At 38.6% G+C, this 64,896-nt stretch overlaps 2 protein-coding genes across 4 annotated transcripts; both read left to right on the top strand.

Moving 5' to 3' along the window:
* The first annotated feature begins 4,447 nt into the window (after nt 1–4,447).
* LOC121514646 (cytochrome P450 27C1) lies at nt 4,448–17,007 on the top strand. Its single transcript, XM_041794863.1, has 9 exons — nt 4,448–4,907; nt 6,113–6,303; nt 6,600–6,799; nt 6,889–7,098; nt 7,898–8,061; nt 13,116–13,282; nt 13,500–13,578; nt 13,787–13,990; nt 15,833–17,007. Exons 1-9 carry the CDS (start codon nt 4,617–4,619, stop codon nt 15,962–15,964), a joined length of 1,638 nt encoding a protein of 545 aa, XP_041650797.1. The 5' UTR covers nt 4,448–4,616; the 3' UTR covers nt 15,965–17,007.
* A 3,288-nt stretch (nt 17,008–20,295) lies between these two features.
* On the top strand, nt 20,296–33,855 carry rbm26 (RNA binding motif protein 26). Of its 3 annotated transcripts, XM_041787588.1 has the most exons (23): nt 20,296–20,521; nt 20,646–20,768; nt 20,973–21,091; nt 21,239–21,357; nt 21,937–22,028; nt 22,117–22,388; nt 22,935–23,213; nt 23,309–23,551; nt 24,867–25,007; nt 25,111–25,251; nt 25,478–25,586; nt 25,674–25,830; nt 26,376–26,561; nt 28,089–28,190; nt 28,279–28,350; nt 28,461–28,559; nt 28,705–28,779; nt 29,074–29,241; nt 29,583–29,687; nt 29,828–30,031; nt 31,886–31,972; nt 32,187–32,300; nt 32,722–33,855. In XM_041787588.1, the coding sequence occupies exons 2-23, from the start codon at nt 20,710–20,712 to the stop codon at nt 32,809–32,811; spliced, it is 3,033 nt and encodes a 1,010-aa protein (XP_041643522.1). In that variant the 5' UTR covers nt 20,296–20,521; nt 20,646–20,709; the 3' UTR covers nt 32,812–33,855. The 3 variants fall into 3 exon arrangements, with proteins under 3 accessions (XP_041643522.1, XP_041643531.1, XP_041643513.1); XM_041787597.1 differs by having other exon boundaries at nt 20,296–20,768; nt 28,092–28,190; XM_041787579.1 differs by having other exon boundaries at nt 20,296–20,768.
* The last annotated feature ends 31,041 nt before the right edge of the window (nt 33,856–64,896 follow it).

Here is a 64,896-nt window from a genome sequence, read left to right as displayed (position 1 = left end):
GAAAGATTAAAAGATTATAGTACTCACTTTCAAAATACAGCCAAAGTCATTTAATGCCAGCAAAGTGGATCTGAAGAACAATGGCTGTGTTACAAAAGCACAGGTGAGTGTTGCAGTCTTAAACCAGAAAATTGGCCAAGTGTCTCACATGTGCTTCGTTTTATTTAGAGATGTAACCACGATCCAGGAAACACATGATGTCTTTGTAAACAAAGATACCTCTCAGCTTTTAGTTGTATAAAGTGTTACATGATACCCCGATATTGAACCAAGGCTCTTTGTTTTCAGCTGCAGACAAGATTCAACTGTTTGCTTTACGTAATACACTCAGCTTGCTCTCAAAGCCTCAAATCAACTTATCAGCATAACGGTGGGAATGTATGCACAGCAGTTCCAACACAACTGCTAAAAGCAGAGGCATATTAATCTACATAGTAATAAAGACACATCTAGCTATGTAGGAAGTTTTCTGTTTACTACGGTGTTAATATGACAGACCACAATAACACTAATAATACCCTTTTATCTGCAGTTACCCATTCTTCTTAACATCTATTATATAATAAAACTATAGACTTAGATTGTCTAAATCAGTTGTTATAGAGCCACATTCATGATTAAAGCCATCTGATTTATTTATTATATGTGAACTTAGGATAGCTGTAAATGTAAATGTAAATGTAAATGTGTGTGGAGTGTGACGTAGGGTCCTTGGAATTTATGCCGATCTTGGCATTGCTTGATACTTTACTTATGATGGACATAGACTACAGTGTGTATCAAAGGTCCAGATCTTCAGGGAGATAAGAAGTAGTATTTCAATGTAAATATAATGGAATATAACATATATTTCTATGTCTGAGAAATTACACCACAACTGCTTCTTATTCCCAAATGTGATTGTTCTGATCATATCCAGACAGAAGTAAATATAAGTATTGTTACATCATGTAACTATTACACTATGTAATTACGGCACTAAAAAAAAACTGTAATTGTTGAGAGGTAGGTACTTAGCCATTTCAATTTGTATCAACTCAGTCTTTCTCTTTCATTTATACTGAGTTAATTTCACTTTTTTCCAAGTTAAACTACACTACAGAAGCTTTCATACACTTGAAAATTCATCATCCACTGAAATTTTCCCTTATTTCTATCACATACTTAGATCCTGCTCATTTATGCTACTCGATGTGGGCCAGCTTTACCCTTAGAGGTCCACTGGCTATTTTGCCATTTTGTTAATATTCTTTTGACAAAATAAACCACTCAGAAAAACGTATACCATGCTCATGTTTGGTATAATCTTTTCCAGCACTACCTCAACTTTATAAAATGAAAACTAGGATTTTTAAAATATTATTTAAAACAACATATATTTTCATTTTTAAAAAGTCATTGCAATATGCTGAAATTATAAAAAACAACAGTGACAGTCATGTACAGCAGTGGTTCTCAACCTTTGGGTCAGGACCCCCTTGGGGGTCGCAAGACACTGAGAGGGGGTCACCAGATGCCTAAAAAAAAAACTAATAATATTTTGAAATAACATGGTTGCCACTTTACACCAGTTTTACCAAATGTCAACCCTTTTTCATTAAATTTTAACACCACTTTTGACAATTTTAGTGCATTTTTGCCACTTAAAACCCATTTTTCTTAATTTTAAACACTTTCCATCACTTTTTCTGCCTGTTTTTGTCTCTTCTAAACCAGTTCTTGCCACTGTCTGCCTTTTGCTGCCTCTGTTGACCCATTATTGCCTCTATCAACCAGTTTTTATACCCCTTTTTACCCATTTTACCACATTTAACCCATGTTTGCCAGTTTAGATCAATTTTTATATCCCCTCCCACCTAATTTCCACCAATTTCTGCCTTTTAAAGCCACTCCAGCAACTTTTTAATCCCCTTTTACCACTTTTTTTTGCCACTTTAACTTATTTCAGGTTATTTTTTGCCACTTTTATCTAATTTTGTTGCCACTATTAACTTAATTATGTTCTTTAAAAATCCAATTTCACCACCTTTTCTACCATTTTTTTTCATTATTAACCAATTTTAGCCTTTTTAATTATGTTTTAACAAAATTATTTTCATTTAAAGAAGGCAAAATGAATAAATAAAGACATTTGTTTCTTTGATAAGAGTGGTTATAATTCAGGTCAAATATAAAATATGGTTTTCACAGCTTAACTTTACCATGAACCATGGTTTAGCTAACCTCCATGGGCACCCAGTTTGGCTGGGCCCCAGAAACCTCCCCCTTTATCCACCCTCCTTATGGACAGCCTTGTCTGCACACGACTACTCTTGAATGTTCCTGGCTGTTCAACCACCTTCAGATACAGCGGGGGTCCCCGGTCTCTGCCACCTATATTTTGGGGGTCCCAGGCTGAAAAGTTTGAAAACCAATGCTGTACAGCAGGGTCTACTGTTCCCTATGTGTAACATTAATTTTTATATCAAATTAAAATGATCATATTTCTGTTTTTACTTGGCCTATTGACATCAAACAAAAACTGAAAGAAAGCTCAAAGAACATGCTTTCCACATGAAGTGATTGCAATGCAAAATGTGGCTTTTTTTATGCTGTCATGTGACAAAAGTAGCTCTTGATAAAATTACGCTGGCATGATTGTGGATCCCTAAGAGCTACAAGAGCACGTGTGACAATAAATGAGAGGTTAACTCTGAACCAGGAGGTCCTTCTCCATCATTTTCAGTATACCTTCCATTGATTATTGTGGCTGCTCCCCACAGGTGGGACTTGTCTAACTGAGTCAGTAACTTCACTCATGGTGCAAAAGAGTCTAACGCCCGAAGACATTCTGCAAAAACTCTGTGGATTAGGGGATGACAGTCAAATCATTTTTGTACAATGATAAAAGAATACTTAAAATAATTCAGTGCTGTTGGCTTAAAACTAAAAGTATGTTTTATTAACTAAGAAAAATTGAGCTGAAATAGCTTTTTTGGATTTTTAATGTAACACAACTAATTTTTTTAACAGCTTCCACTTTTCAGTCTTACAGCGCAGTTGTATTTGGGTGATGTTTCCTCATTAAGGAGGTGGTGGTCCTGAGGCTAGACCTGCTGAAAACCCTTGCTGTCTGGACAAAAGTATTGAAAAATGCAAAAAACAATATTCAAAGTTTGTTGGTTTTGATTGTTAAACTACTGAAAATGTAGAGATAATTGCTATTCTGGCTGCAAAGTCTAAATGATAAGTCATTTCATCTTTTTACAAGAAAACAGGTCTTTTATAGGCTAAATAAAGCAGCTGCATGGTTCCTCTCCCAAATGGACGGGAAAAAAAGAAAACTTTGAGCTGTATTTGGACTTGGCAAGCACCAGAAAGGAGCAACTGGTTGGGGGTCTACTTCCTCTGCTTGTTGATGAATCAGACATCCAAGAAGAGTCCAAGAACAAGATCCAAAAGCTGGGTGCCTTTTGCAAAGCTGCCAAAGTGTTGAGTGTAGTAAAGTCCCTCTCTGTTTTCCCAGTCACCCTTCACCAGGACACAGTCAGGCCACCATCACATCTGTGGCCTGTTGAGTTTAATCCTTGTTTTGTACCTTTCGTAGAATTGAGATGTATTAGTTTAGATTAGGCATAAAGTAGTGAAGAAGATTTGAATCCACGTGTCTGATGAGATGACGGTAGTGGGAGACGGTGCAACACTAAAAAGTTCAGAGTGTTGCAATGTAAAAGGGGAACATTTACACAAAAGAAATCAGTATATGAAGGGCTTTAGTTATGTGGTGCATGGTTTCTGAGATCTGGGAAGTTCTGGATGAAAAGGTCTCAGTCAACATGTGTTATGTGATCTGCCAAGGGACTGCAGATGCACGTTGTACATGGTCCCTATACATAAAATAAATCAAGGCAATCACAAGTTCAAAGGCAGAGATGGATTCAAGCTTAAAAGCACACCATTTATCTAAATGAGATGTTTAACTGCCTCTCAGATAAAAGACAAATGCATTTCATATATGCCTGATGCCTTTATGGGCTCCAGACTTACATTAGTTCCCACAGTTCACACACATAATAGTTTCCTAAAATACTGCTGAACATTAACAAACCAGTGTGGACTTACATGTCAGTGTAAACTGCTGATGATTTGTTCATGCTCTTCCATGAATCTGACTGTAGGAGGGTTTCTACTTTAGTTTCTAGCTAATGTAAACATGTAACTCATCTCCATGTGATCCAGCAGACTTTTATTTAATGTGGGTGCACGTGCGCACGCGCGTACACAGACTGATTGATTGTTGTGATGTAACTGTGTTTTGGCACGTTGTAAAGCGTTCCTCCAACGAAACAATGAACTCAGCAGCTTCTTTTGGGAGGAAGAGACGCCCACATCCGAATACAGAGTTACCCCTCCCTTCTTAAGAAGCGGACATCCAATCCCATTCAACCTCTGGGGTTGTGCAAGGAACCCTTTAAAAAGCGGTATTCAACTCAATCTCATCCAGAATTTTATCGCCTCACAGGACAGACAGAGTTTGCACGTGCCGTGAATATGCATTTGCAGATGTAAATTTTTAAACTTTGTTAAGAACTTAAATCATTCAGCGTTTGTGTGCACAGAATTAAAGTATCGTAAAAATGGCACTCCTTAATAATTTCACCTCAGCATGTGTGAAGAACCTTCAAGGCGACCGGCTACAAAACCAGCTTTTCTTCTTTTTACGCGCCTTACACAAGTCTGCAACCAGCGAGGCTTACGGCATGTCCACAGCCAGAGAAGGAACCCTGCCCGAGTCACTGATAACACCGGCAGAAGTTGTCGAGAAAACTTCAATCAAGACCCTGAAGGACATGCCTGGACCCAGCACGATGTCCAACTTGATCGAGTTCTTCTGGAGAGACGGGTTCAGCAGAATACACGAAATTCAGGTACTGGTCTAGGTGTTTCATTTGTTTTGTGTTGCCGTTAGAATTCATCCTTTGTTTTCCTCATCACAGGCAAAGAGCCAGCTTATCCTCAGTGTCGGCCAAATTTGACACCTATGCGTAAAATGGCACAGACTTTGCGTCAAAGCGCACCAGAAGATTTCCCACTTGTCAGCTCAGAGCCGCACAATCTCAGTATTGTTAATCTAAAAGAGCAGCACAGAACACAGACAAAGTTTTTTTGAATCACAAGATGGTCCTTAACTTAAATGTTTTGGTTTAAATGCGTTGAAAAGAGTTTAAAACTCTCAAGTGGAGATTAATGAGCACTAGACAGTCAGACATCTCAATCAACTGTTGTCATGCAAGAAGACTCACACTTACAAAATAAGCACAGGAAAAGGAACTTACTTGTGTTGTTTGTTTTAGATTACAGGGAGTCAGTGCTAATGATCACTGAGTCATGTTATGAAACTATAGACCCACTTGTAAGACTTATAGGATTCATCTTTAGGAAATCATTTTTACTCTTCAGAATCACCCCCCCCCCCCTTCTTCAACCATTTGAATTATTATTTTAATTGTTATTGAAATGTCCCATGTTGAAAAATTATATTTTTAGACGTCTCAACAGTAGACTTAATAGTGACCGTAAGGATCTTTTATTAGAGGTCTGTCATGATAAAGTGCATTTTCTCCCCCTAAACTTTTATTCACTTGAATTAATATTTGGAAATATTTCAATTTTTATCACAACACACACAAGATTACAAAAGTCAGCTTTTATGATATTTTCGGAAACAAATAAACATTTGCAAGTAGTAGTTACAAACAATAGCTGTATTTTTATAAAACACTCAAAGTTGGCTGGTTATCATAGCTGTTCTATTTAAACCCTAATCAATCAAATGAATACATAATGTACAAGATGAATGAAACAGTCCATTTGGTTTGCTTTAATTTATTCAAAAATCCCTGCGTTAACCAATCTTTCAGTTACATTTGGATATTTCTAGAGAACATGTCAGCCTCAGCTTTGAAATTAGTCCTGTATTTCTGAAGTCAAATAAGAAGCAAATCTGGGTAATCCAAGGATGCTTTATTTACAAAGTACTTTCTTAAATGCACGGTAAGAAGAGTACAACCTACACATAAAAATAAACATTTAAATGAGATTACTAATTCCCCTGTATCTCCCTGTTTTTCAGATGGAGCACACAAAGAAGTATGGCAAAATTTTCAAGTCCCGTTTCGGACCCCAGCTGGTGGTCTCTGTGGCAGATCGTGATCTGGTAGCTGAGGTGCTGAGAGCCGAGGGTGTGGCGCCTCAGAGGGCTAACATGGAGTCCTGGAAGGAGTACAGAGACATGAGAGGCCGGGCCACAGGCCTCATCTCAGCGTGAGTCCACTTCAACCTTTGAGTCTGGGCAAGAAGCTGCTGAAATAAATGACTTTGAGTTCAACAGGATAATCTGTTAAGTTTCCATATGTACAGATGAGCACAACTCAAAGCTTATAAGGGATTAATTTCCATTTCTCCACTTGTAAATGGTCTTATTTTTTTACCTATGTATTCTGACACTGTATGCTTTCCTTTCAGTTTCATTTCATTATCAGTAAAATGGTTTGTAGTCAAATAAAAACATGATTAGACATGATCAACATTCATCTTGTTTCTCATGTCTCGTCTTCCAGAGAGGGAGATGATTGGCTAAAGATGCGAAGTGTGCTCCGACAGCTCATCATGCGTCCCCGTGACGTAGCAGTCTTCTCTGATGATGTGAACCAAGTGGTAGATGACCTGATCAAGAGAGTTTGTATTCTGCGCACCCAGGAGAATGACAGCTTAACTGTTGCCAATGTGAATGATCTCTTCTTCAAATATGCCATGGAAGGTGGGTAGAGATCCTACAATAGGGTTGTCACACAAAGCCTTCTTTAATTGAATTGAATTGAATTGCCTCCTTTGTATGTGTCTTTACAGGTGTTGCAGCCATTTTGTATGAATGCCGATTGGGCTGTTTGGAAGACCAGATTCCTAAGGATACTCAAGACTACATTGGAGCACTTCACCTCATGTTCAGCTCCTTCAAGACAACCATGTATGCCGGGGCGATCCCCAAATGGCTCCGTCCCATCATCCCCAAACCATGGGAGGAGTTTTGTCACTCCTGGGATGGCCTTTTCAAATTCAGTGGGTGCCATATTTTTGACTGCATATGTATTCCACCTTAGTAAAGACTTTGCATATTCCTGTGGGATGGATGAATTGTCCACCTGCAGTAACAGAATTATTCCAGATGTTCTGCAGTGCAGGTGCAAAAACAGAAAACTGACCAGAGGAAGATAAGAAAGAAAATTAAAACTGCGATAACCAGTTCCTGGAGACTGTTTTGACACTATAGTCCCTAAACCCATACTGGGATTACCCATTTCACTGCAATTCGTTTCAGATTTCACTGACTGAGGGTCACTTCTCTGATAAGAAAAACTATCTTCATGTGTAAAACTGAAGTAATGCCCCTTAAATACCTCTAGACTTGTTGTGTGTCATAATAATATTTTGTATGAATTTTTTAGGTTTTAAAGGCACCAGAAAGGGTCCTTTTTGTGCTGTATAAAAGAAACAGTTGGGAAGCGGAGCAACTTGACCTGGAGTGCTACTTTTCATGTTTCCTGAATCCTGCTCAATGATTTTTTTGACAGTCTTTGAACAGCCCTCAGTGTTAGATAATGCTCTTTTTGCAAAACTTTTGAGAGTACAAAACATTTAAGCTTAGGTCTGGGTGAGCAAACTTTTTTTAAAGATAAAAAGCTTGGCATCAATAGAAAGGAATGTTGATTTGCATATAAATCTCTAGTGCTGTACCAGGGGATTGTGGGAGTATGGGGTCCCTCTCTTACATAACCTGTTCTCTCCTCTCTCTTCACCTCCCCTCAATGTCCCCCTGCCCATTCCCATTCATCCCACCTTCTCTGTCTAATAATCCCAGGCCTTATTCACGTTGATAAGCGTCTCTCGGCGATTAAGGCCCAGCTGGAGCGGGGAGAGGAAGTGAGGGGCGGACTGCTCACACATATGCTTGTTACTAAGGAGATGACCCTTGAGGAGATCTACGCCAATGTTACAGAGATGCTTCTGGCCGGCGTTGACACGGTGCGTGGATGTCTGCGTTTATGCATGCACGGAGAGGAGTGTAAAGGTGCAGGGAGTGCAGACGGTTTGGAGGCTGCACGTGTGTTACTGTCTCTGTCTGTGTGTGTATGAGTCAGTGTTGAGTTTCAGGGGTTGAGTTTCTGGCGCCACATCTGTGCCTGTGTATTTGTGCCAGCGTCAGGTCAGAGTAGTGAATCGGGGGGTGAGACTGTATCCCACTGACAAACTTGTTCTCACTCAGATTTAGTTTCTTGTCATTTGTCTGCATCTGTGTGATCCACACAGGGGAGCTTTTGTCTTATTTCCTCTGCCAGACAGTGTCATATGTTTATGTTTTCATATCAGAACCTAAATGCATTTCAACTAGAAATAATGTCGACTATAGGGCTAGTGTCATTTAGCACTAAAGAGGCCAGAATTCAAAACCTGGTAGAGAAATCTTGAGCGGTAATTGTGTCTATAAACTCTGTTAGAATCAGAATAAACTTTATTGGCCAAATTGCTTACACAACAGGGAACTGACACTAAATAAAAACATTAAATATTAAAAATGAATAAACTGAAAAAGTATAGAAAATATAGATTCAGATATGCAAGCTCTTGTTGGGTATTTTTGCTAGTACAAGTCTGTGTGCATTGATGGTATGGTTTTAAGATGTGTAAAGATAATTAAAGATAGTGCAAACATGCATATGGAGAGAGGCATTTTACCACCGACTTTCTCCCAGTATTTGAGCACAGTAAATGGATTAGTGAAAGTGTGTATGAGGTTTAGATATTTTACCACAGTGAGCTTTCTTACTGTTTCTGCATACATTAAAGCAATAATGACACAGTGCAGCATGTTTTGCATTAAGTAGGGCTAAGGTGCTTGTTAAGTTAAAGTTCAATTTTCTAACACTCTCTTTGACTGTTCAGTAGTCATCAGAGTTACTCTGATAATAGAAACTCAGTACAAATAGAAATGCATTTATTGTGTTAGGATATCTTTTTTTAAATACATAACACTAGTTGCAATATTCTCACTTTAACAGCACAGAGCCATTTGCATATTTATTTGTAAATAAGATGTTTATGCTATTAGTTAATCTAGAAAAATTAAGTTTCTCTACATCAGAGCCTCACCCAGGAGAAAAGCTCCAAGCTAAGCTAAAGCAACACAGCAAAAGGAACTTGCTATCTCAACATTTCGATGTGTCTCTCTCTCCACATCAGCTAGATAGAGGTGTTGTCTCTGTATGTCTGTCCCTCCTGAATATGTCATTCGAACCAGCCCTTGATCAGCACCACAGACTGCCATGTTTATTCTGACTAATAACAGCCTGAAAACTTTCCAGCCTTGTTTCCTTGACCTACTAAAAATCTAAAATTGGTCCAATAAGGAGCTCGCTCTGTGAGAGACAATGAATGCTGCATCTAGCTGCCACTGCAGAAAAATGTATAAAATTAAATGCAGCAAAATCTGTACAGTCAAACAGATTGCCTGTAGTCCTACTAGGCAGAAGTGATCATATTTTCTTTGCTTTTTGTTATGGATGCATGATATTATCTGTATGATATCTGCATCTGCATTTCTGCCGATATTTACAATCAATAATTAGGCTATAAAAATCTGCTTATTTTAAGCTGTAAATATTGGCTACACAAATAAGGTAGTGGAATTTTAGGTTAGACCAACAGACCTACTTCAGCTAATGTCTTTTTCTTTATTCATCATCATTCCTTACATTTTAAAGGGTGATTTAAGGACTGAAATGTGTTGATCTGTTCAACCTCAAACTTTAAATTGTGTGCTTTAGGGACTGAAGTTTTAGGTGTGAAATTTGTTAAAATGGCATTTCAAATTAAATTCCAGGCACTTTAAGGAAAAGTTAGGGGCTTGCAGCACTGTAACTTTCAATTCAGAAAAATGATACATATTAGAAATATGAAAACTGTCGAAATGACCATCTCTCAAGTGTTGCATCTTTTTTAGGGGGATTTTTTAACTTTTAATTGCAGCAGACCTTTCAATTGCTCTTCCTCAGACCGCCCAACTATACTTTTGCACAACTGGCCCCTTAAACCAGTAACAGATCAGAAAGGAAACAAATGTGCATGAAAAATTAAAAATGCTTACTACATTAAGCTCAAAAAATATCCCCAGCTCATCCACAAAACCTTCCAAAGAGACTTCTCCAACTCTCCCACACTTGTCCAGTACATGTGTGCGTGCATTTGCATTTGTGTGCACACTGTGTGCACATGTGCAAGTCTCTGCCTAATTTGTTTGGGGTACTGTCAGATTAATGAGAATTATGGCTGTGGGGGGTTTTGTTCTGAGCTTGGGGGCCACAGGATAAAAGGGTGTGTGTTTTTGTTAAACTTGTTGCAACGGCCACGTCCCGGTAGGGGGTGGACTTCGCTGAGCCATTACCTGACCCTGTGGTGCGTTTGCCTTTACTCAGCACACACAAGAACTGTCAGGACACGTTAGCCACAGCCAGAGTTATAGCGCAGACTGGGCAGAGGTGAGACGAGGGGGTGGAATAAGGGGGGTGCAGTCTGAGGAAGAGGGACACTTATAAAATGGTGAAGATTTGGGAATTGGCGTCACAAAGGGGGAGAGCTAGTGTGTGGATGGATGTTGGAGACAGTAGATGTGGGGTATGAAGGGGGGTAGTGTTTGGGTTGTGTTTGGATGAGCTTTTGTCATCTGATTCCTCTCTGGCTTTGTTTGAGGTGTTGCCAGCATCTGCCCCAGCTGGAGATGATTAGATGCATGATGGGTAGATGAGTGGAAGAGGGTGGTGACAGAGGAAGGGTAGGGGGAGATGGGAAAAATGAAAAGATGATGGGGCTGGGACAAGCAAGAAGTCCCATATGCTCATTAGTTAGTCCTCTCAGAGATACTAACCTTACACTGACCTTTTCTGGTCTGTTCAGTTTGATGTTGGCAGACATGGCTGTCCCTTTGCCAGCTGAACTTTAATACATTTCTGGATGTCAAAGCCAGGGTGCTATCAGGAAAGACAGACATGATGCCAGGAAAATGATGACGCTGTAGGCAGAGGTAACAAAGCATTACAGAACAGTCAGGAGGATAGGTTTTGAATATGGGAAATATGTCACCTATTATCCGTCATTAAAATGAAAACGTCAGTGACAAGGGGGAAGGAAGGGAGATAACTGAAATGGGCATAAAAGGAAAGAGCAGATGCAAATGATCAGGCATGCTTTAGTTCTAAGATGTAGATCTCAGCATACTGGAAACTGGAGAGATGCCAGCTCAAGTCCGTGTATACGTACCAAATGTGGAAGTTTGCGCTGGTTGCTGCATTAATGGTCCTGAGCTGAATTATCCAGTCCCCTGAAAAACCAAGTAAATGGGCCCTCCTCATTTGTGATTGGTTAATGATATCAATGAATGAGTATTGGATCAGTTTCAATTGTGCTAGCATCCTGGCCAACAGTTTTAGAGCTAAAAAGTGTGCCCCCCTTTTCATCACTGTTTCCACCTATTTTGCCACATTTGATTACACATTGAACCCATTTTTGCCATTTTTACAGCCGATTCTTGCCACTTTTAACCCATTTTCAACTTTTTTTCTGCTTTTTTTCCATTTTTACCATAGACTTTTGCCATCTTTCCCTTTCTTAACCCATAATTGCTGCTTAACCCATTTTGCCTCTTACAGCCAATTTCTTCCAACCTATGCTGCCACTCTTTAACCACGTCACCACTTATTTTTGCCAGTTGTTGCCACTGAGAAACCATTTTTGCCACCTTTTAACTGCTTTTTATCATTTTTGCCAACAATTTCTTGCCAATATTAGCCAATTTATGCCACTTTTTAACCCATTGTTTCCACATTTCTCCTCTTTTTGCCACTTACCCATTTTTAAAACACATTTTGCCACTTTTCTTTTTCTTAACCTATTTTTGCTGCTTTATCACTTCTTGCCACTCCTAGCCAATTTTGCCACTCTTTAACCACATTTCACCACTTATTTTTGCCACTTATAAACCATTTTTTGCCACTCTTGAACGGTTTTTTATCACCAGTTGTTGCCTCTTTTAGCCAATTTATGTCACTTTAAATACCTTTTCGCCACTTTTAACCACTTTTGCCACTACAAGCTACCTTTTTGCCACTTTAAACCCATTTTTACCATTTTAACTCTATTTTGCCACTTTTTTTTATCATGTTTACCCATTTTTACCACCCATTTTTTGGAACTTTTTTTCCTTTTTTAACCCAAATATTTTGCCCTCTTATAATCAATTTTTGCCACTTTATCTGCTTTTCACCATTTTTGCTGCCCATTTTTGCCAATACTAGCCAATTTCTTGCCACTTTTAACCCATGTTTTTCCAGGTTTCACCTTTATTCTGCACCTTTATTATTCAATTATGTTTCCCTTAAAGTTATTTCCCTCTACATTGTTAACATTACCAAAAAATGGTAATTCTGTTTCAAGAAAATGGGTTAACATTTTGAAAATGCTATATTGTTCTACAGCATAAACACATAAAATTCTATTTATGTTCATCTGATAAGAGTGTTTTTTATTCAGGTTAACAATAAAATATAATTATAACAGATTAATTTAGAATGGATCTTGTTTTTGCCCCCATTTGGCTGGACCCCAGAAAACTCAATTTATCCCCCTTATGGGTGGCCTTAGTCCTGAGTATCTCAGGAAACTCAGTAAACATTTAGTACATAGTTGTCCTTCCTTTCATGGATAGAGCTTCTTATTCTGGGGGGATTATTTTTGATCTTGAGTATCCTCATAGCACATTTTGGAAACTGCTGATTTAATCCGTTTAAAATTTGAAACAATTGCATTTATGTGAATGAATGAGAAGCATGGGCGATAAAAGTAAAGGGATAAAGAGCTGGCTGAGGTAAAGTACAGCTTTTTGATTGGACATGTGCTGAGCATACACTCACACTTGCACAACTTCACAGACACCCTTATATCAGTGTGAACTTAAGCTATTGCAAAACAACAACATCGACAAACAAAACTTCAGTAGTTTCTGAAACAAACCGTCTTTTTTCTTGTAGACGTCCTTCACCCTTTCATGGGCTTCCTATCTGTTAGCGCGACACCCTCAAATACAGGAGCAAATCTTCACAGAAGTGACAAAGACTCTGGGACCTGGAGCAATTGCCACAGCTGATGATGTCCCTCGTCTTCCTCTCATCAGAGGGCTGGTTAAAGAGACTCTCAGGTGCAGACTCAATGTTGTTTAAACCTCTTTGTTTGTTAGAAGTGACTCAGCATTGGTTTAAAAGATTTGAGTTATTAGGACTCACCTTTATACAATGAGCCTGTAATGTGTCCCTTCCTCTTGTCTTTCATTTGTCTGGTTTTAGTAGATTTAGACTTCATCAGATTAATGTTTGGGGCTGTTGAATAAAACTCTTTGTGCCTCTCCCTGGGAGCAGGCTTTTTCCAGTTCTCCCAGGAAACGGACGGATCACCCAGGATGACTTGGTGGTGGGCGGATACTTCATTCCCAAAGGGGTAAGAGTGATACAGGCATTGTACATGTGCAAGAAAAAAGTGTGACCAGGCTAGGCAGCCAAAACCATTACAGTACATTTGGATGTAACATGATCCAGCATTACTCATACATCTCTCTCTTCCTGTCTCTTGTGCAGCTGCAGGCGCAATAGCCCAGCTGCTATGTTGCACAACTGACATTTCTTCTTTTTTCCTTTTCTTTTGTTAGACTCAGCTGGCCCTTTGTCACTTTTCCACATCTATGGATGAGGAGAACTTCCCTGATGCTACAGACTTCCGCCCAGATCGCTGGATAAGGAAAGACTCCACGGATAGGGTCGACAACTTTGGTTCAATTCCCTTCGGCTATGGCATCAGGAGCTGCATCGGCAGGAGGATAGCAGAGTTAGAGATGCATCTCGCTCTCACAAGGGTATGGGAATTTCTTACTTTATATCCATTTATATAAATAAACATATGGGTTATCATACAGACCAATATACCCCAATAACGTGGACATCCAAGGCATCATACATACAAGCCTTTTTCAAAATGCTCTTTATATATATTTTCAAAAACGTAATTCACATCTATTGGCCAATAGTGATGAAGGTCCAATAAAGGCCTAGTAGATATAAATGTATTTTATACATAAACTCTTTTTGTCAGAGTATATGATGAGGAATTTGATGCTTGGTGTGATATAGAAATGGTATAATTAATTTGTCCAGCAGAGGGCGCACTGATTCCAAAGTTTAGAATACACTGCATTGTCTTCAAGCACATGTAGCAAAGAATGGGATGACATTTCTGATATTTCTAAATATCTTAACAAGGCTGTTTGAAAAAACAGCCTTCAGAGGGTACAGAACGGTATGGAACAGAGGAGTTAGAAAAGAACTGCACAGTTTATGTTAGTTGTGAGCATAAATCAGTGGTTCCCAACCTTTTTTTCATTGAGCCCCCCCTTCACATATCTAAGAAGAGCTTCAGTCTGGCCAACCTTCATCAGGTATGATGGCAGCATCAAAAAGATTAATATATTGGATTGGATTAATGATCAACTGAAGCTAGTTAGTTGATCATCATCCAGTAAAAAACTGTTTATGATGTCACATTAAATCACAATGAAAACTAGGGCTGGGCAATTAGTCGAAAATCAGATTAAATCACACTATGGCCGGCTGCAATATTCAAATTGCTGAGGCAATATCTCTTTAACCTGAAATGTAGCAAATTATCAGTTTCATGCAGTTTTTCCAGCGGAGACTTTATGCTCTACTACTAATGCAAACATTCAAGTATCTTTTTTTTTAGAATAGTTAACAAAAATCGTACTTTTCCTTTTCTTGTATGTTTTTCTTAACTGAAACCAGTATGACTTAAAAATGAGATCATCCTCATTAAAGCAACTGATGTCAAATTTGCAATATGTAATTGCAGCAAGATATTTTTTCCAAAATGTTAATATCTTGTTTTATTTATCAAATATTGTACTGGCTATAATATAGAGTGATTTATTGTTTGTGTTTGCTGAATAATGCCAAAAATAATAAACCTAAAACTAATCACACATTAAATCACAATATTAGATTATTTTTGCAAATCTTTAAGCCCTACTGAAAACTCATGCAAGTTTATACTTCACACATTTAAATGAGTTTCATTATCAATATGACTGGTGTCCAGTAGTGAACCCCACTCACTCCATGCTGAAAACCATAAACCATGAATATCGGAATAAATATCAGAAAGTCAAAATATAGCCTGTATAACATCATCAACTCATCTTACAACTACTGACCGACCATCCCAAAACAACATATTCAAAGTTTGAATTTTCATAAATGTGTGAATATTTATAAAGATATCTAAATGCCGCCCGTCAGATACATGTTCTTGTTAAACAGTAAATAAAAGTTTGATACAAATCAACTAAAAACTTAAATCAAGGCATTCTCAAAAAAGGGGAAAGTGAATTTATGTTTTTTTTTGGATGTGCAACTCCAACACTTTGGATGTGCCATGACTAGAAAGTGCTAGAATAAAGAGAGTTGTAGATCTTAACACTCCCAAGATTTCAAGCTTGAAAATCCCAGTATGACATGATATAAATATTGATCTCCCCACCCTGAGCGTGGCATCTCATAAACACGGCCACTGCTGAAATGATGTATCATCTTTGAAAATGATAGATACCTAATGACTGATTGTCACAATTAAAAATGAGGAATGCAGCCTAACTGAAACCTTTCCATTTTTACTTTCTCTGCAGCTCATTCAAAAGTTCCACATCGGCATGTCTCCTCTCACTACTGACATCAAGGCAAAAACTCATGGTCTGCTGTGCCCTTCAGCCCCCATCAACCTGCAGTTCATCGACAGGAAGAATGAGAACTCTCCATGAGGTCTACTGTAATGACTGATTTTAAAGAACTGATTCATCAGTAGGGTTATTAAATACACTGTTTTTAGAACATCCACCACTGTACAATTGTAGATATTGAGCTGAGGCTAATTTTTAAAGACACAGCAGGGTTTTTCACACCTCTTATACTAAAGTGAGAGAGGCATTTTATAGTCCTGGATAAAAAGCTTTTCTTTATGTTTATTATTTTTACTTAGTGAAACCACTGCAGTTTAAACTATTACACTGTTCATTCACTGTGTTCAAACTTTAATCCTTATACACAAACTGTATCCTTTTCATAGCACTGTGCATGCATGTATTTAGGCTAATAATGTGCACACGTGTTAATACATGATCGCAAAGTTTCCTCCTCTAAGTTCAGTAAGGGTTCACTCTGCAGATGTCAAATGGCAACAATGAATGTACTGAAAAGGTGCTGTTTTAAGAGGTACAGTATGTATATAATGAGCTTTATTTTTGATAGCACTGCAAACCAAAATATTATAACAGCTTCTTTTCTAGCAGCGCAACGGTTTTATTCAGACACAGAAAGAATGAAACATTTTTTGTTTTACTATTTTTTAAACGTATTTTTAAAATTAATAAAAGAAAAAAGTTCTAAGACTGCAAAAGACAACAGAATTGCCCCTTCTTTCATTAATTATACTAATGAGAAGGCTATAAAAATGAAATTGATCAAAAGTAGTAATAGTCAAATTATAGACTGACTAAACCTTTAACCAGGATATATTAGATAAATGAAATGTGCAGAGTATTTTTTGAGTGAGTGCTGTTGGCGTGAATGCAAGTGTTTTACCAGTTACATTGTTGGAGGGATAATGCATGTTCCAAAACATTTCTAAAGGGTCAGAGACTGGTTGTCAGACTGTGTCATAGAGAAGGATCCTGCTGGTTTGCTGGGAAGTGGAAACATTTCATGTCTTTGTATTTATCAGCTCTTGTTTTTTTCTGTACCTTTTTTGCTCTAGTTCAAGTGAAACTGGAAAATAAATAAAAGGATTTAATAATAACTTTAAAAAGTGTGTGCTGCCCTCTTAATTAATTCAAGTATTCTCTTTTATTCAGTAACTGAATAGGTATTCTGCAAATGCAAACAATGGAGGAATAAAAGGGACACTTGTGGAAGGCACTGTAGCTCAGTTGTGTCTGTGAGCAGAGCTGGACTTAGTGCCATCAAGTTAAACTTTCCTTGGAGTTTATTATGAATCAAGTGAGTCATTACTTGCATTTAAATTATTTACAAATAAATATATGGAAATTGCAACAAAAATCATGAGCAACCACTCTTTACATTCAATGCATTGTGGACTGCTCATTTTGTTTGTTAGATAAACAAAAACCAAAATTACTTACAGATAAGTAGATAGTCATTGAAGAATACACTAAAAAATTCAGGTATCTAGTCATTTACAACAGTGATTCCTAAAGTGAGAGGTCATAGGATACTGAGATGGGGGTCATGGGAGGTCTTCCATTAAGCAGAAAAAAAGTAAATTGTTTCAAATATAGTTTATCATATCCATTATTGAAAATTAGTTAATTTTGAACTAATATCATAGTCACTAGGTGATTAATGCTGAACTGAAAGTAATGTGTGAAAAACCTCAAAATGTAAGTTTGCACATACAGTAGTGTAGGGGTCTGCTGTTCTCAGAAACATAGTATATCCATTTAGTGCTACAATGAATTGCCCACTTTCTAGCTAATAGCTAAATAACATTGTGTTTTTCAAGCTGTTGTGTTCTCATCTGTTCTTTTTATGCAAAGGTTTGGAAAGGCCTTTTAACTAGTGTACAGCTGTGCAGAGTATAACATGCTTTATCACGTCTTGGGACAGTAGGGGTCCCCTGTCTTGAGGGTAGAAGTTAGTGAACCCCTGGCTTACAAGGCATATAAGCACATAAGTTGTATCTATTAGAACCCCTTCATTTTTCTTTTAAATCAGTAGAAAAACAGGTTTAAAAAGTGTAATGTAGGCAACAAAGAATACATTTTAACAAGAGCAACACTACAACTTTGATCTGGCAAAGCAAAGCTGTATGGAGGAAGTGCCAATATAGATTTGATAAGTAAAAGCAGTGTTTATAAATGTGTTGAAAGAAACAGCAGTTATAACTCAGCAATAATAATAGAATCACAAGTAGTTCATGATTGTAGCATTAGGAAACACTAACATTCAACAGGCCTATAGCTGGTTTATTTATTAATTCATAGAACCACTAATTTTAGCATTTTAACAACAGCTTTATTCATTCATATTGTATTCAAAATATTTGAATATGTTTTGCAAACACTTACCACTATTGTAATCCTGTGCACTCACTATTGCTTTTACTCAAACAGCTACAGTTCTTAATGTAAGTTATTTGAATCAAACTGAACTGAAAAAGGGGAATAAATATGCAAGACACTAGGCCTAGCCAGTTTGTAGTGAGGCTAGCCCTAAATATGGCGTGTATTACCCTGTATTAAAGAAATACATCAACAGATATAAGGCTTGCATGTTTATCATTTATCCTTTATTAGAGATTTTTTGCTTATGATTGCTTTGCTTTCCCACTAATCATCTTAAACCCAGAGGTGGAAAAGGTGCACGACTATTGTTAAGGTAAAAGTACAGTTACCCTGGTTAAAATGTACTTAAGTAGTGGTCTATTAACATACTCAAGTAAAAGTAAAAAGTATTCAAAGTTTACTTTCAGTAGCTTCTGAGAGGTGGACATTAAAACATGATCTTTCCTAATTGGTAAGAACAACCAGAGGACATGACTCTCCAACCAGACTGGTCAGGTAGAGTTACACCTTTATAATAAATTAAAATACTCAGTAAAATTGACTATATGAGTTAACTGAATTCATATAGGGCCAAATTTAACACTAGTAGTGGCTATGTTGGTCCACACTACATATTGATAAACTTTGCTTTAAAGTGTTTAATATTTTACAATAAGACAGAGCTTTACTCACTCTTGAAAATCTGTTGCAAGGTGGGTCACCTCTGGAAAGAACAAAGTGGAGAGTCAACCTCACTGCAAGGATATACATACTGATGTGTATGCACAAGACATGCTTTAGGAGCAACTAGTCAACTCTAACTCAGTGGCTAATTTCACTCAGAGTGCAAATGAATAACAACAAAAACAACAATTCAGCAAAAATATGAGCAAAAGAACCCCAGCAGGGATCAAAGTACAACAGGCAACATCTAGACACAGCTAAACACATGTGAAACACATCTAAATGCTCTGCCCAAGGGCATGATGGGGAACTCTGATAGAGCTTACATCAGTTGACTTACCAGTGTTAGTTCAGCTCTACAGAGCTGAACTAACACTGGTGGATAACATGGTCATATAACTCCAACACTGAAGACCATTTTATTCAGAAATGATCTTTTGGGGGTTAAAATCAACTCTGAAAAGTTTAAACCTGAGACATCAACACTCCAGTTTTTGCTGTGCACAGCAGCTGTTTTGAGATGTGATGTGAAATCATTTTCAATTCAGTTCACTTCAATTCAACTCAATTGGCTTTACTGGCATGGAAAGCATCATAAATTTACATTGCCAAAGCAATGTACAATAATAGTAATAACAGCAGAAAAGGGCATTATAATTGATATTAAAAAACTTGGTTTCGCTTTATTTTATGGTTAAAAATGTAGACATTCTGTTTTTATATGCAAGTCCATTTCTTGGTGGTGGTGTGTATTCTGCAAATGCATATTCCCTATCAAGGGACTTAAACATTCCAGTTTTCTGAGTTTTCTTTTTGTTGATTCTTGGTTAAGAGTTTAATGGTTTTCTTTAGTACTTTATTCTCTCGCTAGGTGCTGAAGTAGTCAACAGAAGTGGAAAAAATACTAAAATACAGTAAAAGTACAGTTGCTGTGGTTAAAACTTAAATAAGTACAAGTAAAAGTTCTGATTTCTAATTTAGTGAAAAAATACAAGTACACAAACAACTATTCAATTACAGGTGATCCAAGTAAATCTAATTGGTTTCTTTTCACCCCTGCTTAAACCTAACTTAATATTTGATACAGGATGTAGACCTCCACAGTCTGAAGATGCATTTACTCTGAAATCATCATCCTCTCTATTAATTTGTTAATTAAACTCTTACATCTTAAATTAATTCACAGCAGAATCTTTAGAGGAAACAAGAAAGACAGCTTAGTTGGACTGAACTTTGTGTGGGCGAAATCTTTTTTTGCTCATTATTATGTAACCTGCTTAGTCTCTTCCTAAACCCAGCAAACAAATATACATCTCGCGATATTTTGCCAACGAAGAGCCAATCGGAAGTAAATAGTCATCATGGCATGTTTGCTATTCAGGGGAGGATAAAGTAGCAAGTGTAGCGTGGGTGTAAGTGCAGTCTAAAGAATAACCAGAGTTTACAGTCTTCAGCGTTACCTGGTTGAATGCTGGATTTTAATACACCCCTCCCGTCTTTATTTCTTTACTGAAAACATCAGGAGAAGAGAGGAATCCCGCCGCACGTTTGGGGCCTGGACAGACGTTTGCTAGCGTACGTTAGCTAAAGCTGGCTAACGTGAACGCGCCTGTTCAGTTAACCTCGCGTTAGCATTACAGCCTTCACAACCACCGAGGAGGCTAGCGTCACTAGCTGACATCTGCTGTTATTTCAACAGATTTAGACTCCCCAGCTAGCTTTAACGCTGACCGTGGTGGAAGGAAAGTTCGGCTGGATCTAAAATGATCATTGAAAACCTCGATGCCTTGAAAACATGGCTGTCTGATACTCTCGAGCCCATGTAAGTAATGTTATCGAAGCTATTAGCACTTTAGCCTTAGCCTTTCTAGCTCATTCTGACTGAAACAAGCTAAGGGCAGTTTAAACACACTAACAAGACAACCTTTGTAAGATGTGACTATAATAACTTATTGTAAATGTGTTCCTCATACCTGTGTATGTTGGTTGTGCAAACCTTTGTTAAAGTTGCTGTTCATATTTCCAGCTGTGATGCAGACCCCGCTGCCCTGGCCAAGTATGTTGTTGCTTTGGTGAAGAAGGACAAGAGTGAAAAAGAACTTAAAGCCCTTTGTATAGACCAGTTGGATGTATTTCTTCAGAAAGGTTGGTTGATTAGTTTTTCTGTCATGAAACCTTGAAATTGAGAGTCATAATTCATTGTCATGTGAAATGACTCTCATAAGTCATTGTTATTTAGCTGTTTAAATACACTGTTATTTAGCTGTTTAAACACACTGTTATGTTTTTCAGAGACCCAGCCATTTGTGGATAAGCTGTTTGAAGCAGTTAACAACAAAAGCTACCTCCCGCAGACAGAGCAGCAAATCCCTGTGGTCAAAGTTGAGAAAGAGGAACCGAAAAAAGATGAGGTACTGTTCTGGGGATGTCAAGAACATCTGCTAGGGCATCTGCTTTCAGCCTTTTTTAGACCAAAGAGTCAATTTGAAACCAGCAACTGCTTACAAGGGGCTGACCTATGATGTTCTAAACTCCTACCAGTTCAAACTGCTATAAAATTAGACAGCTGTGTGTTAAAGCATGTTGTGCAGCTGATGGAGGAGATGGGAGTGTTTACAGGCTAAACTTGGGGAATAAAGAGAGATGTAATCAATCCCAAAATTCAAAGCATGACCTCATCTATCCAAGTAAGTGTTAATAGCCTGAAACCAAGATTTCTATTTCTCTTTTCATATTTATGTGCTTGCAACATCCTGAAACCAGCAGTCTGACAAGCTGAATCACAGGTGATCGAAACAGACGATGATTCAAGCTGCAACCGCTCAGTTCAGACTGCTTCAAGTGTTGCCAGTGGTGCTCTAAAACAGTCCTTGGTCTGAACTGTGGCTTTAAAAATGTAGTGTTACACGAAAGTAGCAGAGTACAGTACTAATTATTTTAAGTGGTCATAGACCCAGTGCCAATCTTGAATGAATTTTATTCTTTTTCAGGCTCCTCGGGAAGAAGAAAGAGAAAAAAAGTTTTCTCGGAGACTGAACCACAGCCCTCCACTGCAAAGCTCTCGCTACAGCAGAGATAGCAGGTGTGCACTGCAGCAACTTGATCTCCCTTCCTCCTCTACTTGTAATTTCCTTCACCAAAAATAATGTTGCATTTTCACCAATTTTCAGAAGAGGTGAGGATCGCAAGAGAGACGATCGCTCCAGGAAGAGGGATTATGACCGCATCCCACCAAGGAGGGACTCGTACCGTGACCGCTACAATCGTAGAAGAGGACGCAGCCGGAGTTACAGTCGCAGCCGAAGCCGCAGCCGGAGTTGGAGCAAGGATCGCATCCGAGACCGTGACAGAGAGAGGGATCGAGACAGGGAGAGAGACAGGGATCGTGATCGCAGCAGGAGCAGGTCACACAGCAGAACTCGGTCTAGAAGCAGGAGCAGAGGTAAGAACAGCTGTTTAAAACAAGATCACCCTCACATTTTCTTTTTTTCCTAAGCTTGATCATTGTTCTGTTGATGGAGAAACAAAATAATACCTAACCTGGATTTTGAACATTGCTTCTCTGTCTTTTGCATTGTATTAAGACCACTTTGTTTGAACTATAACCCTGGTGTTGCAATCTTTCAGTTTGTTCAATAAGATTAGAGCTGACGAAGCACTCTCTTCAAGTCAAATTATATGACAGTTTCCAGTTTTTGTTTTTCCCAACTTTTTTGTATGCATTACAATATAAAAAAATATTGTGTTATTTAATTTTTTGCCTAAATGATATATAGCAGTCCCTTGTAACAGTCTTGCAAGCAGCTCAGATAGCTGACAACATGTTGAGAATGTAAGCAGCCAATCATTTGATACTAAGAATTGGGATGAAAAAGCCTAACAACAAATTGAAATTTTTGTGGGGTACTAATGGGTCTAATTTTTCACCTAATCATTTGTGAATATGCCACCTGTTTTCTAAAAAGGAATTTATTTTGTCTTTTTACAGAACGAGATTCGGGGAAATTGAAGTATGATCATGATCGATTGGACAGGCCAGAGAGCGGTGAAAGCTACACCCCTGCAGTCCTGGCCTCAACTGCTACCACTTCCCACTTCCCTGTGCCAACATTAAGCAGCACCATCACAGTCATTGCCCCCACACATCATCACAGTAACAACACTACTGAGAGCTGGTCAGACTTCCATCCTGATCACCCTGTGGACCGTGGTCCTTTCAGCAGAGGGCCACCACCCCAACTGAGGAAGCGCTGTCGTGACTATGATGGTAAAAAAGGCAATTAAATCTTTCACTAAGGGCCTTTAATTTAGTTCTTATATTGCTGTAGGTCTGATTTTTCAATTTGTCTCGTCCTTTTCCAGAAAAGGGCTTCTGTATGAGAGGGGACATGTGTCCTTTCGACCACGGTAGTGACCCAGTTGTAGTAGAGGATGTCAACTTGCCCAGTATGCTGCCCTTCCAGCCTCCACCCATCCCTGGTGTTGATGCACCTCCACCCCCGGGCCTCCCACCACCTCCTCCTCTCATGAACCCCCCACCTGTAAATCTGCGGCCTCCTGTGCCTCCACCAGGTGCCCTACCACCCAGTCTTCCTCCTGTTGCAGGTAAGAATCTAGCCATTTCTGGGGAGTTAGTTTCTAACATAACCATGATAGGATTAACAAAACTTAGGGTAAATGCACTTTGAAAAATATGAGACATAAAGTATTTTGATGTCAGGCTTTTAAAACTACTCTATTGAGCATGTAGAAGAAATCCAAAAACATTAAGAAAAAAATAATTAAACTAGAAAATTATCACTGATAATAATTCAGAAATAATTCATTTCTATTGCTTTTGAGATATGAACAAAGAATTAGGACAAAGGGAGATTGACAAGAACTTGGGAGGGATTTTCATGATGTTCCCTGACTTTTCTTCTGCAGCAGAGCTTGGCACTTTGTTTGCAAAATGGGAGACAGTGGTGCAGTAATAATATCCCTGTCTGTGGTTTTATATAGTGCTCTGTCAACACTAAAGCCTGCCTCACACATAAAGATTTTTAAAATATTAACCTTTTTTTTCAGTATGAGAAACCCCACTTATGGTGACAAACAATCCATGATTTTCCAGCGTTGTTAGTATAATGTGTGGTTTAGAATAAGAGGATCAACTCAGCACACCACATACTAACAGATTCTGTTCACTTACTACCAGAGTCTCAGCTTGGTCTCGTCTCGCAAAATGCCACATCTCACCCAGTCAAATGGGACTTTATAACCAGCTCCCTCCCTTGTCAGTTTGTCTGTGGTCTGTTTTATAGTACACTTTGTTAAATACTAATTTTGTTTCTACAAATCAATAAATTGCTCGGCCATTTCTGATGTCTTTCTAAACATTGTTTTCCATTTAATGGCCCTGCTGTTTACTATTGTTGCCATGGCTGTGTTTTTGTTTTACTTTCTCCATCAGTCAGCCTGCTTCCCGATTGGCTATCCCTCCATAGTGCTCAGTGCTCACCACACACAACTGGAGTTTTAGTCGTAAATATTGAACGTGTTATATTGAATATTTATGATCTCAGGTCAGAGCGCCTCTGATCAGGTTGGACAAGGAAAATTTCACTTGTAACCGAGAACGGGATAATCTGGCAAGATAATCTGAAGAACCACCCCATTATCAGGCCTTTGCTGACTTTGGTCAGAAGGGAGGATTCAACCCAATAATCTGCTAAGCTTTAAAATAGAAGTGCTAGATTTGATAGCTATAAGGAGAGGAAACTGAAATTTGCAGACCAGTACTTAAGAAATTATTTAAATAACTTTGAAAAAAAAACATTTTTTTTATTATGTTTTGAATCTTGTGAATTACTTATTTTTTGACTTTTAAGTGTTGTGCCTGAGCTTCCTTTTGAATTTTGTTTTTCTGTGATTTAAACAGGTCTCCCTCCTTCACTTCCTCCTCTGCAACCATCAGGCATGGATGCTCCTCCAAACTCTATCACCAGCTCTGTTCCCACCATCGTCACCTCTGGGATCCGCTCCACACTCCCCCAGGCTGCAGTACCTCTCTTCACCACCAGTAATGACTGTTTGCCTTTTTGAAGTCACACATTCATATTTTTATTGTTTTTTAATATGCCTCATTGCCTCACAAGTTGACCTGTCCTCTTTCCTCTTACCAGACAATTATGAGTCAGATGTGTACAACCCTGAGGCTCCCAGCATCACTAACACCTCCAGGCCAGTCTACCGCCACAGGGTTAATGCCCAGAGACCCAACCTGATCGGCCTCACAATGGGGGATGTGGACCAGCCACAGAGAGGTATAATTCACATGAACCTTTGAATAGACTTTAGTCTTTAAACAATCATGTAATTTCCCTCTAAAAGAACGCTTACTTTGAACTTGGTCAAAGTAACCCCCACTAACAGTGGAAAAGTTTGGTTTTGAACTCTTATAAATTACAGGCTATTTTTTAGTTTAATTCAGTCTAGTTTACTGTATAGTTAACTTTCAGAATTGACCAGTCTGTGTTTTTCCTTCACCAGAAAAAATTCCCAACAACAGTATGAGGATTGTTATGGAATCAGACTCAAGAAAGAGACCACATGTGCCCCATGATGGGGGCCTCTCCTCCAAGAAACCTTGGTTTGACAAGTAAGACATGTCATAACTGCCTTCTGGATTCATTGTGTTTATTATCACCCTAACTGAAATGCTCAATGGTTTCCTCTTTTTGCTTAGGCCAAACTTTAACAAACCAAACCACCACGGCTACCACAAAAGAGTCCCGTTCTCTGCAAACACCAAGCTGCTGGTTCGGCAGATTCCCTCAGAGCTAAACAACATCAGCAAGCTCAATGAGCATTTTGGAAAATTTGGTACTATTGTCAACCTGCAGGTCAGTCCCGGAGTGGTGCTACAGACATGAAAGCTTTAGATTAAAGAGTCATCAAATTTTGTATATACTGTGAATAATTCGATGATGCTTTACAATGGAAAGCAGATAATTTAACAGTATGTATGAGTAAGTCTGTAGTGGAGGTTAAGTTTTTTTAGCAGCTTCTATATTGAAGGTTAAGATTCAATCTTGGTAATTGACTTTGACTGGGGAACTTATATGATAGGAATTTTGATTGGCCATTATGATAGGCCATAAACGCCTTCTGATAAACTGGTAATGTTGACATGTTTAAATCGTTTTATAATGGTTATTTTTGTTGTTGTGAAGCAGTTAAAAAAGGTTCAAACAAGTCAGAAAAACCTTGCGACTGATCTTTCTTGTGCTGTTTTCTCATAGATAGACAAGGGAGTAATTAGCTAATTTCACTGTGTTCATTGTTGTTGTTACAGTATGGAAAGTCCCAGTATACAGTGCAAGATTTACGTTTGAATACTGCTTTTTGTTTAACTTTTTCTCAGGACCTTTTGATGTTCTTCTTACAGGTGGCCTACAGGAATGATCCAGAGGGAGCTCTGATCCAGTTTGCCTCTTCAGACGAGGCAAAGCGCGCTATGCAAAGCACAGAGGCTGTTCTCAACAACCGCTTCATCCGAGTGCACTGGTTTCGTGATGATGGCACTGATGGCCAGTCTCCATCACAGCAGCAGACTCAGCCACAGCCAGCTATGGTAAATAGATATTTATTTTTGACCTATGACCTATAAGTTTCTGTTGATTTCCTGTTTTTTTTTTTCTGAAACCTGAGGCTCCAAAAGTTAAAAGTTTTTGTGATAGACTTGTACATCTGGAGACATTGGATAGTTTGCTTTTGTAATTATGTGGCTGCATTTCCATAAATAACCTTACTTGTACTTATTTGTAGGACAAAAGAGAAAAAGTTAAATGGAACGCTGCATAATAATGTGTACTAACTTCACTTGAGACACATTAATGTAGTTTATATAAATGATTTGCCATGAAAAAAAACAGATTACTATGTTTTGGGTAAATTTGAAAGATAGTTTTACATTTTGACTGTCATTTTGTACAGTGCATTCTGGGTATTGACGCCATCTGAAAGAGGAATTTATTCCTTATTGTTATCTTCACTAGAACAGCACTCAAAAGTTTAATGTAATGAATGAAATGTTCATTTGGTAACAGTATGACTTTTTAAGTGTGGATGAAGTGGCAACAAAGAATGGATGAAATAAACTGGCACTCAAATGGGAGTTAGCTACTTTGGCTCACATCATAGAGCTGTTTTGGGCTTAGACCCACAAGGTTCATTTGGCTGATGGTACATCACCCTTTCAGTTTAAGTCATGTTTATGACAAAACAAGGATTTGGTTATATGCCTAGCCTCTTAGCTCAGTACAAAACAGTCTTCCTTTATCTGGATAGACAGTGCTAGACGCCAGGAGGTCTGCAGTAATTTGTAATATTGACTGCCTCCATGCCAGGTAAATCGGTTGAACTGGAAAAAGTTAGCTTTTTGTAAAGTGTAGGGATCGTACTTGGTGTATGTAGAAATCATCTGATGATAACTGCAGTACACAGACCCATTTAGAGTTTTAAAGTTCTAACTTTCCTCCGTTCCAAGTCTTTCCTCTTGGTTGTCCCCCACGTCCTGCCCCCACATGGATATTCGCATGTCATCAGAATCACATGACTGCAAAGAACCTATTGTTACAAAGTTTTGTACAGCCAGATGGTAAACACAGACATAAATGATAAGAAATGTCAGGAAGCTGTTGGTGTCACCAGTACGATTTCACTCCGCATGTCAAGCCATATTCATACTTGAACAAAACTCCTGAAATTTTCCTGAATCCCTTCTTGAATGAATGTAGACAGCAGCCCTGACTTTACCCAACATTTCCCTGTAACACCCCAGTGTTTTTCACTCCCCGACTCTTCTTTTTACTGACAGGCTAACCGCAGGAAAACTTCCTACTTTGAGGTACAAGTGTGAACAGTAAAGTCAGAAAAATTTCAGGGTTACATGTGTGAAAAGGGCTTTATGGTTATTTTGAGCAGAAGCTAACACGTTTGTCAGTCTAAATAAAGAATAACTGAAGATGTTATAGCTGCAGCTAAATGTTTATCATGCCAGGAAACACTTCAGAACCATTTTTTTAAAACAATGGCTGTGTTTAAATGCTTTTTTACATAAGTCCTGACATAAGTGTTCAACATCTCTTGTGCTGTTCAGCAGCCCTCAGCCACGTCTCTGAAGCAGTCTGTTAAAGACCGCCTTGGACCGCTGCTCACTGCCAACTCTGAGCCCTCCCAGGATTCCAGTGTAGCCTCTCAGGTGTGTGTGGGTTTCTTTTGGCGTATACTTGTAAAAAATCTGAAGAAGTTCTGTATAAACATGATGTATTTTTTCATGAATGGTGCAGAGTCCTTCCAAAGTATCAGTTAAGGACCGCTTGGGTCTCCCATCTGTCAAAACAGCTGCTCCTGTTGAAAAAGTAAGTGCCTATTTGCCTTTCTGCATTACAAAATGCCCCATTAAAATTAATGTACTTCTTGAACAGACTTTTAAATGTTTTATCTTATCAACACTAAATATTATTTCCAGGTGTTTTCGACATCCATGGGCCTCTCAAAGACGGTGTACAATCCCGCTGCCCTGAAAGCTGTGCAGAAAAGCTCAGAGGAGGCTCTGAAGAAGAAACAGGTAAAAGAAGAACAAGAGGAAATTAGGAGACATTGATCAGAATTAGAGCCTAAATAGGATAGTGGTTAGTGGATAGAAGTGGTTTAAAAACTTATTTTTAAAACAGAGGACAACAGCTAATCAATTTCCATAATTAATTTCACAGGAAGCTCTAAGACTACAACAGGATGTGAGGAAGAAGAAACAGGAAATACTGGAGAAGCACATTGAAACACAGAAGGTAAGATCATTAGGAGTTTAAGTACAATATTAAAGTTTGTCTCTGAGCAGTCTAGGTTAATATTTTTCCATCTCTTCGCAAAACGTAACATTTTACATGCTATATATGTAAGATGTCTGACTAAGGAAGCATAAAAGAAGAAATTAAAGTTTTGGCATAAAGTTGATCTTATTTGGAAAGCTTAATAGTATCCAGACTGCCTTGTGTTTGTTGATTTATGTCTGGATTTACAGAGTTCCCCTCTTAAAGTAGTTTAAGCTTTGGTTCTTTTATTTTTCTGCTTTTCTTCTTTAGCTCCTTATATCCAAAATTGAGAAGAACAAAACGACGAAGGCAGAGGACAAAGCCAAGATCATGGAAACGCTGGGCACGTTGACCAAAAGCATCACCAAACTGCAAGAGGAGATAAAGGGAATCTCAAGCAGTAGCAACCTGATGCGCACAGCCAAGACAAAGGCCCAGGTACAGTGCTTCTTCAAATCTTGTCACCCCCATGAAACAGGTCTACTCTTAAATATAGATTTTTTACATCGATATAGTATGTGATTTGTTTCAATCTTAACTGATGGGGTTTTGTTGTAGTCTAGCTTTCAAAGCTAAAAGCTTTTATCTCACTAAAGCATTGTGAATATTCTCTCACTCATAGTTGATTTATATTCTAGCAAAGGTCAGCATTTTCTTCAGAGCTCTAAGTAATCAAAAGCAACTTGGTTTCTGTTTTGCAGTATATCTAGTGTTGTTTATAAAGTGCTCACACCCTTCAATGATGTACATTTTCTGATATGAGTTATCCATGTCTGCAGGCCCAGAAGGAATTGCTTGATGCAGAGCTGGATCTCTTACAGAAGACTCAGGCTGGAGAGGATACTGCTTTGTTGAAGATCAAATACACCCAACTGCAAATTGAGGTACTGACTTTGTTGTAAGCAGAAGTCTGTCCCTCACGCTTGAAATTGAACGTGCAAAAAAGTTCCTTAAAAAATTGCATCAATCAAATATTTCTGCTCTGTTTGACCCTTTTTCATACCTGCCTCTTTTTCCTTTCCAGGCAGCTAAAAGAGGGCTGCTTTCACCAGGACGAGGCAGGGGCGCCCCCACTCGAGGCCGTGGTGCCCTTAGGGCCAGAGGAAGAGGCTCCAGAGGACGGGGAAGAGGTGTACCTCTGCATGCAGTTGTGGACCATCGACCACGGGCCCTGGAGATCTCTGGTTTCACAGATGCAGACTGTGTCAACCTGCTGCCACACTTTGCTGTAAGTTCGCCTAAACACACCCCACTGCTACAGGGGGATTTAAAGTCCTGAATAAAGTTAAAGTGAAGTTTAATGTAAACTGTGAATGGAAGATTGAGGATTTGAGTTACTGGAGTTTTCAAGGTGCGGATTTTCTCATTGCTTGTAAATCAGGGCATGGCAATACTTATCACTGTTTTCACTTATTTAGATTAAGGCAGTTTGTTGTGTATTGGTCACACAGAAACAAAAACAGTGCAAAATCAGTGAAGCCATAAGGCAAGATATGCCTGCATCGCTATGCATCTTTGCTGTGTTGTTGTTGGAACCCATAGTTATAACATGAATTAAGATTTTAATAGAAACGATACCATTTAAACTAGATTTTATTCATTAAATATCCATCATACTCATCAGACATGGTATTGCTGTGTGCATAACTTAATCATTATTTATGTAGTGCAGCAGAAAGGAAACCAACAGTGTCATCTGGTGGTCACAGCTGGACTGTACAACTGACCACCAGAGTTAAAGCACACAGTTTAAAAGCTCTTGGTCAACCAATTAAAAGTTTGGAGAATCTGCTAGATCAGCAATGGGCAATTGTGGTTGCAACAGAGGCCGCAAAAATATTATTCTCTTTGCTAAAGGGCCTCTGTTACATACTGTAGAAACCTCAATGAGCCATTTAGGATCACTGATAGTTTAATAAAAAGAGCACATACACAGCGTTCATCAGTGGTTATATATAATAATATTTATTTTGAACTCAAATGCAAATAGTTATGCAGAATTTGATGGGCTGAAAACTTACATTTAAGCAACTGTTCTGATACAATGAATGGAGAATTTAGCAGTCATTAAAGTATACTTCACTTAAATCTGTTTTTTCTCCAAATGAGTCTTGTAATTCATCACTATAGAGTTTCATAAAAACATTAACAGCCAGTAACATCTAATACAAACAAAATATCTACCAGTAATTAAAGTTGATTGATAAAAAAGATTTCTATTTTCCATGTTCTCTTGAATTCAGGTTTTGTGCATGTCATGGTGGTGTAACTCTATCTGGCAGTTTTTGTCATGTTTTCTTCATGTTAACAAATGATTAAAGTTGAATTGTGGGCTACAGTGAGAGAGATGGGAAGCTGCTTTTGGCCCCTTGGCTGCAGTTGCCCAACTTTATGCTATATTTTCCTGCAATAGCAACCTGTACACCAGGGGTCATCAACTACATTTGTACAAGGGCCAGTGTTTTCCTATACAGGCACTTTGGGGGCCAAACTTTAAACTAAACCAGATAATTTTAAAAAATGGTCCAATTAACATATTTTTATTCAAATATTTTGTTTTCTTTTAAATATATGTAATTTTCAGGCTCTAACAGTGAGCTCAGTCCCTATATCGCAGCTGTCAAGGGGGCAATTGAGATGTTTTAGCTAAACATTTCTGTGACTGTCATGTTGTCTGTCACTGGGTTTGACGCTAACATGCTATGTAGGTATAAGTGTTGAAACCCGAGCAGGAAAATTGCACTCCCCAAACCCCTGAATTCGTAAGTTGCTCCAGAAAATGACAATTTGCTCAAGAACTGACTGATGTGGCCCCAGGGATGCCAGTTGATTATTGCTGCTGTACACTGATTCAATTTAAAACTGAGTTAAACTGCACCATCAAGGTATCCCCCTCTAAATCAACAGGGGTCATCAGCTACATTTATACAAGGGCCAGTTGTGGGAGCCAGACTTTCAAATTAACTAAAATAAAAAACCGTGTTGGTCTAATTAATGTTAATGTTTTAATATCTTTATGTCCTTCTAAAATGTGTGTGAATTTTGTGTATTGATCAAGTCTTTTGTGTTCCCAATACTGAAGCAATTCGGGGAGATTGAAGATTGTCAGATAGATGACAACAGCCTGTCTGCTGTTATCACATACAGGACAAGAGCTGAAGCTGAACAGGTGAGTCAACAACCAGCCACGCTACACAGTGATCTATGCCTGAGTTACTTTTAACCCCTTAGGTTTCAGGGAATTCTAAGGGGTTAAACAGTAAAGATATTTGGACAATACACTGAACTTCAGCTGCTGTGTACTTGACTAAATCAATCATTTTAATCCCTATTTATTAACAATGTGCTCTCTCTTCTGCTCTTTATGCTTTGTTTTCCTGTAGGCGGCTCTTCACGGAGTAAGGTTTAACAACCAGACTCTACGCTTGGCCTGGCATAAGGCTGTCAATACTCTCAGTGTTGTGGATGTTGACGATGCAGAGCCAGATGAAGATGAGGTTTGTAGACTTAACGCTCACATTCGACACCTACCCTAAAAGAGACTGGTCTGACAAGATTATCCTTGATTTCTTCTGAAATATTAATAAATGAATTTAGAGACTTTGATCTTCTCTGTTCAGATATTCTGTAAAAGTTTATTAAATCCCTACTTATTACAATAAGAGAACACAAGAGGGAGCTATTACACATCACAGCAAGGATTGTCTATGTGGCCCTTGCATGGCCACTGGTGCTTTTATTAGGCCTGTGTCCATCTATCCTCATACTGAGAATTTAGTCTTTTGTGACCTTTAAAGTGCAAGGTGCAAGTTTAGTGTTGGTGAAGCTCAAAATAAAAGATCTCTCTACTTTAAATCATCTTTTAACCATTGATGGAAAGCACTCTTCTCAGTGGTGTTTGTTTCTTTCTCCTGTTAGTACCCTGAAGAGTCACTGAGTGACGACGCATTACTGCAGGATGACGATGAGGAAGAAGACGACAATGAGCCTCGCTCCTGGCGCAGATGAAGACCGGTCAAATGCTCATCTCTGAAGTGGAATATATTCAACAATCCAGCAACTTTCTAAGATTTCAATGCCTGTTTATTAATAAACAAGGCACATTTCACTATGGCTAGACTTTTTTTTCCCTACAAATGTGTTATTGGCAGAACAACTATGTGCAAGTTTGATTCATTTTAACAGTTTAACTGGTGAATTTTTTTAATGCTCTTAATGTAGTAATAGTCAGTTTTTTCTTTTTTGACTATTTTTGTTATTTTGGTTCATAAAGCATAAATAGTTTGACAGCGTATCTCTTGCAGACACCATTGTTGACCCTTCAGTTGAAGAAACCAGAAGCCTGTGTTGTAATTTAACTGAATGACAGACTGTAGCTTTTTGCAGAATAGTATTAGGTTGACTGGTTTAAATGCTTATGTGTAAATATTTTATGTCTGGGTTTAAATGATTTGTATGAAAGCTTGGCTTCACAGTTCTTGGCTTTATTCTGGATTGTAAAAAAAAAAAAATAAAGAATTGAAATGGTCTAAAAAAAAAAATCCTGCCAAAAACAAAAAAAGAAAAAACAAAAAGGAAAAAAAAACTAACCAAAAAAGAAGTGATGTGGCAGTGAAAAAAAGAAAACATCTTTAAAGAGCTGAAAAAGACCATTTCAAAAAAACAAAAAACTTCATTTTCACTAAAGAGCAAAATTCCTACAATATTCCTATTTTTTTTTTTTTTTTGTGGACCGGTAAGGTAGCCTGTACTGTTCTGTTTCAATTTCAAGGTAAGTTTGTGATTTCTAAGCATTTCCATGCATAGCAGCATCTTCTCTTATTAACTACTACACCCATACCCTTTACATATTTATAAACATCCAAACAGGGTGACTGATAACATTTTTTCTTATTGTTACAGGAGTCGTCTGTCTGCAACGCTGTGTCCAACTCTACCTCCTCTATGAAATTTCCACATTATCCATGTTGACCTATGTATACTTGTAAATACTATAAAACTATTTAATTGTACAGAATCAAGTGCTTTTACATTAAAAAAAATATATTTTTATGATCATTCTGCTTATTGCGTGTGATAATTGCTTGCTGCTGGTTCATGAGCCATCTATGGGTAAAATAATACAAGATATAACAGCAAATGTAATCAGACTTGGATGGAGTTTGTTTCTCATAGGAACTTTGCTCACATTAAATGGTAGGCACGGTCACTTTGGATAAAATGCATTCATATCGATCCCTGTACGGTGTGTGAAATAATGTACTAAAGCCAGTGGACAGATCAGCATAGAAGTCATGACATGGTCAATAAAAAGGATGTGGACTCCAGGAAGAAAAACTGCAGCAATGCTGCAACAAATGGGCACCATAATAAACTAAAGTGATGGCTGCATAGTGGTGAGGTGGTTAGTGCTGTCATCTCACAGCCAGGGGGTTCCTGGTTTGAATCTTGGTTGGACAGGGCCTTTCTGTGTGAGTTTGCATGCTCTCCCTGTGCATGTGTGGGTTCCCTGGGGGTACTCCAGCTTCCTCCCAAATCCTGGGTGCTGTTAACTCTAATACACCTTGGTAATACTTCTAGGTGCCGAAATGTAAACTCATAAAGATGGTTAGTATGCTAGAACCTCACTGACATGAGCAAGAAACAAGTAGATTTATAGTTCGTTTGGCTTACTTTTTCAGATTCTCTTAAGATTTTGTGTTTACAACCATTGTAAAGACACAACTAGAGTATATTCACATTTGCACAACATTCATCTCTCCAAAAGACTTTTAATCCTGCAAGCCGTCTTTGGAAAAAGTGACATTTTTGTATAAAACTTACAATGCCTTTACATTATTTGAGTCGTACCAATCCAGGGCAGTTTGAGTGAGCATTCTCAATGCAAAGACCCTGAAATAGAAGCAGCAAAATGGAGTCCTGCCATCATTTATATTTGCACAAAGACTTTCAAAACGTTTAGAAGGTCAGTACTTTCCAGTACCACAAGATAATTCCTGTTTTCAGTGAGCAATAGTATTAAAGTACCATAGCTTTTTAAAATCTACATCTGATTTGGAACTGAAAAAATGCAAGAAAAGCAAAATTATGTACAGTTTAGACTGTGCTGGAGTCCGCCTGCAACTTGTGATAATTGACAAGAAATTGTCCAACATGAGGTGCTCAATGCTTCTTTATTTTTCTATCACAGTATCAATACAGCTATCAGTGTCATTTTATTAGACTCTGGTTCCAGAGTAACTGTACTTTTACTTGAGTGAAATACTTGTCCTTTTTCCCCACCTCTTTACTACACAGTAGCACATAATGAAAAAATAATTCCACATCACATCCCAAAACAGCCGTTATACACAGCAAGAACTTGAGCATTGAAATCTTAGGGGTAAATATTTCAGAGTTGATTTTAACTCCTTTCTGAGTGAAATGGTCTTCAGTGTTGCATTTATTTGACAGTAATGGTCCACCAATGTTAGTTCAAGGGATTTAGTGATTCCTGCTGGGGTTCTTTGGGTCATGTTTCCAGTGGATTCTTATAGTTTTTTTGTGAGACACATTTGCACCATTAATGAAGTTATCCACTGAGTTTGAGTTCCCACCTGGGACTTTAGGTGCTCCTAAAAGATATATAGTGTGTTTTCTTCATCAGTGTGCATTGCCTTGCTATGACGTTGCTGTGTTCTTGCCAAAGGAGACCCACCTTGCCACAAATTTTAAAGAGCCACTGCAGTTGTCATATTATAAAATATCAAACACTTTCAAAAGTGCTAAACTTGAGTAGACTTTTAAACTAGTGCTTTTACTTTTATTTAGGTAAATTTTAACCAGAGTAGCTGTTACTTGATTCAGACATTATGAAAGAACATTTCAATTAATAACATTAGTAGCAGTATAGTGAAGGGCGTACCCAGGTAGGGTACACCCACTTGTTTTTTAGTCTCCATAGAGTATACCCACTAACTGCCCTCTGATACCAATCATTCTGCAGTTTGCTGCTTTTTTTGTCCCTTGGATGGGGAGGGCACTACCTGCCTTACTCTGCCTCGAACTGATAAGTACTTATTGCTTTTGTTGTTGCATTGGGAAAGAATATATGGCGAGCAAATCAGGGTAAGAGAACAGTTGGTCATACTTTGCAGTTCTCTTGGATATCCAGCAATACGAACTGAGATGGTGGCACTACTTCCTGTCAGCTTCCCTCATCATAATTGTATAACAACCCTTTATACTTGAGGTCAAGCAGCAGAAGTTGAGTTTCTTTGGCAAATGCAAATGGGATACTTTTAGGTGTGCTAAGAGAAGTCCTAAATGACTTTTGCAGGAAGGGTTGAGGCATAAATTAAGAGTATACCCACTACACCTCTGACCATTAGTGACATGCAACAACCATAATTTCTACCAAATTAAAAAAAAAAAAAACATACTGCAGCTTTAAATGGAGCTCAGCAGGAGATCAAGCAGGATATCTCTTTATATCTCTCCATTCATTTTTCTGCTCTGGTGATCAGCTGATTATGAGCTACACTCTCCTAAATACAAAGCTAACCAGATTCTGCCATAACCTTGTTTGACCAATCATCATGTACCCACCATATTTCAACCTGTCAACTCCTTCACAGTCAGCCTGTTGTTTTAGTGTGGAGGCTGCAACCCCCTCCACCCCAGCTACCTCCATTCAGTTCATCACCATATAGTCCAGATCATTACAGATCTTCTGCTCATCTCATCCTGCATACCTCAGTCTCCTCCTCCAAGCCAAAATCACCAGTGTCCTGGTCCAGCTTCTCAGAAGTCTACTCCTCATCTGATTCTGCATCCCTCATTAACATCACAACCAGTGTTTGGACCCTATAGGGGGGTATCCTATTCCTGCCATCGGCCTCACTTCCCAGTTCATGAAGTCATCATGATGGAGTCTAATCACCAAAGACATTGCACATTTCTCTTTTATCAAAATTTTTAAAATAAATAAATGTTCTCTTGTATTAAGTCTCTCCCTGTTGAACTAGTATAATGTTGGAGTTTAAAGCTCTGGTGGAGTGACAGGCCTTTTTTGCATTGATATTTTTTTAGCTATAACATGATGAGAAAGAATTCTGTGTAAAGCATATTCCTGCCTACCAAACAGGTTCAGACTTACTCTGCTTTGTTTAAACCTGAAGTGATTCAGAGTCATGTCGCTGTAGTTAAAGGGGGTTTTGCCTTCTGTAAGGGGTTGCTGTACACCTGCAGAGAGGTTCTCCATGGTGATGCTCCCACAATCCCTCAGCCCTGAATGAGAGAGGACAAATAACCCAATCAGTGCCCACCAGTTCCTTGTTCCTGGACCACCCCTGGTGCCTGTCAGACTCACAGAGATAATTGTGAGGAATCAGATTTGCTCTCGTAGAATATCTTCTGTTTATCATTTAAGCCGCCCCCACCCCACCCACCCAAACACCCCCTCTTCTCTCTCCTTCTCTCAGTATGGGAGTATTAAATGCCCCCTCCTGTCTTCTCATTTACCCACTGTAGAGCCACCAAAGTCACACAGGCATCATCTGTGATCAAACGATCGGCTGCAGTTTTACTGCTGTGATTGACACACATAACGACGTTTTCTGACTATTGTTTAGTGGCACTTTGTGGAACTGCTGCACAAATAAACATGTTATGGGAAATTTAGAGCCGCATGTTGTCTGATGTGACCTGCATGCATGGTTATGTGTGTGTGCCTCCCTTTGTGTCTCAGCAGGAGGAGAATGTGTATGTGCTCTGTGTGAGCTTAGAAAATATGGGCTAACAAGTTTACAGCAGCTGTGTCATCCATTATATAAATCTTTACTTTCTGATTTGTGTCAAAGAGACAAATGGCATGAAATTTTGGACTGAGCTGCAATCATATTGCTTTCATTTTCTGTCCTTTTTGTGTAGGCAGATTGAATTGAATTTTTTACTGTGTGGAAAAGGCTGCATTTAAAGTCTCACTTTAGTTTGCTTTGAGATTTGATGTCTGTCAGTGAGACTGATTGTTAGTTTCTTTTGGAAGCCCTCTGGGGCTGAAGAAGTCGGTCATATGATGCACAACAACCAGCAAAATGCATAACATTAGCCTACACACTTCTAATATATTCATTCAAGTTCATTTGAATATTATCCGCGCATTTGCACAACACAAAAACACTGCTGCATGCCAATTAATGCCAAGTACCACTTAACCAATTTTGTAGAATAATACGAACAAAATTCAGCCTAATGGCAGGATAATGTGCATTACCAGTGTTTTGGTCTTTTATTTTAGGTCAGATATACATTTACAGCAGACATATTGGAGAGGTGTTTCTGATCTCAAATCAACAGTGACCCCTCCCTTCACGCAGCTCGCTGCTTTGCCCCCTTCACTACAATACCAGTTCTCTGTAAAGCCATTAATATTTCATGTGATCATCGGCCTCCATAAGCAAATTTCAGTCCCTAGCAAGTAGAGCCAAACCATGATTAATTTAGTATTTATACCCCGACAACCCTTTAAACAACACAAACCCCCCTGGCCACAAAGCAAGGCACAGTTTGATACAAAAGCAGCAGCTCTTAAATCATAATCACAAAGTCATTCAGCATCATTTGAATTTGGGGATGGGTTTTGCTCAGTGGCTGAAGGTTTTGGTGTGGGGTTAGTGTGAAGAGATGGCAGCCTCAGTTATAAAGCTTAGAAAAATGTGTGTCTCTCTATAAAGTTTGCCATGAAATACGATGTTGAATGTTAAGAAGTCTTTTCACCTTGTCAGGTCCCATTTAACCTTGCGTGTAGGGAGACACCATTGATAAATCAGCACCATTACAATAAATCTCATTCAGCCTGACGCTAAAGTTAGAGTTTGTTTTTACCAATGATAACCTTTTCAACTCGGTGCCAATATTTTTTTTTAGTGCCTCTCTTATTTTTGAGAAATTCCCCTCTTTTGCAGTTTGTTAGCCTTTGTATGACAGTGGTTATTGTCTTTTGCATAAGGAGGGACTGGGGTTGTTTGACATGCTTTTTACCCTTGTGTCTATCACTCATGATCATCTTACAGTGGCCATTCCCACCACAGGAGCTTAAGGTCTTGTGGAGAAATGGGTATCCCGTTCATTTGTTTTAAGTGATTCAAAAGCAAGTTATTGCCCATTAAAGCTGCTGAACGACATGCATATCGAGCTTGACTCTGGTTTGACTCATTTTACCTCATGGAACATACTGAATTTAACACTCAAGCCTTTTTATGGCCTCAAAAAGCAAAGAAAGCACAACATTGATTATTCTATATGGTTATGTGTTAATTTCTGTAACCTCATCTATGCTGCCAGGTGTCGCATGAAGTGATTTACAGCTAACCTGACGTGGCCGCTACCGAGGAGTAAACTCCATACAGAACTGTAGACACGTCAGTACACGACTTTTGTCGTTTTGAAAACAAAACTCAATGCTGTTCTTTATTCTTTTAATGAAGAAATGTCATGAAGTTCTGATAAAACTGACACTTTAGCAGCATCCACGCTAATGTCTTCTGCCATTATTGCACAGGCTTTCGTTGCTGCTTGCTTACATCATGGCTCCGCTATGCCTGAAAGTACTGCCCCTCGTTGCTGATTGGTCCTGTCACTTTCTAACTGGGCCCAGACCCTTCAGACAGGAGCTTTGCAAGATGGATTCGCCAGTGAGAAACACTGAAACGGGCATATCCATCTGCTTTGCAAGGTTCAGTTACAGCTTTGTTTACATTATTCACAGCACAGACTCACAGTGAAATATCAGACACTACTCTAGTGTGTGACGAAAGAGACTGGCAAAGAGATTCAATGCATCACTCTTTCCATAGGGGGCACAAAAATCAAAGAGTTCTTACAGGAACTTTCACATAACTCTGTTCTGTTATTGTGTTCCAATAAGTCATGTCTGCAAGCAAACATGCTGAGACAGCACCAGGACCCTAAATGTTTGAAAGCAAAGGCTGCTCAACAGAACAGCTCTCAGAAGGTTTGAGTTATCCTTTTTCACTGATAAATCAGAATGACCTAAAGCCAAAGCAGAAACTGTTCATGTGACTGGACACTGCCAGTGGCTCTCTGAAACCTTATCTCTGATTTAGACTGAGTGTGTGCTATTGGCTTTCATCTAAAATCTGATTATGCTTCACACTAACATGATCACTGTACAGTTCAACTCCATTAAAGACAATCTCTATGCAGACATTACAGGTCGCAGAAGACCCCTCCCCCTGCCCTCACTCCTGTCATTGATTGGCCGAGTGATTTGCAGCATGCAATCCAATGCTCTTTGACAGGCTGTAACTGAGGTTAAAGATGGCAATTTAATTATGTGTCAGAGGTCACATTAAAGGCTGACCCCTGACCCAGTACCTCAGGACTCTGCTGATGAGTGACCATGTGTTTTGTTTCAGGCAAGTGTCATAACAGACCAATAAAAAGTGCACAATAATGCGTTAATGACGCAGCATAAGGGATTTTATTGGGTTGTTGAAATGAGAATTTAACATACCAGACATCCCATCAGTTCAGCTTCTGTTTGCTACATTTCTATTACTGTACGCCACATTGAAGTAGAGCCTTTACAAAGTATACATCATTTCTAAATAATGTGAGTGAATTAATACATTCTTCGTTCTTTCACTGTATGAAAATTTAGTGTTATATTCTTAAAATGTTTAATATTTTGCCTGTATAAATCCATGCAAAGCCTTTATTCAACAAAAGTAACAGAAAAGCTGGCATGTTCAAAGGCAATAAAATGACCTTTCCTCTTTTTTCATCCTCTGTTGTGTGTGACAGGCTGATAGATATTTGTGTTAACAATTAACAGTTGGGCAGACAAAGAAAGAATCCTCTCTTCTTAAAATTGTATGAGCTGTTTTTTGTTTTGTTTCATAAAGTAACAGGAGGGTAGATTGACATTAACTGTAAGTATTGTTGCACAGTGTCAGGACCTGAATCTAACTATTCTGTTAGTAACAAAAGCTGATGGGACCAGGACCAAGCGTCAGTCAGGGGGCTGGTGCTAATGCTACAGACAACATGTTAAATATCATCATTATTAAATGACTTCTGAGGAGGGCTCATCTACAGGACCGTGTCAGTGAGCAGGCCCGGGTGCTTGTAGTTGGTTTGTATTCTCCTCAGATAGATCAGAGCTGAACTATTGTTCTGCATTCAGCAATATTGCTAAGCTAACTCGCTGTTAGTTTTAGCTACTTATGCAATGGATGAGGTAAAAGTGCCATCTTCACATTTAATAATATATTCTTTTCCTTTAAGATAAAATTCTCCTTCAGTTGCATATAATTATGCTTAAGGAAGTTGTGGAGCAGTTCACCTATCTTGGCAGCGTAATCCATCGACCCCCTGACTGCAAAGCTGAGATCAACAGCAGATTTGGACTTGACATGGGGCGATGGGTTCACTGGGCAAGACAGTCTTGCTCTCATGGAATCTGAGCATGAGGTTGAAAGTCAGAGCCTTTCTGTCCTTAGTCTTCCTGGTCTTACAATACTCTTGTGATGTCTGGGTGGTGACAGATGGCTGAACTCCTTTGTGATGACTTCTTCTTGGTGCATTTTTGGGTATCATTGGCAAGACCATTGGGGATTTTCCATTGCATTGAGTGACTTGGCTCTAAATGGTTTGACTCGGCATGGTAGCAGGGGATTTGCTTTTCTAACGCAATCGAGCTACCCGTTTGAGGGTGTGTCTAAAGCTGATGATGTGGCATTTTTTATTCTTCTATTAGAAATCCAGAAGGTATTTCAAAGTTTGGTGCAGCAGTTGCTACTTAAAAACGACTACGAGGCATCCCTGAATGATGAGGAACCACTGTGACGTCACCGTGGTGCATGTGCATTCTGGGCACGGCTTAAAGTGCTGATGGAGAAGTTAATCAGCAGAGCTTGGTTTGGATTGGCATGGCATGGCCAAAAGTCATAGTGGAAATGCCCCATGTGTCTAATGCTGGCATGCTAAGAAAAAGAGGATGAGAAGGGTTAACTGCTGCTCTTCTACAGGCATCTTAGACATCTTAGCACTTTCCATGGCCAGATCCAGCTCACTGCACACTGGGTGCCCAGAAACCAGTGAGATGGTCCAAATGTCGAGGCAGCCACGAAAGGTTCTGCAGGTTTCAAATTCAAAACGAACACATATTTCTATTTAAAAAAAAAAAAAACTCTCTCAGTTCTAGGATCTGGTATGTCTTAGTGTTGTTATAGGTTAATAAGTCTTACATTGAGGTTACTTTTTCCATATAAAACCTTACAAGAAAACTCAAAGAGATAATATAAAACATTTCTTAGACATCTCTCATTGTTTTGTCATCTTAATTTTTTGTTTCATATATTTTATAAGTCTAAATGTCTCTATGTTCAGTTTTAGATGTGACAACTTGACAGTGACTGTAGCTGGTCTTACATATCACACCAGCTACAGTGACTGTAGCTGGTGTGATATGTAAGACTGAATAAAGTATGCATTGATTATAATGACCGTTTATATCCCACCAGTAAGTTTTAAGCCCATGGTATTAATGATCTCTGGAGGTCAATCAAGCAGTTGAATTTGATCAGAGGTGATGAAATATGACTCATTCATGGCATTTAAAAGATCACTAGGTGCAAAGGAGACCTCCAGCGTCCCTGTTGTATTGTGACCCTCTGACTCTTCATGTTTATAACTTTTTATTGTTTTTTGGATATAGAGAATGTGGCTCGACTTGTTTATGGTTCTGTGAGTGACTACAAAGTCGTCGTGTTGTGTCACTAGACCCCTGGGTACAAGCTCCGACACACATTGCTGCAGCTAGCCGTGTATGCAAATGATAGGGCAATTGTAGATATACAAATATGTACCCATGGTCCACGCGCCCTAATGGCCTCCCTCCCTCTGGCTAGCTCAATGGCTCATTTAGATATCTGCTTGGTTTATTATGTGAATAAGTCACGGCTGGCTTGTTACGACCCTCTAGGTTCCTGTTTCTGCTGTGTAGCTGAGATGTGTGGTGCTCAATTAGGCAGCCCGGCTAGCAGAGTTAACCCTTTGCGCCAGATAAGCGTTTTTTCTCCCCCCTTCTCTTCACCCAGATGGGGTTGGTACAGTATGTGGGGGATCCAGGCAGGGATCAAAAGATCAATCCTAATACAGTGCTACCAGGCTGACCCCTCAGATGTAATAAAGGTGCCATCTCTCACCCATGGGGCCCATTCAAGGCCTCCCACCGCATGAACAAACCTGGTATCTTTAAATTAGCTGACTCGCTTGCCCTGCAGGTAATTGCATTAGTTTATCAATGTTCACCACAATTTATTACTTACTCCAGCACTGGTAGGATCCTGGTGTTAATGTCCTCTGTGAGGAGACAGGAAGGCATGGTCTTTGTGTTTGAGGGAGAGTGTGATTGTGTTTGTCGCTTTGCAGTTAAAGAAAAGTAAACATGATGACATCTAGAGGTAAAATCAGACTTTAATTGTAAACGGCATACAGGCAATAAAAATAATAAAGGTGATTGTTATTTTAAAACAAATGTAAAAAGGTGTTTGCCAAAATCACATGTGAAACAGAATATAACAGAAAGACCGTATAGAATAAAATTGTTAACAAAAGAGATTAAGAAGCAAGTCAACACTAAGAAATCTGAACAACTCATCCCTTTCAATGATGGAAAAAGTTGATAGGTTTATTTTAGGACCAAATTCTAACCTAACACTTCTCTGTGGACCATATTTCAATAACCAAACAATCAATTAGTGACCATACTGCTGCTTTAATGTGCACAAGCTCTTCTCTCTTTACGTCTTTTTCTCTACTGTCAGTAATCATTACAGCCCAAGCACTTGTTTTAAAACTTTACATCACAGCAGACTTACATGCCTTAATAGATGCTTAAATCAGATTGTCTTTCATTACACTAAAAACAATATTACTGTCTGCACTTTTCACTGGAGTTCTGTGGCCAGAGGCTGCAGCTTTCCTGCCTCACATCTGTATGCATTATGGATCTGTCTGAGGTAATAAACAGACCCTGCTCTTATTCCTGCTTCCTGCTATCATTATTCGTGCCCCTCAGATGGATTATGGCCCACTGTGCAACATGTAGATGAGTGGCGCTCCTCTGATTGCCTTATGGCCATCAGGCTTTGCATATTTACTGCCCATGAATCACAGAAAATTCACAGCAACATATTCCAATCCTCCTCCCGCCTCCACTTTTTTTTTTACCCTCCTCTGTTTTACACTTTCTCTCTCGTTCAGCCGTCTTCTCTGGCTCTCACTGCGTCCCCTTTCTCCTTCCCCAAGCCTTGATCCTGCTCCATGCATTCCCAGCTGCTTAATTAAAGCATGTATTATTAATACTCCTATATCTTTGTCCATCCTTCTTCCCTGTTCATATGACTGCTACATTAAGTGTAAATTGTTTCGCTGTAATTCCCTTTTAATGTCCCTGTTATAATCAGTGTTTCTGGTGAGCGGAGGCAAAGGAGGGGAGAAAAAAGGGGAGAGAAGGCGACCAAGATCATAAGCTTTTACTGTAACGTACTGTTTGATGTGTGGCTTGCATGCTACAGTCCCAGTAATTAGGTCTGTTTTACAAGTCAAATGTACACGGTGCCAATCTGCAAAATATGGGATTAATAAAAAGAAGTTGTCAGATGAGGCTGGGTTTGGTGTTTTGGTTTTCTGCAGTGCTCTCTGGGGAAAGAGCAGCACTCCTCAGTGCCTACAGATTCTTTAATAACAGTTCGCCTTTGTCCTGTGGAACCTGAACACAAATTAGCACTTTGTTGCAAACATATGCATTATAAAGCACATTCTCCCAAAGCCTTTTCAAATTCTGTGCACACAAAAAAAAAAAACAGCAAATAAAAACCCCCACAGCATTAGCACGGTTACCTCCAGTGGGATTGACCCATGCCATTATGACAAGCTTGTTTTGGCAAATGCTCTAAAGATGTGGCTCTCAACTGGTCTGGCAGGGATCCTTCACACCTTCAAGAATCAAATTCAAGACCTTTTCAGGATTCTGATCAGATTTCAGAGTTCTCGGTACACCAAACAGATGAATTCTCTAATTTAATGCTCTGTTAAAGATATGCTGATTGATAATATTCTTTTTGTCATAAAAACCCAAATTTAATGATTTCAGGCACATTTAATTCCTATTAGTGTAAAGTAGTGATATTTCTCATAACATATACAACAAACATATACATAAAAACAATTTTAATCAAATAAATGTAGCTAGAAAACAAAGACTGGATAGTGACATGGGCTAGTCAGAGTGCCCTCTAAAATTGAAGTCCTCTCACAACCTGACCTGCCCACAGAATAAGATGGGCCCCTGAAAAACCCAGAGAATGGACCACACCCAGTTCTGATTTATTGACATAAATGAACGTGTGTTTTAATAGTAGCATTGGTGCCAGCATCTTGGCTAACAGTTGCCCTATTTTGGAACTGAAAAGTGTGTCAAAACTATTGTTGGGTTGTGATGTTGGAATTGTTTATCATGCTCCTTTAAAACCCTTTTTACCACTCTCCACCCATTTTTAAAATCTTTTTCTTTCCAATTTAAACCCATTTTTGCCTATTCCTGCCAATTTTTTTTTTCATTATTCCCATTTTTGTGACATTTTGCCCTTTTTATCACATTGTAGCCAGTTTCGTCTGTTTTTTGGCACATCTTAACCCACCTTATACCCATTTTTGCATCTTTCTGCCCATTTCTGCCTCTTTTCACTACTTTTTCTGCTTGAAATACTTTTTCCTTCCATATTTTTTGGTCCGCTTTTAACACATTTTTTGGATCTTTTCACCCTTATTTTTTTTTGGCTCTTTTCTTTTACTTTATTTTCTGGCATCATGATGTTTGTGCACATCCTGGTTTAGCCCTGAAGTTGATCGTACATTTCCTTTTTTTTATATAATCATTTTTATTTGGAAATAAACATGCACAGAGTGACAATATGCTTACAGTACATATTTCCAGTTTTTCTTTTTTAAACTGAACTAAGGAGAAGATCTCTCCCACCCCCTCCCCAACAGAACAAAGGACACATGACTCCATATATAAGATTCACCATAGAATTAAAAAAAAAAAAAATCAGGTGAGGATATACTGTACCTTGGGGGTCAAGTGAGTATTTTGACATTATCTTCATTTTAAGCATATTTTCCAACTCCAAGCTCTATAAACTGCAATGCTTATTGGAATGAAGCATTATCAGGTGATGTTTATCTGCATAATTAGGGAGGGAGTGGCCTAAAGTCATCACCACCCTATATCAAGGTGTGCAGAATCAGGCAGTCCCTCTACCTCACACAAAATGGGCCAAAAGGAGATTTAACAGACATTGAAACGTCAAAAATTGTAAAATCCCTTTACAATGCAGCACCGAACAATCAAATGCTTTGTTGCAAATATTCATCAGGGTCACGAGAAATGTGTGGAGAAAAAGAATACGAAAATTAACTGCTAAAGACCTACAAGAATTAAAAGTGAAGCTATCAGAAACCTTTATCATCCCGTGTTGCCATATTCCAGAACTGCAGCCTACTTGGAGTGTTTAGAAGTACGAGGTGCTCAGTGCTCAGAGACGTAGACAAGGTAAAAAAAACCTGAATTTAGACCACCACTGAACAACACCCACAAGTTAAAACGCCAAGACTGGGCAACGAAATACCTGAAGACAGATTTTTCAAAGGTTTTATGGACAGATGAAATGAGAGTGACTCTTGATGGACCAGATGGATGGGCCTGTGGCTGGATCACTAATGGGCACAAAGCTCCACTTTGAGTCAGACGACAGCAAGGTGGAGGTGGGGTACTGGTGTGGGCAGCTATTATTAAAGATGAATTAGTTGGACCTTTTCGTGTTGAGGATAGACTTAAAATCAACTCCCAAAACTACTGCCAGTTCTTGGAAAACACTTTCTTTGAGCAGTTGTACAAGAAAAGGTCTGCATCATTCAAAAAGGCCATGATTTTTATGCAGGACAATGCTCCGTCACATGCATCAAAGTACTCCACTGCATGGCTGGCCAGCAAAGGCCTTAAAGATGGCAGAATAATGACATGGACCCCTTCCTCATCTGACCAAAACCCGATTGAGAATTTGTGGGCCATTTTGAAATGTGAAATTTACAGTGGAGGAAGACAGTACAGCACTTTTAACAGCATTTGGGAGGCTGTGGTTGTTGCTGCATATAAAGTTGATCATCAGCAGATCAGAAAACTAACAGATTCCATAGATGGAAGGCTCATGAACGTTATTGAAAAGAAGCGTGGCTATATTGGTCAGTGAATATTTTTTTGAAATGTCTGAAGTGTTTATTCATTAATTTTCAGTTGTTTATCTGTTATTCTTGCTATAAAAAATGAAAATTAACAAGTGAGATGGGAAAGATTTAGTTTTTCATTTAGTTGCCTAATAATGCTGCACACCTTGATATAGGGTGGTGATACTTTAGGCCACTCCCTCCATCATTACACAGATAAACATCACCTGATAATACTTCATTCCAGTAATCATTCTAGTTTATAGTGCTTGGAGTTGGAAAACATGCATAAAAATGAAAATAGTTATAAAAATACTCACTTGCCTAATAATTCCGCACACGGTGTATTATATAAGAAAAAATCAGCTTTGTTGTCCCAAGAAAACAAGATTTAAAAAAAACATTATATCATAGACTTTTTGTCCCCCCCCCATGTGCACATTCATGACCCACTGAAAGCAGCTCCACAACCAACTTTGGGGACCCGACCCACCAGTTGAGAACCACAGCACTGACATACTTCATTTAAAACACATCTAAATTGAAATCCGTCTTTTCATGGACAACTCCCAAGATTCTCCTCTCCTGCTGATGCTGGTTGTGTGCTTCATGGCTGTAAATGTCAGCTTGTCTGTTTGATCTAGACTACACTATCGCAATATTCTGTATGGAGTGTCATTATGTTCTGTGCATGCAATCAAGAGAGACATGTTAATTTTACAATGCACAATGAATGGCATGTCACAGAGACTGAAATCAGTGGAAGTAGAAGCTTCCTGTAAGCTGTCTGGACTGATCAATCTGTGTCATCAAATCTTACAGAGAGTTATTATGTTATTAGCTCATGAGATTTTTGTCCCCTGTCAAAGACAGTCTCCTCTTCCCTCATGGAACCATCATGTCTAATGAAATGGTGTTGATACTCTGCCATTTATCAGAGCAGAGCTCTAGGTCTACCATTATTGATTGGAGATGGCCAATTGGCTGGGAGGGTGCTGTAAACTGGGTGATTTAAACCTTACATTCTTCATTGTCACATGATGGGTGCAGAATGAGATTGTAAGAGTCCAGATGAGCATGGCAGCAATAAATAAAGGAAAGGAAATATAATGTGGCAGACGGACAGCGGATGTCGATATCATTGGCGTCTGTGAGGTCCTCAAAGTGATCATCAGGGCCGGATGATTAGCTGTGGAGTATGGTATTGTAAAAAAAAAGTGGTGTGGGGACGTTTCCTCCTTGTGTCTAGGCTCTGTCATTGCTAAGACTGATGTTGTACATGAGTAATGACACAACTATCATGTCACACAGAGGCCACACTGCTCTGTGTAGTGGGAAGGTAACGGGGAAAGAGTGTGAGGCCCCGGTAATATCGTAAAACAGTGTTTAAATATTTTAATTTCATTTGTCAGAGGGGCCCCTCCCTTGCACTCCATTACCCTGCCAACCATCCTTCATCAGCTGAATGAGTGCATTATTCATTAGCACTAATTATTTTCACATAACGTCTGCCCCGATATATTTAACCTCCACATTACACCCGGGATAATGGCCTTGTAAAATTGAATTGCGAGAAAGAAGTGGAGTTGGAAAGCTCATTTAAAGAACATAAGAGGGAGGAAAAAAGTGAGGGAGGGTTTTTGAAGCAGCTGGAATCAGGGGGGTTGACAGGAAGAGTGTTAAGCACTTTGGGACATGGAGCCCCAGAAGTGATGGGACATTTGTTCCTGTCTCATTTGCATGCTTAGAGAAGAGCCCGGTGGTTCTCGGCAGGGTTGAAGAGAAACCTAAATGCTCCACGGGATGAAGGTGCCCTGCAGCCGCAGAGTTAAGATCAGCTCATCCTGACCTGACACATGACCTCAAACATACAAAAACACATGACCCGGGACAACAAGATCACAGAGGTGACTGTCTTCTTTGCCCTCGCTTTTAACTCTTCTTCTCTTCTGTCGTTGCCTAAATTTCTTTCAAACCCATCTTCTTTTCTTCCTTTTCTTTTTAACCCTTTGTTTAGCCTTTTACGTGCGTACACTCCACTGAAGATTGAAATTAGGTAGATCCGTCCACTCATGCCTCTGCTCATGCTCCCCTCTGAGAAGTCCCGACATTTTCCATCCAGACAAACTTCAAAACAAACGGAGGAGCAAAGAGGGCTTTATTCCCCGCTTTGCTTATTCATGAGCCTGACATTCACCAGCATGCAAAATTTAGACCTAAACAGGTCTTGCTGCTCCACTTGCTTTATCTCAGCTCTCCTCTGGGCAGGAGCTGTGACCCCATGCCAAAAAAAAAAAAAAAAAAACCCTCACCCAAGCAGAAATAAAGTATTCACAATCACACAAGAAGTTACACACACTCATATGCACCAGTTTTCATGCAACAGTAAAGTTGAAAAACTCCAAACATTGTGGATTGTTTTAATAGGGAACTTTGATTTATCTAAGAACTGCAGAAATTTCCCACTTTTGAGTAAATTCATTCGTTCATTCTTGAAACCAAACAGATTTCAGCTGGGTTTTATACAGCTGAGAGGCAGAAAAGATGCAAATGCATTGTGTTTTGAAAAATTTAAAAGAATCATCATAGATTTTGAATGTCCAACAAAAACAAATTTATAATTTTGTTGAATTTTTATCTCCTTGACGCAAACTAAACTTACTTTTTATCCGAGTTTTAGCCAACAAACAATTTTGGTCATAGTTTTATTTGACAAAATTTCCACAGTATTAAATATGAGCATTTTTTTGGTGTTTTCGTAAATAGATCTCAATCTGGACCACATATTTGACCTTTTATGTTCATGTTTTAAAATAAATATTTTTTTCTAATTGTAAATTTTACACCATATTTCTACTATATTCTGCAACTTAGAAAACAAACAGTTTGTGCCCTTCAAAGCAGAACAGACAACAATTGATCTCCAACATGTTGAATAATGAGGACACTTTGAGAACATTTCCATAAAGAAAAACTATGCTAGTTGACTGTCTTTTTTTAGTGGAGCTGCATATTTTCTCCCAAATAATGCATGGATTTGTTGATATTTTAAATCTAAATTTGTATTTATTGAGCTTAGTGAGCAGAACTGCTAAAGAATTAAACATTTCTGCAGAGAAGCATTAACCTGACACTTCAGATGGACAGTTTCAAATATCCATTGCATGGATTTATTTCACATTCATCTGGGAAACCTCCAATAGAAAGTGTTTTGGAAGGGGCAGGACTTAAAAAAAAAATCTCAAAATGTGATTGGAGGAAGGTTCTGTCTGTATCAATCACGTGCAAAAACGCCATCCCTGCAAAGACAAGCTTTTGGTGTGGCTTTTTGTTCTTGTTTTAAAATAAATGTGGTCCAGTTCAAACTTAACCCCACCCATAGCCAACGCCTCATTCTCCTCAAATGACGCTGACTGGTCCACACAATGTTCAGTTCAGCCCAAACCATGTGGATTGGAGCTTTTCAAGATGGATTTGTCTGATGACAGAGATGGAGTCTGGCAAATCAATCTGCTTTGCAAGGTTAGGGAAGCATGCCCTTTACAGCATATCACCTGGAAGTCTATCTGCTTTTCTTTATATTCTACACAACATCCATGTTTGGAATAAAAAAAGAAATTTTGAATCACTAAATTGGAACCAGTTTATCTCATGTTAACTAATAGCTTACTTAAGCCTCAACTAACTGCATCAAAATGGTGTGAAAGCATCCACTCAATATGTAAAGCATGCAGAGTGAGAAAGGTTTGCCTGATTGCATGATTTCTGTTTTTACATTAAGTTTTATAAATCCAGATTGTTGTTCACTTTGTAAAGCAGATGGATACGCCCATTTCCGTGTTTCTCACTGGCGAATCCATCCATCCGTCTGAACCGTTTGGGCCCCGTTAGAAAGTGACAAAACCAATCAGTGACGAGGGACAGTACTTTGGGGCACAGCAGTTGTGACGTAAGCAAGCAGCAACAAGAGGCTGGTGCAGTTATGGCGGAAGACATTAGCATGGATGCTGCTAAAGTGTCAGTTTCATCAGAAATTGATGAAATTTCTTCATTAAAAGAAGAACAAAGAACAGCGTTGAGTTGTTTTATTTTCAAAAACGACAAAAGTCGTGTACTGACATGTCTACAGTCGCCATGGTTCTCTATGGATGTACTCCTCGGTAGCGGCTAGATCACGTGTTTTGTTGCTCTGATTGGCCCGTAAAGATGTGACAGACAGAACGTTCATCCAATCACCCTCTGAGGATTTTTTTCAAAGCCTTCGCCCTTTCCTAAACGCTGTCTATGAGTGGTTTACCAGATGGATGTGTGAAAGACAATCTAACCTGACACGGCAGATGGATGTGTTGTGTCAGGTTAGATTGTTGTGATACATTTACTGTAAATGTTCATATCTATAACTAAGAATTATGATTAATTGCAAAGCTGAAAAGTATTGTGATCTTATGGAATTCTAAAATATTTGTTGTTTTGCCATAAAAAACAACTTTAACTTTTTATAGTTAAAAATGACAAGACCAGGACAACACTGGCTCAATAATTGTCCACCGACTCATTATACTTAATAACATCCCCATATTATATTGCATATTGTTACATAGCAAAGTCTTTATTTACCCTGTTACATAAAAACACATTTTTTCTGCTTTTTTCTCTCTGATTTCTGGAGTAATGTCTCAAACAGTGACCGTGCTCGTCTCCAGGCTATGTAAGTGTGAATGTGAGCTTTGTATGCTTGATGCTGGGTAATTGCAGTTCATTTCAGCTGGGAAAAAATATTATTCTGATGCCTTTCTGAGTTAGGCCCAGAAGGCAGCGATCTCTATGTGTAAAGTATCTGTCTCTCTGACATTTAGATTTGCCTTTTAAAGATGACATTTTTCAAAAGTGGCACTTCTGCATACGTTTTCTAGAGGCGACAAAATTGTTCTTTTACATCCCAGTCAGAGCGTTCATATAAGTGCGTGATTCATCCAGGCTTAAGCTGTTTGGCTGTTTTGTTTTTCTTAGTAATGCTGATGATTTTTCATGATGCAGTATCTGATTATTATACTTGTCTGAACCTACCAAGTACTCTTGTTCCTTAACAATCTATGTTTGCTATGAGAAATGTTTCAATAACATTTAGGAGATGAAAATCACAGGTGAGTCTGAGCTGGAGTTACCATATCTTAGCTGTGGCTGAGGCCAGTAGAGTGCAAAGCATCTGTTGGAACAAAACATAAAGAGCACATTAGGTCACATTGTCGGTAATGTGTGATTTATATGTGTAAGAAATAATATGAACGCCAACAGTTTGATTGATTTGGATGGCTGTGGTTACTTTTGGGGTGTCTGGTGGAGGATTAATGGCGTTCTGAATGCAGGGTTTTTCGAGTAGACATGCTCATCTTTGAATGACTCCTTTGACTCACTGGAGATTTCCAATTACTGCTCTCTGGTGCCTCGCTCTGAACCTTTCTCCACTGTGCAAATGAGCATGCTACCCCTAAATAATTTCCTCAACAAAGATGGTGCCACGCATTATGAAATATTCAGAACTCAATTTTCCTGCTCCATCAGACTTTGGAAAGATCTGTAATTACAAGATAATCCACAGTGTAATTCATTTCCGGGTACTTTGGGGATCAGAGCTCCCTTTTTCAGGGAAATTTTGTTCAGTGCTGGGGAAATGGGATGGAGTCTGTTTTGTGGCATTTGGGATTGTTTTTAGGGGATTACGTCTGACAATCTTGTTTTTCTATTATTTACAAGGAGTCTGATTCCTTTCGTGCGATTTAAGAAGTCAGAAAAACTACAGTGGACCGATGGTTGATACTGGCAGATATTGCTGTGAAAACTTACATTCAATGCTTGAGGTGAATAAAAGGCTTGATTTAAAACAGTTGTAAAAAATGTTCAAAACATAAACTTTCCTCGAAAGTGGCAGGTATACGCAAAAAAATGTCAACTATTTTATTCTAATTGCGTATGTAGTATAATAATCAAAAGTTATGGAACAGTGTTAGAAACCAAAAGTGTGCAGTTGTCTTGGATTATGGCTTACTAGCCAGAGATGTGGGTTAAAGTTCAGTAAATGAGCAGCACATAGCCATGCTGGGAAAAATATAAAAAGACATACTGTCATCTAAAGGTAACCAGGAAGGGTTTGTTATGCTTCCTATTCTGCCAAAATGGCCATTGCCCACAAATGTGCTCCACAAATAGGATAAGTATATTATCTGCAGATAAATTCACTTTGAACTGTGTGCCATAAAAAGTGAGCCTCACATTTCCAGTGCAGCTGCAGCCTTAAACTCATAGAAGTTTATAATGTATAATACAATTTATACAGCACTATCTCACCGTATGATATTTAAGAAAGTGAGCCATAAAAAGCCCTCAGCCATCGGCTTTAAAACCAATAAAGTTAAATGGAGCTGCTGACATTTTTAGTGTTGCATTACTGTTAGTCAGCTCTTCAACTATATGTGTGTGAGCAGGAGAGGAGGTAGATTGTCAAAACAGCTGTCAGTCACTGCTACAGGACGCTGGTGAGCTGATGTTAACAACGCTTGTGTTAAATATGAAGTGATAACAGTTCTGAGCTGAAAGGCCAGAGCTGTCACAGCAGAGAGCACAACGCAGAGTGAGGAAAAGAGGTTAGATAAGCTATGTAGGTGAGCTATGTCGTATCTTACTAGTGCCTATAAAAAGTATTCAGTTTCTGCCAAGTTCTTGATTTTCACTCATTTCCCATCTGTTAACATGGAGGCTGAGATTATGAAATATCCTGCAGGCAGAAAGGAGAGGGAAATGCCAAATGTTTTGGTCACATCTGGGGGGTGGTTGTGTTGTCCAGCTTTTAAGTAGGAGATGGTAACCCATTACTCTAGTCAAATGTTTTCAAATCCTTAAATTATATATAATCTAAAAAGTAGAGATTATAAGTGCTTCAAAAACAGTCACTGACCTTCAGTGTTTGCTGAGTCAGAGTCCTGGTCTCAGTCCAATTTTAGATACAGTGCTAGAAAAAGAGAAAAAGCTGAATTAGCTTGAACAGTTTTGCAAAGAAGAGAGGAAAAAAAAAATGCAACATCAGGGTGTTTAAATCTGATAGGGACACAATCATGCAGTTTCCAAACTGGCTTTGGGGCAACCAGCTTTGACGGGACAGACTCTTACCCAAACAACTATTTTGTGTTGTATATATAAGATGAATCTTTTTTTTTAAGTTTAATGTGAAAGTTATATTTATTTTTATCTAACTTCTATATTTGCCCTTTTGTCTCCACTAAAACACTGCCAACTCTACCTTTTAATGGCTGTAAACTTGGGGCAAACTCACACTAGGTCCAATTGTCCCTTGATGGCCTGCACCCACATCACCCTCAGCCCAAGTGAACCTGAGCATGGTTACTGTGCCTATGAAAGTATTCATCCCTGGATGTTTTCTCCTTTTATTGGTTTTATAAATCAACTGTGGGCAACATATTTGGCTTCATATGACAGAAAAAAACGAAAAAGCCTTTTCAACTTCAAAGTGAAAACAGTATTCTACCAAGTAATGCCAATTAAACGACAAATATTTGATCTATAACACAAGTGATTGCATAAACATTCACCCCTTTAAATTCTTCCAGAGGTCCAGCCAATGCTAGTAGTCTCACAGTTGGTGAAATGGGGGTCACCTGAGTGCAGAGAATGTGTCTCAAATGATTGCAGTATAAAGACACCTGTGTCCTTAAGGTCGCTGGTTACTTGGTATTCCTGGCTGCCATTACACCATGAAGACAAAGAACACTGCAATCAACTTGAAGAAAAGCTTAGTGAAAGTATGCATCAAGGGGATTCCCAAGGCCCTTGACAGAAAATTTATTTTACAGCAAGACAATGATACTGAAGCATACAGCTAAAGCTACACAGAAATGGTTTAAAGACAACAAGGTGAATGTTCTGGAGTGGCTGAGTCAAAGCCCAGACCTCAGTCCAAAAGAGAACTTGTTGCTGTTCACGCCTGATCCCCGTGCAACCTGACAGAGCTTGGGCAGTTCTGCAAAGAAGAATGATGTAAAATAGCAGTGTTCAGATGTGCAAGCCTGGTGCCAAGCCAAGGTGCATCTACTAAATACTGACTAGAAGGGGATGAATATTTATACAGTCACTTTTTTTACATAACAGATTTTTATTTAATTGGCATTAATTTGTAGAAATCTATTTTGACATGACATGAAAGAGGCTTTTATGATCTTTTTGTCCAAAAAAGTCAAATTATATTGATCATGACTGATTTATAGCAACAAATCAATAAGAGGGTAAAACATCCAAGGGGGTGAATACTTTTTATATGCACTGCAGCTCTTGTACAAATGTCATTGTCTTATTGTAAAGCACACAAGCGGCTTTGTTTACATGAAGTGGGATCTCTGAATCAGCACAATGGAGAAAGATACAGAAAAACTCTGGATTTAAGTAAGGTGATGCATTGATTTGTATCAATTATATTTCACATCTGTATTGTGTACCTGTGTTTGTGCTCATGTGTGAGCAACCGTACCATGCTGAAGCCCTCTCTTCTATCCATACCAGAGCTAAGGAAGTGTAGTGCTTGAGCACAGCACAGTACAGTACTAAACACTCACACTAGACAAATGAACTGGAATTTTAGCATTGAATGTGCTTGCGCACAGGACAAATAGCACCCTTAGTGCGATCTTAGTTTTAAACTCCGTTTTTTTTTTTTTATATTTGTATTTTTTTACCCATACACCTCTTCCACCTCTTGTCTGCACTCCAGCCATTTTGATAAATCTAATGAATGATTTTAATGAATTTTAACCTTTAACTCTACAGTTTTTCACAAGTCAATCTCTCTCTGTCTCTCAGTCTCTCAGTCTGTTGTGAACATCGTTAGCCATTAGTCATTTCCCTTTGAAAAAAGACATTTTTGTCAGTGTAATCAAACCCTGATGTCCCTCATTTTCTCGACACCATTTTGTGATAAATTCCCATCTGCGAAGTATTTCCGAATACTTTGCCCAAGGAGGTGTAATTTAAATAATATCAGTCACCGTGCTGCTGCCAGAATAAGAATTATGTCTGCACTAATATCTCATCTGACACGCAGCAGAGGAAAGACTGTAGTCCTGAATAACAAAAATGCAATAATTCACAGGACGTTATCGACCTAATTATAATGGGAAATATGCTCAAGTTTCCTTTTTCTGTTTGATCCCAGAAGAAATTAGCAGAGTGATCTGTTATGTTCAGGATGGTTGACTATCAGTCACTTAAAGACCACAACAGAGTTGTGTAATGGCTTGAATTACTAGAGGAGTTGGGCAAAATGAGGCGACAAACTAAAACCCACACTCAACATTTCCAACTCCCCTGGTCTCATTTAAAGGTCACATGAACCATATAAATATTAAACATTCATATCAAATTTACCATAGTATGCAAACTAACCACACACCAAGAGTCATCCCATTTTCCCACTGACATATTTTCATAATTATATCACTATAACAAATTTAATGAGAGCAATCAGCACTGAACATTTTTGCCTCCAAGGAAGCAGAGGTCCCAGTCACTCACAAACGCACTTCTTGGTCATTCTCTATTAATTTGCAGACTGTGTTCTCCCAGTGTCAGGGTCCTGGCTGTGTCGGTCCCTGATGACTCCAACCTCCAAGTCCGCTGCACAAGGGGGGCCTTAATTAGACTCTCATGTGTATTTAATGGATTCTCTGCCTTTGGTTCAGTGAGAGGGCGCCTGATGCTACAGCCCCTGTAAGAATGTCCCAACACACATGGGACTCGCTTTGGAGAGGAACTCGGGTGGAACGCTCATGAAGAGTGTGCATGCATGTGTGGTTGACAAAGCCCAAACCTGAAGCCAAATTACAGTGGCCTCACTTTCTAATTTCCATGGGGTGCCTGGTCTTTAGGTGCAGGTCTTTCTGAGTCTGTAAACACAAGCAAAGAAAAAGCAGTCATTCTTTAAGCATTGGCCGTCCTCTCAAAAAAATATTTATCCTCTTCTGTGTATGTAGCAAAAACTAAAGTCATCTAATAACACTCATATGTAATCTGGAAGGTAAAGTTTTACAGCAAGGCTTCCTTAGGACCACAAAAGTCATGCGGTTTCAGTGGCAGAATTCTGTAACATGGTATGGCTTTAAGAGTATCGTACTAGTTCAAACAGCTCATTTTTTTTTTTACAGTTTTTCTTACAAATCCTCCTGAGACACTGCATGTACAAATGAGAACATTTTATTTGGCTTTTCTACAACATAGTGAAAAATTCTGTTATCAAAATTTTTGTGACCATGGTCCAGAATTTGAATAAAAATTTAAATAATTTGCTTGAAACAACGGGGAAAACGGCTTTGAATTTTCAGGAGTTTTCATGAAATATTTTTGGGATATGTTTGTATATTATGGAGAGTTTGATTTGAAGGGTTTTTTGGGAGGGGGTTGGCTTTGGAATTTATACATACTTCAACAGGAACCTGGGGAATTTATTTGTAATTTTATGGGGAATTTGATTTGAAGATTTTTTGGGAACCTTCCTTTGATGTGGAAATTTAAGGGGATTTATTTGATACATTTCTATCATTTTCCATGGAATTTTGCGGGGAATCTTTTTGTAGTTTTTTTAGGGAATTTAAATGTAGGGAATTTGTTTGTTTCATGGAAACCTTTTGGGCTATTTGGGGTTATTTTTTGGAAAAATGTCAAATTTCCCATTGATTTTTGAAGGAATTAAATTGGAAATTTGATAGGGAATTTTGAGGAATATCCTCAAAAATTGTTTGTAGATTTTGATCTGAAGTTTTTTTAGGGGAAGGGGGCTGGTGTTTGGAATTTTATAGTAATTTAGAGAATCTATTTGTATTTTATGGGGGGATTTGGCTGTAAATTTTGGTAGGGTGGGGACTTCCTTTGAAGTTCATGAAAATGTAGGGAATTTGTTTTAAAAAATTTGATAGGAAATTTTCTAGAATGTTTTTTTTTTAAGATTTATTTTGGGGATTTGTGTTCCTCTATTGTAGAAAGAACAGGTAGACTCGAAAACTGTGAAAAGAGAAAGTTGGGAAAGAAATGTCCAAAAGAAGTCATATGTCAGATGTGAACCCAGGCTGCCTTCTAGGACACCAGCCTCTGTACAGAGTGCAAAGACGTGACCACTAGGCTACCGGTGCACCACTGACCACAAATTTTTGTTTAAAACTTATTTTTAAAGTGCAGGTCAAAGAATTATTGTCAGCCAAGCAGAGAAAACACCGACAAAAGCAATAGCAGATCAAATACTCAGACAAAGAGATAAATTTGCAAAGACTGCACCTGACAAGGGCTGCAGATCGCCTAGCAGAAAGGTCGCACTGTATGAGTGCAGGTAGCTCGGGTTTATGTCAGCCTATGGATCCTTCCCTGCATGCCCCCTCCCCCGCCATCTCTTATTAATGTTTCCAGCTCTATCTACAGTCCTTTATCTATAGTAAAGGCATAAAAAAAGCCCCCCCAAAATAATACAAAATAAATACATAAAAAAACTGACCAGAGAGTGCTTTTACTGCACTCTGCACCCTGAAGCGTTGTGGTTTTGCTCTGACCAAAGGCAAGCGACCTTGCACACTAAAAACTGTCTGTAGCGTCGTTAAACACAGCGCAGCCCTAATCAGCTCGAGACAAGAGAGCAGGGATCACAGGAGAGCTGCATGTTCATGCAGGAATGGCATGATTGTTTAGCTTTTTTGGGGTTGATTTGCTGCTCATTTGGATATGATTCCATGATTTTATTGCTTCCCCCATGGTTTAGTACATTATGAATGACCTTCTGTGACCCACTGACCTCCCGATGACCTTATGCTTGTGCTGCAAGATGAGACATTATGTTGATATAGTCGTGGCTTACGATCAGGAGTCTGTGCATTGCATTGTATTTTGAGGTTGACCGGATACTTTACAGTTTTTCCTTGCTGTATTTTGATTGATCTGCTCTATGTGGATTGACATGGTTTGGCAGCGGCCAGCAGAGCAATTTGCTCCACAGTGACCAGGGCAACTTCCATACATATAATGAGCATGCTTTATTGTTTTCTCTTCACTGGTATGGCGCTTTTTACTCTCTTGTTGATCTGATTAATAATTCAAACTATACAAAGCACTGACATGTTGTTAAATACTGTCAAACTTTGATTCTTTTGCTTTATCTGCCATTTCTGTGTCATTCTTTTTTACACCATGTCCTGTCATGTGTGAACAACTAACTCGGCAAGATCTTTGTATAGCCTTCTTGGAATTTTGTACAAATTTTCAGGAGTTCAGGAGGAAGAATATAATCTTTATTTTATCTGTGAATCTGATTCTTTAGATTAAATGCATGCTACAATTGACATAAACCTACATTCACTGCACAGAAGGACTTTGCATAACAATAAGAGTTTAGTTTGGATTCAGCATATGGGTGAGTGGCTGCTTAACTCTCATACATTTGAATGTTTTCACTTTTGGAGCAGTAATGAGAACAGACATCTGGACCAATCTTACAATATAGAGCTGTGATAAATGTGACCCCTGTGGTAAGCCCTTGCCCCCAACCCCACCAGGACACATAAAGCAGGAGCACAGCCCCTGTTAAAGGCCTGCACAGGAACATAAATCCAACGTGGCGCTTCTTTAACTGTCCAATTTGCATGGCCCCTACACAAAGAGGCTAACGATGTTTTACAAGACAAACATGCACAAAAACACCAACATTCAAGCAGGTAGACAAAAAGCTGGCCTTTGTTTTTGTGCACACAAATATGTATTTCTGTGCACATGAATGGAACTTAAACCAGTCTAATGAGACCAAATTCAAGAAAACTCAAAAAATATGAAGAGGATGAAATCTTTGAAAGGAGAGCAAAACATTTTAAGAAGAGAGTGAAAAAGAAACACAAAGACAGAAAATAAAGGAGCAGGACTGCCGATGGGAAAAGGAAAGATGAAGAGGATGTTGAGATGGGAGTGTGGGTAGTTTTATCTGGTGGGCAGGGAGACGATGGCGGGGGGATCTGTCTCTGTTAGAGAGAACACGGCCCTGTTATTAAAGCCATTCATCACCGCCTGAATATTCTCCCTTTAATAGGCCGTGTCGTTAATTACCCAACTTTGTCAAGATAAGGAGTCAGGGGCTCTCTGTTTTCTGTGCCTGTACACAGACAAGCTGAAGAGTACACATACACTCTTACACACAAACACTTGGACACATCAGGAGGTGATGGGACACATTTTCACAGATACTGAGGCAGAAGAAAGCACATACACAGATCCTCACTAAACAAGTTTTTTCAGCTTCTTCTTCTGCCTCTCTGGTCCCCTATTTTAAAAGTAAAACATTCAACTACAGAAACAACACCTGTACAAAATCATCCAGTACAACACCAGCCTGACTTAATGGTAAGTCATGGATTCAAATTTGCTCTATTTGTTGACCCCATTTATGGTAAAGTTCTGCAAGATTTCATTCATTCATTTTAACTGACTCCGTTGTTCCTCAAAATGTTAATGTAATTTATTTCTCTTGAATGTTTATGCTTTATTAGTTGTTTTTCTGTCCAAAAATTCAAGCCTTATGGGTTCTGATCTAAGAAATTGCCCATTTTCTTCCATATTATCAAAACTTTCCTTAGTAGATATACTCCTGTAGGGGACTTGTGATCTCATTTAGCAGAAACTTCTGTCCAAAGCATCATACATCTGACAGTAAGTACAACACAATCAAGGATCTAGACAGGAGGGAACATAAGCAAGTACCACCAGCTGCTTCTGACTAGACACCAGACTGGACATGAGTGCTGCCATACAATGCTAGATAAAATCCACAGGGTGTTCAGAAGCAGTTTTTAAATAATTGTTACTGTTTCTATCATCACCAAGGAGACAAAATAACAAATCATCATCATGAGATCTCGTTATCATCATCATCATCAATGCCGTTATCTGGAACATCAATTTTTTTTTTTAAGCTCCAAACGACTACGTGTGGAGTTGTTCTTGAAAAGCACAGTCTACATCTTTCCCAGAAGCAGAAAGAGATCCTGTTGGAAAAACCTGGTTGGGTAAATCATTCTTCCACTGGGGACTACTTTGCTTGAATAAATAGGGATATGATGCAGGTTTTCTTGTTGATTTGTTCCCTACAATATTTGTGAGTAATGTTTTCAGTTGAAATGTACCTATTTAGATTATTGCATGCCTTTTAAACAGTAAAGGGTTAGGGTTAAATTAGCACTATTAAGGCTGAACAACACTGGGAAAAGTTGACGATGCAATAACTTAATTTTTTTAGCAATAAGACTAAAACAGGAAATCGTACCAAACAAATGCAGGGAGTTCATGTAGGGTCAAAATGTAAACAATCAATATTCAATTCAACAATCATGTGTCTTATTATTTTAGGCTAGAAGAGTTCTTTCTTATGACTTCACAATAATAGAAAAAATTCACCATGTTGGTTAAATATTGTGATACTGACATAATCTAAAATATATCTTTTTTTAACTCATAAACTGGTCTCATTAAATATGTACTTAGTTGACAGCTAGCTAATGCTATATGGATCGTAATTGTGTGAAACCAAACCACCCAAACTATGCAAAATGCAAACATGCTTAGAGAGAAAACAATGCTTGCTTACATGAATAATTATAATTTTCATGTGATAAAATTCAGACATTTACTATGTGTCTTTTATCAAATGCTCATACTGTGATAATATATTTGTGATATATTGTGCAGCACTAATAAAAATGTATGCATATGCAAAAACAATCCAGTTGCAACGCTCTTTATAAATTCTTGTCTTTGATACAGGATCTCTTATTAAAATCACATGACATTGTCATGATATTGATGTTTAGGACAAAACAAAAAATATGATGCACTTCCTGAATAAAACCTATAAAAATGTTTGGCACATATGAAGAGCAATTTAAAATGAAGAACTGATTAGGAAAAACATTAGTAACTTTAATTTATGAAATTATATTCCCCCATATATTCTTTTTGAAGTTTAATTCAAATTTCTCATTGTTGAACGATGTGGTTCTCAACTGGTCTGCTGTCATGACCCACAACCACCTCCTTAATGATAAATCATGGCCAGAATTTCTGAAAAAATTCAACCACTCAGATTTATTTGATAAATAATGTTGCGTTTTGGAGCTTACATGGAGCAAATGTGATTGAAAAAAGGGACAGGGAAAAATGCATGTTTAAAAAATGTATTACAGAAACCCTTGGAAGACAAAAATACTGTACATAAAAGTATTTTACTCCTTTTTCTGTGAAAAACATACATTCTGGTTTTTTTTCTGGGGTCTCCCAACAATAAAACATTATTATGGGAAAACTAGTTTTTTCATAACAACAAAAACAAGATAAATAGGATAAGAGCTTAAGAGGAAAAAGAAAATTAAAAGAAATTTACACATTATCACAGCAAAACAAAGTAAAATACAACATAAAGATGTCTGTCAGATTTGGGTTTCTGTACATCATTGACTTAAAAGAAAACTGCTCTACAACACAATATCAGGTCCAGCCCACCGGTTTAGAACTAGAGATGCATGATATTATCAGTATGATATCAATATCGACAGATATCAGTTTAAAAAGTATAACAGGTATAAGTGTTATACAGATTATTATGTCAGCATATATCTGCAGATTTTTCCAACCCATATTTTGCCTATAAAATCTGCCTTTATCAGCTGTAAATATTGGTCATATGAACAAATAAGTCAATGGAGTTTTAGGCTGGACAACAGACCTACTTCAGCTGAAGTCTGTTTCTTATTCATCATCATCCCTCACACTTAACAGCGTGTTTTTAGAACAAGAATTTGTACATTTGTTCATCCTTGAACCTAAAATTGTGTGTTTTAAGGACTAAAGTTTTAGGTCTGATTATCAGCCAGAGATGGAATAGAACAAGACTATTGTACTCAAGTAAAAGTACAGTTACTTTGCTTAAAATTTACTTGAGTAGAAAAAAAAGTATTGTCCAATAAATCGACTCTTGTATAAGTAAAAAGTATTTCATTTTATGTTTACTTAAAGAACTGAGAACAGAGTAGCTACTGAGGAGCTGTACAGTAAAATATAATCTTCCCTTATTGGCAATAACAACATGAGAATATGGATCTATAACAAAGTTATAGGTAAAGTTAGGTAAAGTCATAACTTTATAAGTAAAATCCAACAATGTTTGAGACTCAATCTCTCGCTATGTGCCACTGACCGTCATGTGCAGTCACTTACTGGCCAGTTTAATGCTGTTGACAGAAAACTAGAACCACCCTTTTGAACTTTTAGTATCTATTCTTTTACTCTGTACTTGATGATTTTTAAAAGGTAATTAAAAACATGACTTCCCCCAAAAATACTGAAGTAAAAATGTTTGACTTCAACTTGTACTCAAAAAAGTACAAGTACACAAAAAGCTATTTAATAACAGCAATTGAAGGAAATGTAATTTATTACCTCTACCTCTAATAGTGTGCATCCCTATTGAGAACGACTGGTTTAAATTGTTGATTGGATAAAACAAGACGTTTTATGATGTTTCTTTGGACTCCATGAAACCTTGATGGGCTTTGTCATTATGATTCCATGATTTTATTGGCTAAACAGTGATTTAATGAAAGATTAATGAGGAATATTACCAACAGATTGATTAGAAAATAATAATCAGTTACAGCCAGAGTCCAAGTGCTGCAGGAAAGGATCATAATGAGGCTAGACTGCCTGTCTTTTCTCTACTTTAAGTGTGTCAAAACATATCAACACATTTACACCCACTACCCCACTATTATAGCTTCTACATTACTTTAATTCTTCTATAACAAAAAGTGAGTCCTCTCATTGCTTGTCTAGGGCAGGTTTTTTCATTACGTTGACCTAACTGTGATAGGTACTCTGTGTGGAGGGCAATAAAACCACAACATCCAGCTCCTCCTCCCCTTTATCCAAAATCAGCCTCTTTTGTGGTCCTTTTATAATTAGCCACTTAACTATCGGGCAGAATGGAACTGTGGCTGTAAAGCATTTACAAGGGTGCTCGACAGGACACGCCAGCACCTTTTGTTTTGCAATTAGTTTGTCTGTGAAGGGGACAAGATGAATAGGCTGAGAGAGCATCTGGTGGCCTTGTAGCTCTTACTGCAGAAAGAAAGAGAGAGAGAGAGGGAGAGAGAGGCAAAACAAGGCAGAGAGGGAGGAAGACAGAGGTTCAGAGCCTATCAGCAACAATAAGGATCTCCCCACAAGGATTTGCTACAAGGGCTGTAAAGTTTACCGTCTGAGGAAACTGATCTGGAAATGAATAAAGCCGCTCTGACAAATATGATGATAAGAGAGTGAGAGAGCGCTGTGTAATAGGGACCTATTTTTCGCACACTACTGATTAAGAACTGGCTAAGTGTCTGTGGAGACTCCCATGTGCACCATGCAGCACAGGCAGAGTTTAGTATGCGTCCCAGTAGGGTTTCCTTTAGTACCCAGTCATTTACATTGTAGTTATCCGATGATAGAAGGAATTCAAGGCAGCATGACAGCCCGCTCCATTGATCCCTTTGGCCTGATTAGCTCACCAGTGTACCGTCAAAGCAAACTAATCAGATACATTGATCACAGGATACTTTTTAACGCTTCCCCAGGCAATAATAGGATTTTTCTCTAGTCAAATTACTAGTTAGTTATCTGTTGGGGTGTGATGCAAGGCATTTGGGATTTTAACATTTCCTGTGAGATGTCAGTGAGAGTCAA

Source organism: Cheilinus undulatus, linkage group 1 (genome assembly GCF_018320785.1).
Source record: "Cheilinus undulatus linkage group 1, ASM1832078v1, whole genome shotgun sequence".
Classification (NCBI taxonomy): Eukaryota; Metazoa; Chordata; class Actinopteri; order Labriformes; family Labridae; genus Cheilinus; species Cheilinus undulatus.
This window is presented reverse-complemented; position numbering and strand designations above follow the sequence as displayed.

Bases quoted from the DNA above. Each gene is read 5' to 3' on its own strand.
- LOC121514646 (XM_041794863.1), top strand. From the start codon at position 4,617: ATGGCACTCCTTAATAATTTCACCTCAGCATGTGTGAAGAACCTTCAA. The intron at 4,908-6,112 runs GTACTGGTCTAG...CCTGTTTTTCAG, and splicing joins GCAGAATACACGAAATTCAG to ATGGAGCACACAAAGAAGTA. The intron at 13,579-13,786 runs GTAAGAGTGATA...TTCTTTTGTTAG, and splicing joins GATACTTCATTCCCAAAGGG to ACTCAGCTGGCCCTTTGTCA.
- rbm26 (XM_041787588.1), top strand. From the start codon at position 20,710: ATGATCATTGAAAACCTCGATGCCTTGAAAACATGGCTGTCTGATACT. The intron at 20,769-20,972 runs GTAAGTAATGTT...TCATATTTCCAG, and splicing joins TCTGATACTCTCGAGCCCAT to CTGTGATGCAGACCCCGCTG. The intron at 25,252-25,477 runs GTATAATTCACA...TTCCTTCACCAG, and splicing joins TGTGGACCAGCCACAGAGAG to AAAAAATTCCCAACAACAGT.